This window comes from Oryza glaberrima, chromosome 3, assembly GCF_000147395.1.
Source record: "Oryza glaberrima chromosome 3, OglaRS2, whole genome shotgun sequence".
Taxonomy (NCBI): Eukaryota; Viridiplantae; Streptophyta; class Magnoliopsida; order Poales; family Poaceae; genus Oryza; species Oryza glaberrima.
Genome location: NC_068328.1, coordinates 20,350,350 through 20,422,287, shown reverse-complemented (window position 1 = coordinate 20,422,287; position 71,938 = coordinate 20,350,350). Strand labels below are relative to the sequence as shown.

The window sequence follows — 71,938 nt, the reverse complement described above, 5'->3', positions numbered from 1 at the left end:
GGGCTATTATAATAATAATGGAGTGTGATCTTTATCAATTCAATTTGCTTACTTGATTTATCATTGCCTTGCTTGATTTTTCGACTTAGTCCATGAGGACTGAAAGCTTTTTAATAGCTTTTGCGGGTTTTAGGCTCAATAAGGCTTGACATAAGCTTTTATGAAATCAGAAGCTAAGTTTGAAACACTGAGCACAGCATAAATTCATCAGTATTGTACAAATTGTGCCTCCATCATCATCATCAGAATCATTGTTATCACATTACATCAATCAGTATCAGTTTTTTCATCATCGGAGTTATCAGGACCAGTCGGTCGAAGATCGGTGTCCTGAATCTCTTGACTACATCAACCACTATCTTGTCAGCGGCTTTCTGCGCATCATTGATAAGGTCAAGAGTAGCTTCTTCGCTCGTCCCGTCTGCAAAGCCATCAATGGCATCAATGTCGATTTTTGGATAAAGGGACTTGGTCATTGCCAACGCCAGACTCGCTCCCATACTCCCGGCTTCTTTGATGTTCTTGAAATATGTATCCGGAGCAACTCTTAGCTTGTCGAAGATTTTGGAAGCATCGAATGTACTCGGACCGTTGTTATTGAATAACATTGCTTGGACGAGTGGGGTAGCAGCGTTAGCAGCTTCATCCCTGGCCCCTTCGAGCCTCTTGATTTTGCCGACTAAGATGTCGAATTGAGCCTGCGACTTGATCTTACGGTCTGCATCAACAGATTCACATTAATGAGTTAGCATATAGAAAATAATGGCTTTTGGGGTATCGATTGATGGTACCTTCAACATCCTTCAAAGCCGAGTCCCTCTGTCTTGCCAGTTCTGCCTTGTCATTTTCCAGAGTCTGAATCTGCTTCTCCAGTTGAGATATCTTGGTGGCTTGCACTACATTGACTCCGGTTAATCGAAATTACAAAGGTGACAGCACAAGTTAGTCGGATAGAGTTTGTGTATACCTTTTGATGAGCCACTCAATTCAAAATTAGACTCTTGGAGCTCAGTGATCCAATCCCTTAGATCATGCTCAGTTTTCTTGGCAAGTTCTTTTGCCTCGTGCAGTTGGTCTCTGGTAGCTTCAAGGGTTCCGAGATGAGGAACTAATTTCTCTAAGGTTGCGGTTTTTGCTTCATTCCTAAGGTGAATCCTCTGCAAAATAGTTTTATTAGCGCTCGAGGTAAATGGCGAACAAGATGGTTGAGGTCAGGTGTCAAGGAAGTTACATTTACAATGCGAGTTGCCTGGCTGAGTGCCTTTTTCAGTAGGCATACCTCTTCATCCTCTTTTTGCCTATTTATTACGATTCCTTGAGGTTGCATGTCGTCATCCCACCACTTGACCAGAATGGGAGGGCGCGAATCATCAGCCGCTCGTATTCGGAGAATTTCTTCTTCATCACCAATCATTGGTCCTAACATATCCATGGATAAAGGTCGAACAATCAAATAAAGTCAGTTGGATCAACATGGTTTCAGACAAAGTGTTTACCTGTGATGATTTCCGGACGAGGACGAGTGGGCTCTTGTGCCTTTGCAGGAGATCCAGATGTTGGGCCATTGCTGGCATCCTGTCCGCGAGGGCTGTTTGCCTGAGTTTCAACCTCAGGAATCTCTTGGCTTGGCCTTGTGTCCGACTGGTTTCCAATCGGGGGCTCCTGGTTAACTCCGACTTCAGCTTTGGCCGACTGGTTTCCAGTCGGAGGTTGGTTGCTGGATTCTACATTGTCGGTTGCCGGCTAATTGCCACTCGGATGACCCTTTGCAGTCGGCCCGGTTTCTTTGGAGGAACTCGTCTCCATGTTAGTCAGATCAGAGTCTTTCCCAGAAGGGTCTATATCAGATGGTTTCCTACAAGTTTGAGTTATATTATCAGCATTGTTTTCATGATAAGTGAGCGTCAATACAAGGAAGATCGCTATATGATTTGTACCTAGAAGACTTCCTGATTTTCGGCATAGGATGACTGGATGTTTTCTTCTTTGGATTGGCTTGCTTTGGCAATTTTCCGGTTGTTTCTTTATCTCCAGGCTTTCTAGCATCATCGCCTTCGTCGTCACTCAGCACTAACTTCCTCTTGCGGGAATCCGGCTGGCCGGCTGGATTAGAGGTGTTTGGTTGGGCTTCAGATCAGATCTTTGGTCCTCCGCTCCCCTAACCAGTTTGATGGCGAGGTGATCGGCGCTGAGCGATTGGGGGATCCGACTTCATCAAAACAAACTCCTGAGCATAATATCTTCCATTGTCAACTGATTTAACAAGAAGACAAGATCACATTTTGAGGGAGGTTGAAGTGTTTGAATACGTACCGGTGGAGGAGGATTGAATGCGTTGTACGGCACCACTGGCAGCAAGTGTGAATAGCTGACCACGATAGCGTTGGAGAAGATCTTGTACATTCTTTCTTTCATAACCTTAGAATAGAAGGAACCTGGATCTTCACGATTTGGATCATGCTTGCCATCAAATTCAAAAGCCGTGCGAGATCTCTCCTTAATTGGAGCTAACCGGCTCTTAATGAAATGCCGAGTGATCTGTTCTCCTTGAAGACTTTGTTCTTTCAGCTTTATCATGCGGTCCATCAGTTCCACTGCCTGAGCGGCTTCATTTCCCATAGGCAGCGAGTTCCAAGTGTCCTGATAGACTGGAGGGAGACAGGAGTACTCGGGGAGTGCGGGTTCAGGGTTTTGGACATAAAACCAGTTTGCGTGCCAGCCTTTGTTTGAGGTTTTGAAGGGCATGGAGAAATACTTTTGGCTCAGTATTCCTCTGAGTTGGAAACCAGCGCCCCCAACAACGCATGGTTTGCTCTTGTTCGGTTGGGGCTTGAGGAAGAAGATGCGGCGGAACAAAGCAAAATGAGGCCTAATGCCCAGAAAAGCTTCGCAGGCATGAATGAAATTGGCGATGTGAACTATGGAGTTTGGATTCAAATGATGCAGGCTAATCCCATAGAAGTTCAGAATTCCCCGGAAGAATCTTGAGGTTGGAAGAGAAAATCCGCCATAAAAGAAGTGAGAAAATACCACGACTTCGTGTGTATTAGGGGTCGGGAACGCTTCGCCGAACGCTGGTCGCCATCCGATGATTTCCTTTGCCGGAAGAACACCGTACGCCACCATTTCTTTCAGATTCTCCTCCGTCACATCGGAGGGCGCCCACTGACTCTCGAAGCTTTCTCTCTCTTCCGCCATGAATGTGAGCTGAATGGTCTAATTCGGTTCGAGATGTGGCTGGAGAGGGATGGGAAATCGGTGCGGAGGACGCGCAGAGAAATTTCATGGAGTTTCTGAGGATGGATTGGAGCGGATTGATGAACCCTAGCTTCATCGGCGCGGTTTTGTACTGTAGCGAGGAATGGGGAAATGGCGAGAGTCTCGGCAGGGAAGACGAAGCGTCGCTTGGACTTCGGTGTTTTGTTAGGGTATCGGGAGTACTAATGGGCCTGGGCCTGTACAGTACTTCAGCCCAATATTATTACCAGCGTGGCCCGTTGTGATCCCTAGGGACTTAGGCGCTTTTTGCTTTGGCAATTTGTGCTCACAATGATGTGACCCGATGCTGTTAAAATCCTTTTTAACGCGGTTAGATAATTCTTTGGAATTACTATGATGCAAATAAAAAGGTGCCCGATAGGAAGGTGTTATACTATTTTTGTAAGGTTTATTAGGCTACAAAAGCTGTTTGGGTTGATTCGAGATGACTAGTTTATTAAGAATCATTCTCTTGGCATGTTATATGCTTATTTTGATTGTGGTAAGGGTTATAGCCTAAGCTATTAGACTCGTTAATTACCATGATTTTTATCATATTTGGCGGATCATCTTAAGAGTTTCTTACTTAGATTCTTGTCAAATATGCCTATTTGTGGACTTTTTTTAGTGTTTATCACTCGGCCTTTCATATTTTCATTCTCGATATATTAAAGCTAAAAAGTAGTCGGCTGGGTGTTTTTTGAATACCACGTATGCTTTGCTATATGATGTTTGGTTGTAAAACCACTCGGTTCTTGACTACATGTTTAGTTTTTTAACTAACCACATAGTCGGGGGCTACACCTAATTAGGTGCATCTACTCGATGCACCCAGTTTCATTTCTTTTTTCGCCCTTCACAGTCTTTGATTTTAATACTCGACAGACCAGAGCAGAACGAATTGAAGCACTCGGATCATTGCTTTATGTTCTGAGAGAAGGCCATTTCGTCGACTGTAAAGGTCTCGGGGGCTACTGTGGAGATTATGGATACCCCATATCTACACGGCATGTATAGTCTGGTTGGATACGGGGTACCAGATATAGATAGAATATCTTTATGAGGACTCGGGTTAGTTTCTAAACTTGTATGTCAAGGAGATACCCGAGATTCTAGTCGGTTACGATTGTATTTTATCTGTAATCACATATTCCGTTAGGGATATGGACTATATTTTGTAATACGGACTCCTTCCCCCTATATAAGGAGGGGTCCGGGTCCCTCTAGGGACACGATTTTCTCCCAGATCATACGATCAATAATACACTCGGCGGAATCATCCCCGGGCAGGAGTAGGGTATTACTTCTTAACTAAGAAGGCCTGAACCTGTATAAAATCCCTTGTCTTCAAACCCATCCACTTTTCTAGCTTGATAGCCACCCCCTTTTAGTATTGCCGAAATCTTGTTTCGACAATTATTCAGTGTATTGAGTGAATTTTGTGTTTTAGGATTTGAGTGCGTTTTGATATGTTCAAATATAGTACTAATGAGTGATGTACATCTGCATATTGTGATGAATATAGATTTGATTCCTATAGGTTTTTTTTGGGAAAGAGGTGTCATTTCAAGTAATGTTCAATATGCAGTATTGCTGATTGCATTTGGCTGCTAATTGTGATGTTACCTATTGTTGCCTCATATAAAAGTAGTGGTGTAATATAAATGAAGTGATAGTTCTTAAAAAAATACACTGAAGGTGCCTCACTGCTGCCTCATATTTGTAGGTGTTGCATGTGTTGACGGTCCCTAAATCATAATATTTGACCGTCAATACTTGCATGTAATGACATAAAATATGGCATCTAACTTAGTGGTAGGGATAATTACTAATCATTTCCACTAGTGTTGGTGAAATATGTGTATGCAGGTAATTTGAGGAGAAAACATATCCGTCATACGACAAAATGCACCTCCACGTATTCAGGACACATTTACACAGATTGGAGGCCCCATAAGTCAATAAAAACAACTTAGAATTGGGCCAAAACATAGTGCAGGTTTATTGGGGGCCCATTGAGCAACCTACCGGCCAAAGGAGAGGCTGGGAGTGTTTTTGGGTTCGGCCAAACCCGTTGTGGCGCCGTTGATCACCATTTTACACATGTACGCTCTTGATTACTTCCTGATAGCGGTTGCGGGGCAGAATGGTCATTTCCCATAGCAGTAACCGTCATTTGGAGCCTATATAAGGAGGAGCTCACTCTCATTCCAATACACACAACTTTGATCTTGTCGAGGAGTCCTCTCTAGCGGGAGGTCGTGAGACCCCCCCTTTGTGAGTTCGGCCGGGGGATAAGGCGCAATGATCAAGAGCGTATCTCCACCTAGGATCTGGCTAACTAGATCGTTCGACCATAAGTGTGAGAAGCGAGGGATTATACAGGTTCGGGCCACCTGGATGTGTAACACCCTACTCTTGTGTGTGGAATTATGGTTGAGTTCTTACAAGAGATCTTGGGCTCCTGGGAAACCCTCGAGCTCAAGCTATCAAGAGTCGTCCTTTTGCTCGGTGGGTAAGGTCCTCCTTTTATAGTTCAAGGGGACACTACATGCACCGTCCCTACCTACTCCTCCATGAGAGGGGGGCCCACCTAGCCTGGGTCAAGCCATCGTCCATGCCTTCAACCGAAAGCAAGGCGGTTGTTCGCCCTCAGGTGGGGCCCAGCGCCGTCCTCCACCTGACACAGAGGACATCCCTGCCATTCCCTCTTAATTCCATGGAGACTTTGATGGATTCATCATGTGCAGGGGGCACACTCGGTTGCGTGCCGATGGGACGGGGCATACCTGCCCCCCACTCCGCCTGACACAGGGCGGGACGTGGGTGCACTGCCACCCGTCCCATCCGCCTGTGACCGGTCACAGGCCGGTCAAGGCCGATTGGTGTGCGTCAATCGGGCGGCGCCGCACGCCTACCCACGCTGCATTAAATGCGGTGAGGGACGGTTGGGGCGCCGCTCATTTAAGACGCTGGGCAGCACCTCCTGCTCTGCTCACTCGGCCGCTGCGTGGCAGCCGGGTGAGGGCCTCGGGGTGGTGTGCTCCAAGGGCCCGAGGAGTGTGACGAGGCACCCCGAGGCCCCCTAGCCACTTCATAACCGCCCGACTTTCCCCGGGGTGGGGTGGGAGGCAGCCCGCGCGGCCACGTGGCCAGGTGGAAAGATTATTTCCCTCTACTGTGCGGACCCCCGGGCCCATATCACCGACAGAGCTGATTTACAAGAGGCTCTATTGTATCTTTTATACATTAGAAATAGATAGAGGGTTAGGGGAAGCTCTGGACGAGTGCCCAGAAGTTTGGCACTCATCCGACTTCCACCTCGACGAGTGTAGCTTTCTAGGAGGACTTCCGGAGGAGTACCGGAGCTGTCGGTACACTCTGCTCTGGGTTCGGAGAACTTCTTCTATAAAGTAAGCATTCGGGATCCTTTCTTTTGTTATTACTTAGTCTAAGTAAGATAGATTTCTATCTTTGTGGGTTCATTTTTAGTATTCATACTAAGTTCTCTAGTACTAGGACTCCGGATAAAGAAGGAAGTTCCTACGCAATTATTAGAGTAGTAATTAATAACTTAGACGTGGTGTCCAGGTTAGAGATTACCTTTGTTTGTTGTGTATCCCACATATTTGTCAGAGGTAGACTGCAGGTGGTGACAGTCCTAAATCCTATCCTAGTAATCCTCCATGTTCGGGTACATTATAGAGTTATAGCCAGAACCACGCTGACAGACCAGCAAGGGTCGGTGCCTGAAGCAACAGATAGGAAATTACCTTTGCTTGGCGTAGATAAATAAAACACATAGAAAGTCCTCTCTAGCCTAGCTAACCTATCTATAGTTGTTGTCCTTGGATAGTCTTAGCCTTAGGTATAGTACACACGTTCCCTGAGTTCGATATCCTTTTGGGGTCACTCGAAGGTGAAGTGCTACAACGGTATTCCTTGCGCTTGCGGATTTATCTGTGGTCGTAAGAAATACCAGCAGCATGACTACAGAAGTAATGATTCCTAAAAAAATATCTATGCGACACTAACTATTTAGAGAATTAGATTTTATTTTTAAAATTTCTGATTCCTATATGTTTTGTGGGAAGTATTAACTTTTTTAAGGTGATGTTCAGTATCTAACTTGCTGATTGCTATAGTATTAGATTTTATTTTTAAACTTCTGATTGTTGATTGCTATTGGATTCAATTATGATGGTATTGGACTAATTTTGTATGAACTCATTTGAACAGTATCGGCATGGCTAGAGAACTCCACTGATCCTATCGAGGGAGTTATTAGGAAGGATGAGACATATTGGACAAGGTGGCCAAGGTGTATAATCAGACAATGCCTCCTAACATACAAAGGGATGCCAGTTGTCTCAAGTTACACTGGCACAAGACATCATGGAAGGTTGCCTTGTTCAATAGATGCTATGTTCAGCTCCGAGAGGCACCTGTGCGTGGTAGAAACGATGAGCAGTTCATGCAGGAAGCCTTGGCACTCTACACCAGGACAAATAGGAAACATTTCAAGTTTATGCACTAGTGGAAGGTTGTATCTGATTCTCCAAGTAGAATGTGTATGCCAAGATATATGGTAATGGTGTTAGGAAGTTCAGTCCAAATCAGAACATTAATTCTCCACCGGCAGCCCAACCGAGGTATATGGGGTTAAGAGGACGAAGAAAGCAAAGGGAACATCCCAGAAGTGGTGAGAGCAAGTGTGGATATCAGTCAACATCTCAAGACCTAGTTGAGTCTAATGCTTCACAAAAAGAGGCGGTAGAATCTTCACGAGGTAAAACCTAGTTGAGTCTAATGCTTCATAACAAGAGGAGGTAGAGGCTATAAAGGAATATCAGCAAAAAAAGCTTTCTGATCAACGTGTTGAAGCGGCTAACCTCACCCTCTTAGCTATACAAGAGAAGCACAAGTGCAAGCTGATTGACCAGAAGAGCTAAGTTTATGGAGATGTTTACCCAACTCTTGCAAGTGGACACATCTCAGATGGAGGAATGGACCAAGAATACTCATATGAAGGCTGACCAGATTTTGGGGAAGGGGATAGTGCACAAGATTCCTAAGCAGAATGGTCTGATAATTCTGTTTATGAACCGAAACCATTTTCTCCTTCTTGATCACATTTTGATGAATATATTTTTTTTGTCTTTCCATGTGCCGGCACATAAGCACTTATTTGTTTTTGGTGGACATTGTAAAGAATGATACCTATCTATTTATTGGTGCAACAATAGCTAATATATATAATATGGACGGCTTTTTTTGTTGGGAAAGTGGCTGCAATGGCATAATAGTTGCTTTTTTTTCTAATATGCATATTGGTTAGTGACTAGTTTAGATGGAAAACATGTTGTTTGTGGTTGATGGGGAAACTTCTGGTCATTACCCTACAGGGAAGGCATAGCTAGAATAGATAATGTTGATGCGTTGTTAATAGCCAGTTGCAATTTAGATATTACCCAATATGATATGCATTAGTTAGTAATAGAAAATCGGCGTGCCGTTGGCACACTTGCTAGTTAGCCTATATATACTTATTATTACCCTATAATATTACATGGTAAATTAGTATGCTCACTAATTTATAATTTAAAATATGTATATACTTCTTTTTCTTATTTGAAATTTTAGAGTTTTCATAAAATATTTTAGATAGAAAATTGTGAACCATTATTTTAGTTTTGACAAATAAATGTATGATATTAAGAAAAAACATTTATGGATATATGTATAAATTATTTATTTATTATGTAGAAGTGAAAAAATATTTGTCATAAAAAATATAGAACTTGAAAGTCATATCAAGCAGAAGTATAAAATGTAATGTGCCATATTATACATAAATTTTGATGAAATCCAAATAAGTAAAGTAACTTTTGAGATTAATCAAAATTAATTGGTTCAAATATATTTGTTTGTGGATTTAAATATTTGAAAGACTAATTATTTAGTATATTCAGAGTTTTTTTTAACATATCTTGTGTAACAAAAAACATATTCAATTTTTTTGGCTAGGGAGATATTAATGATCCTATTCTGTTATATAAGAAAGGTTACTTTCTTTCTTTGTTTGTTTTGGATTTTTTTTGCGTAATAATTTTGAGTTACTATATATTATAGAGGAGGCATAGTATATTTAAAGAAGGAAAATAAATGCAAATTCGTTGTTTTAGATTTGTTTTTTGCTTAATAATGTTGGGTTTTTTGCTTACTATATATATTCTAGAGTTATAGGAGTAGTACCGAGTAGGCGTAGTATATTTATAGAAGGCAAAAGAGTAGAAGTTCCTATGATTGGAAAGGGGAGATAGTTTTGGAAGCCTCTGGAATCCATATGTGATATTTTTCTCTAGATTTTTCCTCACATATGATTGTTAGGTGTTTTTTCTCTACTATAAATTTATGATTTTTCTTAGAGGTGCCACGTGGACCAATCAAAAGCTAGCAAAAGAGCTAGCTTTAGATTATTAGATTGCAAGCTTGTCTTATGTGGGACCAATATATGCAGATTCAGACCTTGTATTAATGTGGCAGTGTGAGACCATGTACTATTATTTAGCATATGTCTTATGTCATGTAAAATGTGCCATGTGATTGATGCTTTAGATAATGGACACATGTGACATGTTAAGCCTTGAAGGGTCTGTACTGAACTTTATTTTTTGGCTGCCAACTGCGACGGTACAAAATGCACCTGAACTGATTGATGTTGGTTGTGGTTGCAAAATTGACTCATAATTTGTGAGATTGGCTTGTTCTTTCTACTATGAGTCATGTGAAATTGGCTTATTCATTGTGGTGTTGTTGGATGTGAGATTGGGCTATTCATTGTGATCTGGTTGCATGCTGATATTAGGCTAATCATTGTTTTGTGATTGCAAAATTTTGGCTGCAATGTATGTGATGCCCTAGGTTGCTCTTTGCCCTGCAAGTAATTAACTAAGTGCTCACATGATTCACTTTTTATTTGATTTGTGATTTTTTTTTCAAAATTACCATGAACTTGGATTGCTATTGCCGTGAAGTTGAATTTTTAAGTAGCAGTCATGCCAAGAATAAGTTGAATTGTTTTTGTATGCTTGCAAAGCAACCACCTTTTCAATGGATTGAGAAGAAATATACTAGTACTCCATATGGACCTCCATGCATTGGCTGCACCTGTGATTTGGCCGTGTCAAATACTAATTAAGCAAATACTTCAAGTACCTGGTACTGGGTGACAACCTTAATTTTAGTAGGGCATGCATGAGTACTAAGGGTGTGTTCAGATGCCCATTTTCCCAACCCCTATCCCTCGTTTTCCGCGCACACGCTTTTCAAACTGTTAAATGGTGCGTTTTTTTGCAAAAAGTTTCTCTACGAAAGTTGCTTAAAAAATTCAAATTAATCTATTTTTGAAAAAAAATAGCTAATGGACCGCTCCGTTTCCCATGTGGGAGGGATTACTTCCTAGCCCTAGTAACCGAACACAGCCTAGGTCACTTAAACTTCAGTAATCTTGCGGTATTGCAACCAAACAGCAGTACTACTACAGCCAGCTGGTCTCAATTTTGGTCACAGCGTGGAATGGGCTTTAATCACACATAATGCTACTGCATAGAATTAATTGATCACAATATGAGCTTCACTTTTTATTTGATTTTGTGATTTTTTTTTTCAATAAAATTTCTTATGCTCTATACGTCCACGATCATGCAGATGATACACTTGTGCTGTAAGTAATTATGTCTTCTCAATCTGATGAGGACGACGAGGTGGAATATGTTGATCCGGCAGAGATCTTCACTATGGATGATTATTTGGCTCGGCAGACAAAATTCAATAATGTTGTATCTCAAGTTGCTTTCAATATGCATAATTTATTTCAACCATCATCCTCGAATGCCCATCGTGCCAGTAGGACATATATAAGGAGAGATCGTGAAGCCCATCATGCCATGACCTGGAATGACTACTTCTCAGATAATCCAATTTTTACCCAACAACAATTCCGAAGACATTATCGCATGAATAAGCCATTGTTTCTTCGAATTGTCAATGCTCTCGGTCAATCGGATGAATACTTCACCCAACGGGTTGATGCCCTGGGTCAGCCTGGACTCTCACCTATTCAGAAGTGCATTGATGTGATGTGGATGTTAGCATACGATTGCTGTGCCGACCAAACCAATGAGTATGTGTGAATTGGTGGCACAACTGCTTACGAATCACTCGCGAGGTTTTGCGAAGGTGTCATTGCAATATTTAGACCTCACTATTTGAGGAAGCCTACGGTTGATGATGTTCAACGCCTCGTACAGATGCATGAAGAACATGGATTCCCAGCAATGTTGGGAAGCATTGATTGTATGCACTGGAGGTGAAAGAATTGCCTGAACGGTTGGAAAGGAATGTACACATGGGGAGACTACGGTGCAACAACAATCATCCTTGAGGCAGTGGCATCCCATGACCGGTGGATCTGGCATTTTTTTTTTGTATGGCAGGTTCCAATAATAATATCAATGTTCTGAACCAATCCCCAATATTCACTGACATACTAATGGGGACATCAACAAGGCTGCGATACACAGTAAATGGAAATCAATATGACTTGTGTTACTATCTAGCCGATGGAATCTATCCAGAGTGGGCGACTATTGTTAAGTCGATCCGACATCCTCAATTGGAGAAGCACAAACTATTTGCTCAACAACAAGAATCAGCAAGGAAGGATGCCGAATGTGCATTTGGTTTACTCAGAGCTCATTTCAAGGTGGTCGCTACTGCTACTCACTTATGGGAGCAATCAGACATATCCAATATAATGACAGCATGTATTATAATGCACAATATGATTGTGGAAGATGAAGGTCATTTGGGCCCGCTAGATGCACATGAGTTTGAGGGTGACTATGAGATTGAGCCACCGGAACATTTGTACAGTACACCGATACCAATGGCTAATCTAGTTCAGCGCGACATAGCTGTCCACAACTGAGACATGCACAACCAACTTAAAAGAGATTTGGTGGAGCATATATGGACAAGGTTCTGTCCATAGTAGACTTCAAAATTCCTTCACTACCAACGAAGGATGTTATCTAAATAGTCACTACAACTTAGACCTAATTAGCAAATGAAAAGTAGTATAGTAGTAATGAATAAGGATCACTATCCATGTATCTTAGAATAGAAGTTGACTTAAAATAATTAGAAGTTCAAATAAGGTTTATTATCCATGTATCTTAGAGTAGATGTGGAGGTAAAATAATCCTAATAAGGATTATTATCCATGTATATTAGAGTAGATGCAGAGGTAAATTAATTAGAACTCCTTCTATTGGGAATGTCCCCAGTTATCTTATGCACGCAATTTGAAGTATTTGTATCTAGGATGAGACATGTTATCCTTGTAAATAGTCGATGCCTTATAAATAAATGAAAATATAGGCATTGCCTTGTAAATAAAATAATATTTTAATTCCCCAAACTTGTTTTCCCACATATTAGTTGCCTATATCTGAAGCTGTCGACAATGACTCATAGTGACCATTTCTGCACATATCCTGCAAATAATGAGCTGCATATAACAAAAGTTTTATCATGCATCTTCTCCTAAACCCAGCAAACATCCTTGATCATATCACACTTTGCATAAACATCAAGAGTTCTAGTCCCAACAGATCTGCTAGAATAATTTTACCAATATGACTTGGTTTGATTCACTGATAACAGCAGCTAATAATAGCCCACAGTTGGCAACTAATTATGTATGACAATTCATCACATACTGTTTGCATCACAACAAAAAATGAGCTTCCAGACTTGACAACTGCATCCTTTTACTAAACAAGCACAAGGTTCCGCTTACATAATTAGAGGTAGTATCATCACCTTGGTCACATGGACAACAAAAACAGACCATTTGAGGCGAGAAACCTACTTGCATGTCATCACATACTTGACCAAAAGAACCAAAAGATGCTATGTTAACATCCACCAGCCATATCAACTTCCCTAACTACATAACAGCTGCCATTCAACCCATTTCAGTAGTCATTACATTACACATCTCCAAGACTAGCTATAGCCTAACTGTACATATTATAGGTCCTTTGCAGCAGGTTCTTTGCACGATGAGGCAGATTGCTCCTCATCATCCTAAATATCCTGCCGAAAAAAATTCCAACAATCAAATGTGAGTTCAAATTGTACATAGTACACTATCAGAATTACAAGAACCAAAAGTTGCTATAACCTAACCATATCTATATATCAGGTTGCTTGAAATCACCAAAATTACAATATTGATCAGAACATTAGATGGTAATGAAAATTCCTAAATACTAAAGCATAGAAAGTTCAATATGCAATTTATTTTTTTCCATACTGTAGAATAATTTGAGGACCTGAGGCTCCAAAACTATGTCGATATGTTCCAAGAATACATCATAGCCCACTAATGAAAACATCAAGGTCTACAAGTTGTTTGTACCATTCTACATCAAGCAGAAATTTTAAGAGTTATAAAATTGATGTCTCAATGACTAAAATTCAGACTATCAATCTTGTTACAGCTAAAGACATGATGAGGGTTTAACTCACAGAACACCGCTGACTTGGATAGAGAAATTAATTGAGTCAAAATAAGTTTCGTTCCCCCAATTCAAGATTAGGCTAACCCAATGAAAAAGTGAAACAAAACAAACCCACAAGCCAAATTTTCTAAGTTAGATATCCTCTTTATATGTAATGTTATTATGTTAACATAGTCAACTTAGCACTATACCAAACAAAATATCAGGATAGCATGCCGGCTTGCAGTGATCAACATACGACCAATTTGAGCACACATATGTGCATATGAGTGTTCAAATTGCATGCATCAAACTTAATGGCATAACTCCTACATTGCTAGTACACCAATTTTTTTTCCCCAAATCCCCAAACCTGCTCAGTACATTTTACACTGATTTTAGGATAGAACTTGTCATACCACTCCACAGGCACATCAAAGAATCACAATATTGCAAGGCATCTCATGAATAAATACCGGAATTTTTAGATCAAGAAGGATTCGATCTACGAGCAAACCCTAGGTTCAGTGCTACACGAATTCGTTACCTTAGATCTTCACTGTGGGTGGTTCGGCTGGAGCAGCCGGCGGTGGGATTGGAGCACTTGGCGGTGGAGTTGGTGAAGCCAGCAGCGGTGCCCTAGGTGGAGAAGGAGTACCCTCCACCAAGACCATGTGTCCCCTTCATTTGGTCCACATCTCAATGGAGGAGTCCGAGCTCTCCTCTGCCAGATCGACGCCTCGAACTTGTGCCCGCCTCGCTTGCGTCACTGCTGATATGGTTGCCCATGGCAATGGGCTAGGGCAAGGGTACTAAAAGCCACTGCGGAACTTCATCCTCGCCGTCACACGGAGGAGAGCGGGCGGAGGATGGCAAGAAGAAGAGACACGAGAGGAGGGATGGAGGCGAGGCGGCACCCGATGGAGGAGTGTGGAGCAGATGAGTCGCGGGCTCGCATCCAGGTGAGGGGCGGGGGGTACAATTGAAATTTCACGCAGACCTGCATCCATTTGGCCATTTGTGCAACGTGGGCTGTGCCATGCCCACTTTGGCCGAGTAGCCTCCATCTGTGTCTTCAGACTTTGCAAGTGTGAATTTAAGTCACATGCATTGTGGATCAAGTGTCTTTTGGTATTCCTTTGCCCAGTGGGTAGCCCAGGCGCAGCAATTTCCAAGACGCACTGTGAGTGCCCTTGCTACCAGAGAGGGAGATTCGACAAAGGTATGTATCTGGGAATCGAAGAATAGGAAGGCTAGAGCCTGGAGGGGACAAGAGTGCGCGACGTTGTACAGCAGAGAGGAGACGAGCTGGATTTGTTTTGGAAATCGCAAAGGATACGATGGAAACGAGGTACGAAGGAATCGAGGCGGCGTTGAAATGTATCCAAATCAGAATCAGGTAAGCTCTTTAGTTAAGAATCTATTAAAACTAATCTGGAAGAATAGTTTCGTTTCTCCCAGGGTGAAAACTTTTGGCTGGCGCCTGCTCAGGAATGCTCTTCCACTGCTGAGAGAATTCACCATAGAATCAAAACTATCAGTCCAAATTGCTTAACTTGTGGTCAGAGGGAGGATGACATGCATCTTTTTTTTCGCTGTAATTTTAGTCGTTTATGTTGGTTTATCTCTGATTTTAATTTTAAATTTGATAATCTTACCCATTTGCAAACTGTTCAGGATTTTATTGCTTATCTTTTAGCTAATGGTGCTGGGATGCACAATCTTTTAATCATGCTTTGGCAGATTTGGAAGGCAAGGAACGATGTAAATTTCAAAAACAAGAAATGGGAGCCTCAACAAGTTCGTAAGAGCAATGCCAGGATACTGATCAAGAAATACAGATGCATAATTACAAAAACAACATTTCTAAAATTCCTGTACGTACAACAATCTATGTGGATGCTTTGTGGAAGGAGGGTCAAACAGGAATTGGAATCTTCATTCACAGCCCAGGGACACATAATGCTATAGTGATAAAAGCCCAACATATGAGAGCTAGCACTCCTTTGCTAGCTGAAATTGAAGGTCTTTGTTTAGCTATGCAGGCTTCTTGTCAACTTCAACTTTAGCAACCAATCTTTCTTTCAGACAACTCTTTGGTGGTGTAGGTGTTGAACAAGGAGGGCTACATGAAAGATCCAGGACACTGGTCTTTAAGACCTATATTGTCAAAGATAAAGAATATTTTGCAGGGAAGACAATTTCTAATCAAATGGATTCCTAGAGATCTCAATAAGGTGGCGGATGGTCTAGCGAAATCCGCAAGACAAGCTCAAATCACTAGTCAGATGGCCTTTGATTGTTCCAACATCTCCCATATGTCAAAGAAATGTTTGTGCTGTTAAAAGAGGCCTTCTAAATACTCCCAAGGGAGTTGTAACCATAACTCATGCCATTTGTTTCTAACTCTTTTTTTTATTAATAAATTCCTTATGGAATTGCTAGATTTATGTCGCCATAATTTTTGGCTAATTACGGTCAGATCAGTCGACGCTGAGATTTGGTGCTGTCACACGCCCATGAGAACGTTTCCAGTGTTGCCTGTTCGATTTCTGATCAAATCCTGTGGCTACTCTGTCTTTCTCCGTGTATTTTTTTTCTTTGGTCAATACTAAGAGTACGGACAAATCATAAAGTCATGGCTGTAACGTATTTACATCACGATTTAAACTGGCTGTGTTTAGTTTGTGTAACAAAACTTTTTTTTTAAGTATATGGACACATATTCGAAGAATTAAACGTAGATTAATAACAAAACAAATTACAGATTCCGCATGTAAACTGCGAGACAAATCTATTAAACCTAATTAATCCGTCATTAGCAAATGTTTACTGTAGCACCACATTGTCAAATCATGGCGTAATTAGGCTCAAAAGATTCATCTCGCGATTTACATGCAAGTGCAATTAGTTTTTTTTCATCCACATTTATTGCTTCATGCATGTGTCCACATTTGATGTGACGAAAAAGTTAGAAGTTTGAAGAAAATATTTTGAATCTAAACACGGCCTAGAGTTCCATGTTAGTTACATGTGACTTGCATAGATACACTGCAATTACATATGTAATTTAGAGACTTACAGAAAGGGATCCTCTGACTTAACTACTGTGCAGTTGAGTCACTGACATGTGGGACATAGCAAAGTGGGACCCACATGTCAGTGACTCAACTGCATATGCAGTTAAGTCAGAGAATCTGCTTCCGAGACTTACATATATAATTTTGGGATTTACATTGTAAATACACTAAAATTACATATGTAATTTTAGAAACTTACAATGTAAATACATACAGACTATTTTTTAAGTAAAAATATATGGCGCTATAAATATATCTACTCCTATAAATAAAGTGCATGAGTTCTAAAAAAAAAGAGGCGGCATTGATGCTTCGTCAGCCGCGGCCTGAAATTGCTAGTTGGCGATCAGTCGCGCGCCCTCCTCCCCGCGCGACTGGACACATGTCGCGCGCGGAGAGGGGGCGGCGGACGCGCCGTGAGCCCACGAGAGTCGCGCGGAGAGGGGGCGGCGGACGCGCCGCGAGCCCACGAGAGTTTTCCTTTTTTTTTTTCCCCTTTTTTTCGTTCTCCGATTTTTTTTCTCCGGTTTTTTCGAATCTGTCCGGTTTGTTTTTTTTGTTTATCTTTTGTTTGGTTCTTTTTTCGGTTTTTTTAAAGATGTATAAATACAAAATTTGTATTCGTATGTATAAAGGTTTGTATTCGTACGTACAGAAAGTTTATATACGTGTATACAAACTTTCTATACGCGTATACAAACTTTCTATACGCATATGCAAACTTTTTTATACATGTATACAAACTTCCTATACGCGTATACAAACTTTTTATATGTGTATATATTTTTATACATTATTATTATTATTATTATATATATATATATATATATATATATATATAATATATGGGGCACCATGGTGTATGGGCTCTAATTCTAATCACGTTAGATTTGATCCTGATCAAATCGGATCAAATCGGTTGATGTGGGTATGATATTAACGGGTCTGCCCATTAGTAGTTTCTGATATATGGAATCATATATACTTAGATGAAAAGGTACCGGATTCATAGGCGTAATTAATTATGGATGGTAATGATGTTTAATCACATACACACGATTGAGTATATGTCATTTATTTCCGTATATAGTGTGAAAAGGTTATAAATGAAACCTTTTTGTATAGTATTTTTTTTAATGAAAGGAAGGTAAATATACTCAGGCAATTCGTGTGAACGTATCTGAAATAATAATTTTCTTCGTGACTTTGGGTATGTCGTGTCACACGACATACGTACGGATGTATTCCAGAGTATAATCGTGTCAACATATCTAAAACAAATCGTTTGTGTTTGGTGAATAAATTAATTTTACGTGACATATATTCCAGGAATCATGTACCAATATTTTAGGTACACCCATGTGTTTTCCAAAAAAAAAATGTTTGTTAAAATTCTATACCGTACATCATTTCTTTTGCTATATATGCACATCGAGTATGTGGGACCATCTCCATAATATTATATTGGTACAGAGTATGTGTGACGCACCATGACTCTTATTATTGGGTATATAACCCATTTAAAGACTTGTGTATATATACTTCTCATCAGGGTATATACCCAAATATTTTCTATATATCCAATTTTACGTGTATGTATCCAAATATTGAACATATACCCAAATATTGGGTATGAGAACACAGAAATAAATACCGTAGCATGAAAAATAATTTTGGAAGTGCATTAGATCCTAGCGGACCTAACAAAATTCGAACCAAAATTTGAAACAGTACATATACCCAAATATTGGATTTGGGAAAAAAAATCCTTATCCATGAACAAAACCAACGACGTATTGGGCCGACGAACGAGCTTGCGGACGAAAGGCGCGGACAACCAGTGGCTGCAGCAAAGCTCGCAGACAACCAGCGGTGGCAACGAAGAAGCTCACGGATGTCTGGCAGCGTAACAGCTTGACGACGAAGATTGTGGAGGCCTGGTTGGGAAGAAGAAGCTCGCGGACGACGATCAGCAGCCTGCGACGAAGAAGCTATTGCATATCCGGTGGTGCAATAGCTTCGCGACGAATGTTGCCGAGGACTAGTTGCGACGACGAAGGTCACGGACGAACGTCGTCAGCAACGATGCTCGTGGACAACCAACGGTTGCATCGAAGAAGATTGTCGACGTCCGGCGGTGTAACAGTGTGGAGAGATGAAATTGGAGTGTGTAAAAGATGGAATGGCATCGCTGCCCGTATATATATATACACTAGAAATAGGAAAGTATTAATAGTATGAATGGAAATAAAGCAATTACATCGAAATTAGTGGGTTTGATTATGTACATATAATTTGGAAATAAATTGTGTTCATGCAATCACGATCATATTCATTTGGAAAGTTGATGCATGCAAGCTTATATGGAAACAGCTAGCTAGCTGGGCGCAAATCATGCACGTATACATTTGGAAATTATATGCATGCAAGCTTATATGGAGCTTATATGGAAACAGCTAGCTGTGCGCGAAACATGCACGTATAGTACAAATGGAAAGCTGGATCTTGCATCTCTAATCGGGTTAATCGGGTTTAACCCGTTAATATATCTAATATGCTGTTTTGAGTAGCACGGATCTTAAAGCAGATAAATGGTGGATACAATTGGAGCCCATACTCCATGGAGCACCACATAATTTACCTATATATATATATATATATATATATATATATATATATATATATATATATATATATATATATACACTAGTAATTGTGCACGTGCAATACACGTTCCCCACATTATGTAACATTAAACATATAAATACACTTAAACTTTGACGTGTTTTCTCCAATATGACACCAAAAATGTAGTTTAAGAATTATATCTATTATGTAATATAGCATAACTTAATAACTCCCTTTTAAACACATGGTAAAAAAAATGGAGAGCAGCAAGTGAGGATAAAATCATTCAGATAGTAAATTAATATTGACCAGCAGCCGTCAACTGGAAGTATTTAAGCCATTAAAAACCCTTTGGCAGCCATCAGAAAATGGGGAACAATTATCCCTAATCAATTTGTGCCATTATTATACCTCAGTTGAGTTCACCTAATTTAGTTATGCCCAAATATATGGCCATACACCTGCATAATCCAAGTAAAGAAGTCATAGCTGCACATATGGACACACCCTTTTTGTTATGCACAAAATCCAAGTAAAGAAGTCATAGCTGCACATATGGACACACCCTTTTTGTTATGCACAAGGAATAGTATATGAAATAAAAAAAAACTTAAAATGAAGGGAATATTCATCATGCCACACTCTATGACTGTGACCTTGGCTCCTCCGCCACTCAGTTGAACTATTAATAGAATCAACAGGTAACCACTAATCAACCAGTCGTAAATAAAAGAATAAAATTTCTTCGACCGCCTCGTAGGGCTTGTTCAAAGCCAAAGGCAATCTGATGAACGACCTATTCTTCTTCATTATGTTCACTCCATCTCTAGTATATTCGTTTACAGCTTCTAAGCTTGTAGCACAGTTAATTCTGGCCTTTTTTTTTTTTGCATGCCTACACACCAACCTGTAAAACAGAAGATAAAAAGGAACTTTTAGCAGCACACCGGCCTAGAACCTAGAACAATGAAAACGGATACCCCAATATGTACTCAGTAAATTTGGAAATAATATAGGCTATAGGCAAATTTGGTGTGTATGGACAACTACAATATATTATGACGATGCATAGTTTAAAATGATTCCAACAATCACTTGTAAGCTGCTAGTAAAATCATGCTCGAACCATCTAATTAATATGCTTAAAACTCAAAGTTACTCTGCAGAGCAATAAATTAACGATGCATCGCAACAATTTAATGCAATTTATATCACACTTGGTATACCACCTCTATTAATTATTTTTGTTAACTCATCACAAAACCTATAATGTTTGGGTTTCTTTCCTTCACATATTTACATAATTTGTACAGAAGAGAAGAAGCACACTCAGGTTGTTCATCAGGAATACTATATTAAACATGGAATGGCTAAGCAAGCCATCATTTCAAAAAGGTACAAATCAAATATAAAAGTATATCATTGTGGCCTGAAACCAGACGCCTTCTATATATTATAAGTATGACAAATTAGCATACAACAGCACCTCATCTCTTAACTTTGTCCATGCCTCCTAGCCCTAGCATGAATGAACTGATCCTTCATGGAGATATCACTAAAGCAAAATTTAGATTTTTTTTTTTTGGTCTGATAAGACAGATGATGCCATCTTGCACACCTAGGATTTTCTTCCTCATTTTGCACAAGGCATTGCAATTCATAAATGCACAAAATTTAGGTTAACTACCACTACTTAATTTACCAGGCCATTGCATCTGATATTTTCACTTAACACTTAAAACTCACAGAATGCTCTACAGTGATTTTGATTTTTACATGCATAGTGCGTAATACATGAAATTGTTTATTTTTTAAAAAAAATCGCATTGATAATCAGAGTATTGTAGAAGCTTTTCTAAAGAATAACATTTATGACCATGTTCGACCTACTGCTTGCCCCTGGTCTGGTTAAGTAGCTATGAGCTAACTGATTCCAATGCAAATATGATGTTTGCACGCATTAGAATGTTAGATATGCATACTGAGTTACTGACTATTGTGTATTGTCAGTTCGGACCAGTTTAATTACCAGTCCATGAGTCAAAATATGTACTCCTACCAAAAGAATAGCTGTAGTATATCCTGAATATCAGCATGAGTACCACGGTAGTTATGCACAAGGTTAGATAAACCGGCGTTAAGGGATCTTGAAAGACAATTAGCATAGTAAGGTATGCCAAGTAAATAAAACACAGAGAATGAACAAACACTACGTTGATCAGTGAGCAGTGCTGTTAAAAGGTAATTAACCTAAAATAGGAAAAAATATGGTTTAGTCGAACCCTTCAAAATTTTTGACAATAATATTTAGGTTCACAGCTTAGGTTATCTTGGAGTTTTGCCTGAAGGAAACAAAACTCATGCAGAAAATTATACCTTTTTTATAAGGATTAATATGCGGGATAAAAACACTAAATGTTTTATTCATATGCAAAATCTAAATCAAGGAGAAATTTTATTCATCTAATGAAATTTATTATTATGATGATACTAAATCAAGTTACAACATATATATATACACACAGAATTTATGGTTGAATCTTATGATACCCATTTTGCTGAGCAGTTCATGATCAGCAAAAGGTTTCTTCGAGCAAAGTCTTGTTCTGGATTAGTTCTAAAAAGGCAGCAAGCTTCAGTGCTACGAAATGTATAGCTAAATAGATCTAGAACCAACATACCGCTATGAAATTGATCAATCGCAACATACCCACACAAGATCACTGAATGATTTCCAGACCTGGAATAGAAGAAGCACAGTAGGTAGGAGAATAAGTGTGACTAAGAATTACAGAGGCTGGGGAGATACAGTGCGGAAACATGTCTCCTAATTGCAAATGTCTGCCAAATTCCATTGAACCACATAAATAACCAATTTAAAAGCAATCTGGAAAATACAGCAAAGCATAAAAATTGGAAATTAAATAAAGAGCTGAACTGGTGGGTGTCTATTATCACTATGATCATCATGAATTTTTGGAGTTCCAAAGAACAAATTAATTGTATCAATAGTTGTTATAGAACTTTAGTGATGCTATGATCATTATGATTCCTGATGTTTCTAGGAAAATGAAAACAATAAACTGATCCAGATATACTTACCAAATATTAGTATTCCCGTAGAAGAATAAATAGATGTTGTGGTATATCCTGCAATGATAGAACACATTGAACAATTTATCAAACCTAGGAAGCCCACATCAGAGAGAGAGAGAGCAGACTAATATGCTTTTTAGTGGATGTAAATTCACGCAACAGAAGTTTAACACCAATATATTTTCCAACCGCCAGCTAACCACCAGCCTCCCTTGCCAGGTCGTAGATGCATCTCAAGCCCCGACCTCCTGAGCCGCTCTCCTTATGAGCACATCGCATGAGGCCGGCCGTGAGCTCCCTGCCGATCTAGGGGTTTGGATCTGAGCAATTTTTCCTCTTATTAACCCTTTTGGAAATGGGATATGATTTCCGTGAAGAAAAGAGGAGGAAGAAGCCCTCCACAACCTTGCAGCGCTTGGACTGGAGGTCCCTTGCGTGACGGTGCCGGCGACGGGGAAACCCCTTGCTGCTTACCCTTTGTCGCGACAGAGGGAGGTCGCGGAGTGCGCAGCATGGGTGGCAGCGGGCCAATGGCGCATGGGAGCGCACGGTGACCGTGGTGGTTGCCGGGAAGCGGGGAGGCCCGGCGGTGTTGGGCGGGATGGCTAGAAGGCGCGGTACCACGCGAGGAGGCGGCGCCAGCCGACAGCGCCCTCGGCTCTACGGCGCGCACGCAAGGAGGAAGCTGTGGCGGGGTATGGCAAGGGCGCCGGCTGATGGCGACCTAGGTCTGATGGGTGCGCGCGAGGAAGCGAGGAGGCGGCGGGGATTAGCGGGGCGGATTCATCGCGGCGAAGTCATCGCTTGGGGGCGGAATCGGTGGAATCGCAAATGAATAGCGTACAACAAGGGGATAGCGGATGGATAAGATTAGATGAGATGGTGGATGGATGGATGAGATGAGAGTAGAGATGGCAATGGGGACTCGATCACCGATTCTCCGCGGTGATTTCACACATTAGGGGATGGGGATGGTTGATATCTACCACCCATGGTGAATCTAATGGTCCAGAACCTATCACCATCGGGGATGGCGAGGGCGGGGACGGTGCTCCATTCACCGTCCCCGTCCCCCGCGGTGACCCGCATTCACTGTAGCTAGGGAGCTATTTTAGACTTTATAGTCGTTTTGGCCCATAAAATTGAAGCCCAACAACAAGTATATATATATAGTTTTTAACCCTAGTCAGCCCTTCCATTCCCCAATCCCCACTCCACCACACAGCACACACCATTAGAGTCCTCCACTCCACAGCGTCGCCGCTGACGCTGCCGCTGCTCCAAACGCGCGCGCCGCGCGCCACCGCGTCCCCTTGCGCGGGCGGGGTCCCGACGCCTTCGGCCGACGTCGTGCCGCCGGTCGCCTCCAACCATCGATGAGTGCGCCATCTCCAGCCCTTGTCACATCGCTAGCCGCCTTCAGCCATCGTCACGCCGCTGGCCACCTCCAGTCGTCGACCCGTTGTCGCGTGGCTTGCTGCCTCCAACCGTCGTCATGCCGCCCGCCGCCTCTAGCCATTGATGAGCACGCTGCCTCTAGCCTTCTTCATGCTGCCGCCTGCCTCTAGCCACGAAGCTAGGTCAGCACAATGCTACCCAAATGAAGCAAAGATAAATGATCCTATGATTTGTTGATTTGTTGAGTGAAATATTTTGGATATATATTGATATGATGTAATGGTGATTTGTGATACTGTGGCCTACAGTTGTTGAGTGGATTATTTTGAAAAATATTGATGAGATGTACTCTTGATTTGGAGATGGATTTGTTGTTTAAGTGGGGATGGGATAACCGCGGGGATAAATTCACCGCACGGGGATTGGAGATGGGTAAAATGTAGCCCCGTTGTTGTTGACGGTGACGGGGATGGTGAAATTTTATCACCGTGGAGACGGGGACGCAGACGTAACCCCCGACGGTGAATTCCCCGTTGCCATCTCTAGATGAGAGGGGTTGATTTGGCCAGTAAAATTAGAGGGCACAACTCCTCCTTTTTATATTAGTATAGATATAGATATATACACACACATGTATATATAGTATATACATATGAGAGAGGGGGGGGCGAACTGACCGCGCACGCGGCTGATCACGTATCAGTGCCCTCCGCCTGGCCGGCCAGGAACATGGGAAATTTAACTATTTGCCACTTTTACGTTTGGCAATTAGTCAAATACCTTTTTAGGTTTGCACTTAACAATTTGCCATGGGAGAGAGAAAGCTTTTGTAATTTTTTGCCGCTTTGTGCACTGTGGAGCGCCACCTGTGCATGCCAGCATGGAACTGACGCAAAAAATAACTAATCTACCCCTGCTAGCAATTGGTACTGTCCTGAGTTGATAAGCTTGAACACATTGAATCTTAGTCATAATTTTAACTGGAGAGATAACAAGAGAAATCGGCAACATGTCCAATCTATCCTTTTTAAATTTGCAAGACAACAAGATCAATGGCACCATTCCGGTTACATCAGTTCATCAACTTGTTTAATCGAGCTAAGTTTGGGTGGCACCATCCCAACAATGCCAGCCAAATTAAATACCATTTTTAATCTTAGGCCCATTTTTTTTTCAACTACAAATTACAACTTCCTCGGTTTCCATTATCACGTTTTTCAAACGGTTAAATAGTGTGTTTTTATAAAAAAAGTTATGTAAAAGTTGTTTAAAAATTCAAATGAATCCAATTTTCAATTTTGTAACAATTAATACTTAATTAATCATGTGCTAATGAGCTTTCTCGTTATATGTGCGCTGGAAATTTCTCTCTCAACTGAGAGATCGAACAGGTCCTTTGATGTGTCCAAGACCCGGCCATTTTTTGTTGGAGAAATACAAGTGGCCGTGCAGGAGCAATTCAAAGAATATATATATATATAGGTTCGGTTCTTGAACCGAACAGGCTAATTAACCAACTATCATTAATAGGGTCATTAGCGGCTGGATTACCCAAGTAATTAGTACATTTTACTATTTTTATTAGTTGAGTCCGAACAGACTTCATGTGGGCCTGCGTGCTCCTTTTATTAAGGGCTGATCTGCCCTGTAACAGGGGAGGAATTTTTTGTCTCGTTCTGTTGAGAGTTCTCCAGGAAAGCTGATGGCGATCCCATCTGCGAATTGACATTATTGCTGCCGCCGTGAAGGTTGGAGAAGAAGCTAGGCCTGGAGATTATTTTCCTGGTCTTGCTACTTGGTACATGTTAGTGCCCTTTCTTCTGATCGTGTAGAAAGCACGGGTAGAGGATTATTTTATCTAGGGTTTGGTCTTCAACTGTTATACGCCGAGCTCTTGATTATTTGGTTTGTTTGCTGCTGAATTTTATCTATATATGCAAGTCTGGTTAATCCATCGGTGTTGAGATTAATTACTGGAGTTGTGATTTTTATTAGCTGCTGATTCAGATCGTTGGCGACCTCACGCTGCCTGACAAGTTCAGAAAGTTAATTTGTTAATTGCTATTGGTACCGTGAAAGAGAGAGATAAAATTAGGGTACTCGCTGTTGGACGATCATCATCCTTACCCATAACATCCAGTGTATATATTTCTTCAAATATTGGTTCGTTATTCGACTTGGCGGTACTCGATCTTTTATACAAAGACGAGCAGGTTGTCCTCGGATCATCAATGACCACCTCATAACAGTGAACAACATCCATCCATCCAGATTCAGCCTATAAAATACAGCCAATTGCTAGCAGGGGTAGATTGGTCATTTCACGTGCCTGGTCCACGCTGGCATGCATGTGTGTGCAGGAAGTGGAAAAAAAAATACAAAAGCTTCTCTCTCTAATGGCAAATTCTTAAGTGTAAACCTAAGAAAGATATTTGGCTAATCGTCAAACGCAAAAGTGGCAAATAGTTAAATTTCCCCTGGAACAGAACTACGCAACTATTTTTGGAGTTAAGGCTGTACGTTATCAGTTGGGCCTTGGGCTGAAATACGTAGACTTTCTGCATGATGGGTTGGGGGCCCAGGTCGGTCGCCCTGACTGACCTGGCTCAGGGCCGGCCCTGACCGTGCCGTCTCTCCCCGCCGAGATCTCCCCGCTAGACCCCGGCCAAACCCTAGCCACCGAGCCGAGCAAGAGGAGAGAAGGGCCGCCGCCTCCCCCGCCATCCGCGTGGCCGCCTTCCCCAACCGCAGCGCTCTCAAACACAAACTTCCCCAATCCCCAAGCCCCAATCCCCCAATCTACCCCAGCTTTCTCCCGATAATTCTCTCCTCCGATTTCGCCGCCTTCCCTCCCGCTCCGGCCATCGACGCAGCCTCCCCTAAAGAACAACACCTACCCTCTGCTGCGTCGGCGAAGAGATGGGGAAGCACGAGTTCCTGACGCCGAAGGCGATCGCGAACAGGATCAAGGCGAAGGGGCTGCAGAAGCTGCGGTGGTACTGCCAGATGTGCCAGAAGCAGTGCCGCGACGAGAATGGCTTCAAGTGCCACTGCATGTCGGAGTCGCACCAGCGCCAGATGCAGGTGTTCGGCCAGGCCCCCGACCGAGTCGTCGAGGGCTTCTCCGAGGAGTTCCTCGACGCCTTCCTCACCTTGCTCCGCCGCGCCCACCGCCACTCCCGCATCGCCGCCACCGTCGTCTACAACGAGTTCATCGCCGACCGCCACCACGTCCACATGAACTCCACGCGCTGGGCCACGCTCACCGAGTTCGTCAAGTTCCTCGGGCGCGAGGGCCACTGCAAGGTTGAGGACACTCCCAAAGGGTGGTTCATCACCTACATCGACCGCGACTCCGAGCAGGCCGTGAAGACCAGGCTCAAGCGCAAGAGGATCAAGTCCGACCTTGCGGAGGACGAGCGGCAGGAGCGCATGATTGCACGCCAGATAGAGCGAGCCCAGCAATCCATGGGTAAAACTAATGGTGAACTTGGTGATGATGCTAGTCCGGATGGTAGCGAAGGTGAGTCCGGCAGCGAAGATGAGTATTCGGACTCAGAAAATGACCATGAGGGACAAGAGGAGGATGCAAAAGAAGCCAACAAAGCAGCAGGGAAGATTGCAATTGCACTTCAGCGGGCTGTGCCAGGGCCAAAGGTTAACCCTCTCGATGATAAGCCAAAGGTTAAATTTGGTTTTGAGGAAGAGGATGAGGTGAGCGCGCGGGATAAGGAGAAGGAAGAGTTGGCCAAGAAGAAGGGAAAGGATGCTATAAACGCAGCAGAAGCTAGGAGGTCAGCATTGGATGAGCTGATGAAGGAGGAGGAGAAAGCGAAGGAGCGGAGCAATAGGAAGGATTACTGGCTATGCCCAGGTATTGTGGTCAAGGTGATGAGCAAGTCGCTGGCAGAGAAGGGGTACTACAAACAGAAGGGTGTGGTGAAGAGGGTGATTGATAAGTATGTTGGGGAGATTGAGATGCTGGAGAGCAAGCATGTTCTTAGGGTCGACCAAGATGAGCTTGAGACAGTTATCCCCCAGATTGGTGGGCTGGTGCGTATTGTTAATGGAGCTTACCGGGGATCTAATGCAAGGTTGCTTTCAGTGGACACAGAGAGATTTTGTGCCAAAGTGCAGGTTGAGAAGGGCCTCTATGATGGGAAGGTTCTTAAGGCCATTGAGTACGAGGACATTTGCAAGATTTTTCACTGAGATATCATGGAATTCCATCTTATTTCTGGAGCATTACTGCTGTCAAATGTCAAACATATGACTATGCAAGCCAATGTGTTGGACCTTTCTGTTAGTTGCCTGACAATGTATGTGCTTGTGCTAGAATTCGTTCTATCGAATATCTTTCACATGTTGATGTTTCTACTTTCTAGTTCTTCCTAGCTGCCGAAAGAACTCTGTGTAAGAAAATGGTCTGATGCTTTCTTGCTTGTTTGGTGATTAGAATGATATGACAATTTTTCAACATGTAATCTCTCCATAATTGTTTCTGATAAAACTTGTTAGTTACCAAATAAAATTTACTCAGCAGTCCTTTTTTTTTTTTGCATAGTTTGTCTTGTTTAACACATCCGTCTGATCATGCCCATCTTTTAATCATCAAGAAATCCAAAGTGCAGTTAAATGAAAAGACAACCAAACCAAGTATAAATTGGGAGTCAGGGAAATATAGTCTCTAGACTCTTTATTAGCGGATTTTTTGTGCTCTCTCTATCATTATGCCTCTCCAAAACATATTATGTACTGCTGTGAGTTTGCTTGGGACTGCTTGATAACAATTGAGTGTTCCCTGTCTTGACTTGTAGCTTCAAGAGAGTTCCAAAAACCGTGCGTTAATTTTCAGGTAACCATAATAATGTAATCTTTTTTTAACCTAGCTGAGTTATGTCTGGTTCAAATCCCTTAACAATGTGATCTTTCTTTAATGACAATTACTCGCTATCGTTCACGTGCTTAACTTCAAAAAATTCATACTAGATAAGTTTGGCAAACACAGAATAGATTTTAACAACAATCGACTCTTTGAAGGTGGGTTTATTTTCTTCTGCTTCATTGTAACTTACAGAACTTATGGAAAATCTTGGAGCAATCTCTGTTTTAATTGTCCATGCAGTTTATTTGGGTCCTGTACCTTTGATAGATCTCTTTATTGTTGGTTGGGAGCTGGTGGACTCGGTGATATCAAGAGGTCACCATCATATTTTTCTTTATAATGCATTTGGAGGAGTTATGTTCAGTTTATAACTGTAATTCACTTTATACTTGCTGTCTTCCTTTCTGCTCTTTCCATTTGGAAGTTGACATGAATACACGATTCTTGACTCCTGTTTATCAGGCCTTAAATATATGTTGTGCAGATTATGTTCTTCTGAATGGATATGTTGTGCAGATTTATGTTTACCTTTCTGTATATTTCCTTATTAACATTGGATTTGTTTGTTGAGAAACCCTGTACTTTTGTGGACAATGACATGTAGTTTTTTTTTTTCAGAATAAGACCCTGCAAGCTCGGATTCTTCAATCTAAAAGTGACAAGAGACTATCTTGGTAATTATAGTCTTTCTTATGTATATTATTTTGTTTTTCAATTTCTATTGCAGTGAAGATGAAAATACACATGGAGAGTTCATCCACAGATATTACCGTCTGAAGTTTGTTTATGTATTTGTTTTTCTTAAGAATCAAGGGGTGCCCTCCGTAATATTATGAATATTTTGGAAATTTTGACACTGGATAATGTAGGCCCATATTATTAACAGAAGTACAGAACTAATGATGTTAACTTAATTAAGTTGGTTATGGTATTGGTTAAGACATTCCTTTGCAATTTCCCTAGTTTATTGCTTACTTCAGAAAGTTTAAACTCGTTACTACTATATGTCACTATAATGCCCATATAAGAATTTATCTTGGGCCCTGCTTAGTTCCAGGACTTGACCTAAGCTTCCAGAATTGCAATTAGAAGTGAGCAATTCACCTGTTTGGATGTAATACCAGGGACTGCATAATGAAGATAAATTTTCTGTTGAAATAAAATAACTATGTGATACTCCCTCCATCCACAAAAGTTAGACATATTTCACATTTGAGTTTTTCCAAATAAGTTGTTCCTATTTGTAGTCTTTATGCATTCAAGACTTAAATGAAGAGATAAATTAAATGTTTGATTAGAACCCAAGGAGTCATCTAAATACTCATTGGTTGCATGTTTGCTTTTACTCCTTGATTTTGTAACATCCAAGATGATCTAATTTCTTCTTGGTCTTGGTGACAAAAGTAATAGGTGTAACTTTTGTGGATGGAGGGAGTATAACTATGGTGATATTTACAAGAGGAATTTTTAGATTTACATAGTTTAACATTATGGCAATTGGCCACAGTTTCAATAGCAGGGGGGCAGCAGATGATGTCCTTTTGTGGGTGATGCCAGAGCTGCTAAAGCAATTAAATCAACTGAGTAACTGGCATTGGTTATTAGTGATAAACACATGCCTGCCCCCTTTAGTTACTATATGCTTTATGCAAAGGACGTGAGAGCACCCATGGGAGCGGATAGGTTTTGGTGAAACATGGGATCTCTTGAAGCTTTCTAAGTTTCCATTATCAATTCTCAGTGAAGCACACCTGAACAGCCACTGGGATTGGCATAGAGTTGGATACGGGAAGAGGTGTTGTTTGTGATCCAAACATCTGAATTGTGTTAGATGTATATGTTGCCGTATGTGTCCACTTCGAGTAGGGTGTTTTCTGCATATTTTCATGTAGCCCTATTGTATTGGCCCATTAGGATTCAAGATCTAATTCCTCAACATGTTATCATGAGCACATGGTGGGAGTTAGGGTTTCCACCACTCCAGCCATCAGTGGTCTCTACCATTGGAGACCTCTCCGCCTGGCCAGTCTCTGCACATCAGATTGCAGTGAGGCTCAGAACCGTGGCCTGGATAACAACCGGAGTTGGTGAAGAGGTGGCAGCTGACGAGGGGAAACACTAACCCCTATCCATGGCTCATGATATTGTGTTGATGAATTGAACCTTGTATTCCAATGGGTCATGGGCCAAAGTATAATACAATAGGTTTACAAGCACATGTGCACAAGACACGCTGTACTAGAATATAAGTGCACAGCTATACATAAAGATATAGATATAGCAAAAGGGGAAAAAGATGGCAGCCATCTGTCATTTGGAAAAAGATGGCAGCCATCTGTCATTTGTCCAATCATTTACAGTGCGCATTGGTGCATGCTTAGTGAATATATGTCGTTCCACATCACAAAACATTCTTTGGAAGCCCTAGGATGAACTATTTAGGGGGCTTAATCTGCAGTGTGATTTTTGTGAACTGTGTTTCCAGTTGAGAAACAGTATGCTGTTGTTCAAATGTGTGTCGTGTGAACACAAGGTAGATCCTTTTGTAGTCACAACCTACAAGGACACTGTTTCAATTCAGTTTTTTCTCTCACTGTAGCTGTATGCCCAGTTTTGATATATTTAACTGCAACATGCAGTAGCTCCTTTAGTTATTTTCCTTTTGGTACTTATCTCCATCTATGAATCAGATATTGAAAAGGGAGTCAACAGAAGACCCTTGTATGAGAGTCATCCTTTATCATCATTTTCGTGGACAACAACTGACAATATGGATATGGTATTTTTAATGTTACATTTCTGTATTCTTTACAAAATCATTTTGGCCTGCATCAACGTGTTATTTTTTGGTCATTGTGTTGGCCATTCCAAACATTTCTTCTGTGTTCAACCTTGGCCGTAACTAACTTTGTTGATGAAGCTTGAGGTTGCATAACATAGTCAACCACAAAGCTAATCAAATATTGACTTGCTTGCTACTAACTCCCTCCGTCCCAAAATAAATCAACTTCTAGCTACGAACCTGGATATAGGTTATGTCCAGGTTTGTAGCCAGAAGTTGATTTATTGTGAGGCAGAGGGAGTAGCTAATTACTCCCTCCGCTTCATATTATTAGTCGTTTGACTATTTTCCTAATCAAACTTCTTTAAGTTTGACCAAATTTATGTAAAAATATATTAGTATTTTCAACACAAGACAAACATATTATAAAAATGTATTTAATGTTACATTTAATGAAACTAATTTGATATTTCAATGTTGCTAGATTTTTCTATAAACTTGGTCAAACTTAACAAAGTTTGACTAGAAAAAAAGTCAAATGACTTATAATATAAAACGGAGGGAGTAGTTCATTAGACGGTTACATTGTTTTTCCGTACATGCATGTATTCAGAGTGCTTAGACTTTTCATCTAATGAATTCAAGAAAGTGTTATATACTGCAACTGGTTTATACAACTTGCCATGTATTAGAGGTTGCACTTGAAATTTTAGAGTTCAGTTCTTTGGTTTGAAGGTCTAAAAATGAATATTTTGTTGCTAGTATAGTATGGAATAGCACCAATTTTGATATTCAACTGCTTGGAATTAGGAACTGCAGTACTGCACACATCCTTCTTGACTTCAAGTACTGACTTTTGTTGACACTTGGAATTAATGAATTAAAAAGGATACTGTATGCCCATTGGAATTTGGAATTGATTAGAATGCATGATACAAAGTTATGAAGGCGAACATTCATCAAAAAGTTTTAATGTATAAACCTAGCGGAATGCTTTTATTCAAATTCTTTAACAGGGGGATTGGTCAAAGAAGTGAAAGGAAGCCTTAAGCAATTTTGAGCTGTTGAAGGAAGGAAAGAGCAAAGATGATACTCCCTCTGTTCCCTTTTGATCATCGTATTGCAAAAAAATGAAAATTCCATTTTGATCGTCGCATTACGGTGGGGAGGCGATGAAAATCCCGGGAAGGACGTTAATGACACTTCCTAACGAACACTGCATGCATCTGATTGGTCAGGCTATGCGGCATGCAAAACTGATTAGGAGCTGCTGCATGCATGGATTTAATATGCTCACAACTGATTGGCCAGCCATACGGCATGCAAAATTGATGGCGCTACATTCACGGATACGAAACGCTAATGCATGTTTTCGATGCTGATTAAGTGCTCCGCAGGATTGTCTTGGTATTGATGCACAAACCATATATGAAGATCAATTAGGAATGGAGGGAGTATTGTTTATGACAAAGCTGTCCAGGTGTCACATTTTTTGTTGGTACACTAAATGAAATATCTCTATAGTTGCGTGTCTAACATCACAGTATCACATGCTCTTGTAGGTATTACATGGCAAAAAGGATGAGTTGCATGATATATTTGAGAGTGCACTCAAGTCCAGTGATTTGAAGGGTCTGCATGCTGAATGCCTTACGGATATGTGGATTGGCAGAGACAGGTCTGCTGTTGTTTCATTTCATGAATAGTTAAAATCTTAGACTTAGGCTAGTTCCTGTTCTTCTAACCAAACTTTATTTTCAGATTTGCTTTCATTGATCTGAGTGCAGGGCCATTTGCCTGGGGCCCTGCTGTTGGTGGGGACGGTGTTCGTACTGAACTTAGTCTACCCAATGTTGCAAAGACTATTGGGGCTGTTGCAGGTCACTTCATTTTTGTCATCAGGCCTTCTCTACCTATTCAAATTCAGTTACTGCCTAGTGTTATACAATTTGTATAGTGTGCTGTGTCAGTATTTCTTTTGTTTAAAAAGTCTCGTTAGTTTTCCTTTGTATAGTGTGCTGTGTCAGTATTTCCTTTGTTTAAAAAGTCTCGTTAGTTTTCCTTAGTGGCCTGAACGGAACTAATTCATCTCTAGAATCATAAGAAGTTTTTTAGTACCCCAGGTCAAAAGTGAAGTTTTTGTAAATCCTTTTTTGACTAAAATGGTTGTTTCTTGTGATGATTTCTGTGTTCTCCCTCATTATTCATGATTGGACGCTATCTTAGACAACTCAGTGTATGCATATTGGTTTTGGCATTAGTTTTTGTAGTAGCACCAGGCACTTGAATCTTTTACCTGTATAATTTTATTTATTGGCCTAATTTGCTTTTTTTTTTTACTTCTTCAAATTTAATACTCATTCCATATGCACTTGCAATGTCCTAGAACAAAAAAGAGAGAGGACAATTTAGCATTGATACAAAGCTAGCATTTTTAACGGGTCCTGTGTTGTGTTAATAGATTATTCATGGTAACCAAACATGGGTAGTCATGTTATTATATTAACTCGTTATACCCAAGCCCGTTTACATTAATCTAAATTATATACTAATCGCACACAAAAAGAAACTGTACACTCATTATGTCATTCAATTATATTATATTAAGGCATTCTTGCTCTACTTGTTTCAAACGTCATAAATTGTTGATTCAACAAACTTGCAGTTATTTTTCTTAATATGTTAGACTCAGTTGCTTCATATTTCTTAGTTGTTAACGTTGCCATGAATTAATGGGATATGGCAATCACATTAAATGAGCCCATGCCAATTTTCTTGTGTCTATTGTAAACGAAAACCACATAAGTTGTATTCATTTCGTCATGTTTCAAATTTTGATAGTTCTATAGAAGTAATGTCATCCTGATTATTAATATCAGTGAAGGGCAATACCTCAAGAAGACAACCTGTCAACTGTGTGGCAGAATCATAGTTGTTAAACCTGGGCTGGTGATCGAACTGTTGAGTCCATCAGTTCACCTGGTTAGACCACTGGTTCACCGGTTCGGCCACTGGTTCAAAAGGAAATAATAAATATATTTTCCTTAGTCTTGGTTTGCTCAAAAGGGTTAAGTTTAATCTATTTTACCTCTCATACCAACCGACTGCCTTGCTTGGCTGTTTTGGTCCTCGGGTATGCAATGGGAGGTCCCTAGGTTGATTCCCTCCGCGCGCCTGTGGGCAAATTGTTTAGAAAATTTGTTCTACCCGGTTCGAAGTGCAAAACCGCCTGGTTTAACCCCCTGTTTTCCAGGTCGCATTCTAGTCTTTCAATCAGACCAGACTGGACTAGGCTCTGGTTCCGGTTTTTTACTGTCGAACCCTGGTCCGTTCTGGTTTAATAACTAGGGGCATAATAGATATTCAGAATCCGTAATTATTCAGCTACGACCAGCCCATCTGGTCATGTTATTTGCACTGTTGTTGCTCTGATTATAATCACAAGGATTACATTATAAAGCTATTTTATTACAATTTAAAATATTTATACAAAGATGATAGTAAATGATAAAAATCACTATAACTTATCCATCGCAGATCTTGTTTTGTTCATAAAAATATCAGTAACCTACAGATGGAATCCTCGCAAATTGGATTTGTATAAGTCAAAAGTTTCAGCAGCAAAAAGGAAAAGAAATATTGAATACACCCTGTCAGATTCCTCAGCCATGGCTGTAAATACGACTGTTGATTTATGGTTTGAACAATGCACATTTACAGCATGGGATGGTGGGAGGGCAGAGGGTTTCTTGAGCATGGGTAATGAAGCCGAATTGCTGAAGCTAAACAATGCCCTAGAGTTTGGCATTCAGTGAATTACCATATTCTTGTTTGGTGCAACTACTTTAGAAGTTTTGTTATTTGGCAAGCTGCTTTTCTTTTGATTTAAATTGCAAAAGATAATAGTATTACTTTCCGAAAATGTGGAACAAATAAAGTGAAAATGACTGTTGAATACATTTTTTTCTAGCGTTATTTTGATTGCCAAAACAAACTATAATGATTCTATTTTTTTATTTTCCATTGTATCTGGAAGAATAATCACAACGGAGCACAGCACAACAACCACAAACTGAGCCTTTTGTATTTCTATGTGTATTAACATATCAATGAATACTTGATTCATGTTTTTACTACAATATTTTGGGACTTGCTATTTTCCTTGCTGATTCCCAGGCATCCAGCAAACCAGTAGGGCTAGAACTAAGTAACCTAATTATCTGGACAATGGGCTGGCAAATCATTGTTTTTTTCCTTTCAATAATTTTCTACATGCAGACCTGATAAATATATAACTCTGAAACAGTGCTGGTCAAATTTTAACATGTCAAAGTAAACGGTAGCAAGTATTCATGAATTGATAGAGTAGCATCTGATACTTGCGGGTCCAAACATAACGCTGTGTTGACCCCTTTTGGAGAAGCATGGACAAAAGCTCTGGGGATGCTTTATGTGCATGAGGATTAGACACAAGTGAATTTGGGTGGTATTAGACTGTGTCTGTGTGGGGTGGATGTAGGCCTATGTGGAGCATGTATTGTGGATTTTCACCATCACTTATCTTGGTATGCTTAGCTTTGACTTTTGGGGTGGAACAGGGTGAGTGCGACTCCATAGTCAAATTGCTGGGCGGTTAGTGGTGGCTTATATGACAGCAGGTTAGTTCCATAATCCATTTATAGTCTGGAATATGGAACAGTTCATAATGCTTGACAATCCAAATATTGCAACTGCATATTAGCCCTTTTGACGGAAGTGGCTGTCCAAGCGTGTTGCTAGCCTTTTATGGGCTATGGGTGTAGGCTCATTTCTTGAATATGGAACAGTTCATAATGGTTGTCAGTCCAAATATTGCAACTGCACGTTAGCCCTTTTGGCTAAAGTGGTTGTCCAAGCATGTTGATAGTAGCTTTTTATGGGATATGTGTGTAGGCTCATTTCTGGTGGGGCTAGGCATAGCAGGGCTAGCAAGTTTTGCAATTTGACAATTTATTTCTGTAACACTTAAACATGTATACAATGTGTTTGCTCTGTACTGAGATTCCCTTTGTGGCACTAATTTATGATTGTTATTCTTATGCAGAAGTTACAGAAGAAGAGGCTGAAGCTAAATTACAAGATACAATCAGAGAGATTCTCATCTTTTGGTGAGGTATGCTGGATTTCTCTTAGAATGCACTGGATATTAACAATCTATTCGTTTATAAATTATTTTTTACTACTCAATCTCATAGGCTAAATGATGGTACTTATTCTTGTAATCTCCATGTTAGGTACCGTAGATTTTCAAGGTGCACATGTTGCTTATACCAATTCCTTTTCTTTCTCTTGCCCCTAGCTCTTATTTTGGAGGGTGGTTGTAAAGTTCAATTGAGATCAGTAGAGTGAGAGCTTTGAGATCAGAACTGTAGAGAAGAGAGGATGCAGAAATATTTTGGCAGCTTGGAAATATTTTGCTCTGTATTCTACTAAATACCTTTTTTTGCTAGACCTATTGACGATTCAAAATACAAGTGGTCCCATTAATCATTACAACTAGCACATCAGTGGCAACGATATTCCACAAAATAGTGGCATCCCAAGTCCCAACTGATGTTAACACTATAGACAACAAGTTTCTTCTTGCAATCTTGTTTGTTGTGTAACTTTCCCTTTTGGTTCTGTATATTGTTATGACATCTTGAACTAGCTCTTGACTTAGTTTATCTGATGCCATTTTGGGGGTTCAGAATTACCATGCAGTAGATATCCTATTGGCAGAGATTGATGTATACGAACTTTTTGCCTTCAAGCATTGTGTTGGAAGAAGGGTACAGCTTGCCCTTTGCAAAGGTACTTTTCATGGCCATAAATTTGGGTGTTCCTTTTAATTATTCACATTACTACATAGTGGTAGACTTTACTTGTAGTTGATATTTTTGAGTTATATGCACTTGAGCTACTGTTTGTACCATACATGAAAGACATTCCTTATGTTTCTCTCCAATCATTACAACATTGTTTTTATTGTTTTGTCCTTTGGCCATGTTTTCTCACAAGTTGTTGATGCCAATAAGCTATTCAGTGTTCTTTTCTTTGCTGAGATCTTCAGTTTATGGTAGTTGCTGGGCAGCCTTGTACTGTTCATAAAATTTAATTGGGTTTATCAGAAAGACCTTCCCTTTTAACTAGAACCTTTATTTTTCTTCAAATGTAGAACTTGATGAGAGAAGGCATGATCTGAAAAGTGAACTGGAGGGTTACAATACTGGAGATTCGGATGATATTAATAAGAAGAAAGCTCTTGATGCATTGAATAGGATGGAAAAGTGGAACTTATTTAAAGATGTTCCAGAGGTTAGCTTTGTCCAACAGCTTCTACGACACAACATAAAAAGAACATTGTAAAATCAGTTTCTATAGCAAAACATTTCCCTAATAAGCAGGACAACTAAAAACACATATTCACTGTGCAATTGTGCATGCAATTACTGAAGTCTAATATTTAATTGTTAAGATAACAGAATTTTAATCGTACTTCTAATGACGAAGTTCAATCACATGTGCCAGGAACATCATAGTTACACTGTGGCTCGTGATTCATTCCTCGCACACCTTGGTTCCGTGTTATGGGGCTCTATGAGGCATGTAATTGCTCCTTCTGTTTCTCATAGGGCTCACCATTACTATGATAAGTTGTCGTTTCAGTTGTACTTTGTGACACAAGAGGTAAGTTCAAGGGGCAACTTTTATGTTGCTTATATTCTAATTCAATACAGTTATCTCTCACATCTTTTAACGTTATGCAGAAAGTCAGGAACATAAAGCAGTTGCCTGTTAATGTAAAATCAGTCACAGAGGGCCTTAGTTCTGTGCTACTACAATTCCAGAAGCCAATGTTCAGTCAACACATGTATGTAACCTTCATCTTGTAAATTTTTGGTTTGTAGTCCTGCAAAGCAATTAACTTACCAGGGGTTTAATAATATTCATAATGGAAGTTATATGTGAATGTCATCTGCACCTGGCTAGTTTTTTATTGTGGCAGTCTGACTTCCTAATTCCTATTGTATGTCTGCAAGTCCAATATAATGCTAGATCAAACTCATTTAGAGCACAATACTGATCATAAAAGTATTAGAAAGATTAGACCACGCCAATGATTTGTATCCATTTGGTGTTTGATTTGTTGATACTTGTGCTGTGCCCTGACCGTGTGGGTAAATGATCTCAAGTCTGTATGGTGGGTGGTCAATTTGATAAAAACTAAGGCTTGGGGCTATGGCTATGGTTCACGAAGGCAGAAGGAACAGATAATCACTGTGCAGGGGATGGGTGCATCTGAAATCAGGAGATATTAGAACTGAGGGAGTTCAGAGATCACTGAAAGCTGTACCCTTTATGAGGCCCTAATAAACAATATCTAATACTCCCTCCGTTTTTTAATAGATGACGCCGTTGACTTTTTCTCACATGTTTGACCATTCGTCTTATTCAAATTTTTTTTGCAAATATATAAGATATAAATCACATTTAAAATACTATGAGTAATAAAACAACTCATAACAAAATAAATTATAATTACGTAAATTTTTTGAATAAGACGAATGGTCAAACATGTGAGAAAAAGTTAACGGCGTCATCTATTAAAAAACGGAGGTAGTACATGGAAATCAACTGGCAAGTCTTATGTCTAAGTGGCTTAAGGCCAAAGCAAGGAGCTAACACGAAAGTCGAAACTCACTGTTGCTGAGCTGTTGCCTTTGATACCTTGGCCACATGAGCGACCGCGGACAACTCAGTTCTCTACCCAAACAAGCCAATGGGCGGTGGATTGGAATTGTAATTCTTTGGTTTCGTTTGGAAGATGAAAACAGTTACTTAGTATACTCTCTATTAGTGACTGGTCTAATCATGTAAAGTGCTCTCTTTTTCCATGATTATAATTCTTGTAGAATTTTAGGAGTGACCTAAGCAAAATTACTTGCATATTTGAATATGGAATGTACGTTCTGTTGGTACCAAACCATTTTGTCTCATTACACTTGTTGAACTTGGGTAGGTATAAGTGATCATAGAAGACCAATAAGCATGTGTACGTGAGAAGTTTGTATTCAATAAGCCCTATTCTATCTTGAATAATTTCATAAAGGCTTATAGATGTAAGCTAAGGACAATTCTATCTATTGGATGAATGATAATTTATTTCTGTTTGACATATACAAGTTACTCATGTATACACTACAAGTTATTTTGTATAACCATGTAAAGAACATATACATACATTCTCACTAGTGGTACAGCACCTATAAGTTGTCTGATGGATTTGTTCTTCTGTGTCTTTTACCAACATTACTAGTAATTCTTATGTACTTGCAAAGTTGCAAGTTGTTATGCATACCCTTACAGGTTGCAAACTAATTTATTAGTCATATGTACTTAGTTTAGTTAGTTACAAATCAATCATTTGCAGTGGCGGAGCCAGGATTTAGACTTGGGAGGAGCCTAGGAGTCTTGGAGGGGGCCTAATACACTACTACCTCCGTCCCATAATATAAGAGGGATTTTGGCTATACAATTGTGGGACGGATTGAGTATTACTTAAGTTAACTAGGTGATTCCCTGCGTTTTGCTGTGGAAATTCCTAAGTAACTTTTAATATTTTTTTAATAATTGAGGTAAAAGTAAAAATTATATTAGATATTAACAACAAATAAAACCAGTTTGTTAAACTATGTTTAGAGAGATACATTTAGTAGACTCTGACTCTGTATGAGATTGTAAATGAAATATGATATACCGCACTTTGATTATATGGATGAATGTATGCTAAGTACTATAAAAATGATGAATATATATATATATATATATATATGTTAATAATATTGTGAAAAATAATGTGAAGGAAGATGATTGGATGTTGATTTGTAGAATTCAATGAATTATAGATGACGTTGCATGCATGCTTAAGTTTTGTATGTAATTACTGGTAGTGGATGATGAGGTGGCATGTGTGCATGTTGAGCTTTAGAATTAGTGGGTTATAACTTTATAGTAAGATAGCATTACCTACTTAGTTAGGTGATTTTGTGTGAAAAGAAAATCGTTGTAGGGGGCCAGGCCGCTCCCCCCCCCGGATAGTCTGTGCTTAGAATTTAGCTGCATCATTTACAATTTAGTAGTACCTTGTAAGCTTATTATGGGGTGCTATACCTACAAGGGAGTTAAATGTACTGACAAGATATATTATATCCTCTATAAACTAAATATGTAATTATTTTTTCCAGTCTAATTTGTTATGGTTGTTGATATATAGGTTGTCGTTATCAGAGGATCCAGCCTTGATTATGGCATTTGCAATGGCGCGTCGTGCAGCTGCAGTCCCACTTCTGTTGGTTAATGGTTTCTCTAAGTCAACAGTCCATACATATCTTGATTCTGCCATTCTCCAACATCAGCTACAGAGGTTAAGCGAGCACAACTTGCTCAAAGGTATGCACATTTTAGTTGCCTGGGAAAGGCTCAATTAGCTAGTCATCTTAGTTGCCTGGGAGATTTGGAAACATAGAAATGATTGTGTTTTCCATGGAGCTACCCCTAGCGTGTTTGTGGTAATCCAAGCTATAGTTAACGAGGGTGCAGTTTGGTGCTGGGCAGGAGATTCAAAGCTCCCAGAGCTGTTTGCTAGCCTGTACCTTAAGAGGTCGAAGTTCGTGTTTAGTGTTGTGTGTGCGTGTGGTTTTTTTTTTCTTTCGTTTTGTAAGACCTTGGTGGGTGGGTGCTGGGGTTGACTAATTCCTGCACCTCTCGCCTCTTTCTTTTTTTTTCCTGCTTGATGAAACGATGCGCAGATATCATGCGTATTCGTAAAAAATGGTATGCACATTTTCTTTGCTTTTCATGATATAGGACAAGTTCTGCATAGCATAAGATGCTAAACCATACGATATTACAATTTACGGACCAATGAACATAAGATACTAAATACTTTGTATCGAACATAATTTTAATGTTAAAAATTCCAATAAAAATCATGATTTCACTCAACATTATCCAGACTGGCAAAAATCTGATGTCAGATTTATCCTATTTGTCAAGATCTATACAACACAAGTTGTGCATCTATCCCATGATGAATAGTTTTGATTGATTTCTTTTTTTTTAATTGAGAATGAAAATTTGATGGTTTGTAACTTTATATGTACTATGATCATGATTTGTTTTTGAATGTTCGAATCACTTAAACATGGTGAATTTGACTGAAGACACAGGTACCCTCGGACAGAAAAACTGCATTCTTTATGAGCAACTAGTGGCATGCCCGTGCCTTGCAACGGTATGTTAAGGAACAAGGACGAATGCCCATGCTTAGCAATGGGATGATGGTATTACGGGGTTCAGTTTTTCCTATCCAGTTCTTTTAGTTGGTCGTAAAAACACTGGATTTTGGTGGGGTGTTTTTTTTTTTTTTATGTGGAGGAAGATGTGTTTTTTGGGGTGTTTTCCTATCCAGTTCTTTCTGTTGCTTTCTCTTTTCAGATTTGCTAATGCTGTTAACTCAACCATTTCAAGTCTACACCCCGTGCAATGTACTCGTGAAGGAGAAGTCGACGTGCAGCTAGACTTGACATCGGCTCTTGTTTCATTCATTACTGCCGATCGATTCTAACATGACATCGGCTCAAAAATAAATGATATGTCATCGGCAACTAGCCAATCGGCTATCGTTTATAGATTTAACCGCGGTTTTTCTTGTTTTCTTTCTTGTTGATTGCAGGATCAAATCAACTGTCACACTCACGAACCTAAAAGCAAGATTTTGGACCTGTAGAGGAGTTAAGCAGATCTTCTAGGCCAGTGTGTGTTTTTCACATCAACAGGCGGCCATGGCGACGCGGTGGCACGGCGCGGGGCGGTGGCGACACGGCAGCGCGGAGTGGCACTAGCAGCGGCACTAGGCGGCGAGCTAGGCAGCGGCTAAGGGGCACCGAGAGAGAGAGAGAGAGAGAGAGAGGAAGGGGGAGGAGAGCCTCACCGACGACGATCGACGACGGCGGCGGCAGGATGGTGACGGCGATAGGCGGACGAGCTCCGACGGCGATAGGCGAACGAGCTCTGGGACGACCTAGGGATCACAATGGGGGAAGTTAGAGAGTGAGAGAGAGATCACCGAGGGCGGGGACGCCGGCCGAAGGCAGCGGCCATGGAGGTGCTCACCGGCGCGAGGTGGACGGTGGGCTCCGGCAGCGGAATTGGCTGAGCGAACGGCGGACGGGGTGGCTCACGGGACGGCGAGCGCGACGGCGTCGACGGCATGGCTCAGCATAGCGGCTAGCGGTGGCGGCGACGGCAGAGAGGAGGGCGACGGCGCTAGAGCGAAGGAGGGCACGAGAGTGGACGGCGAGGAAGCGAAAAAGAGAGAGGAGAGGCCGGGGGTGGTTTATATGGGCGAGGGATAGCCGCATGTGACCGGGAGAGGCAGGAAATGGCCGGCGAAGTGGAGGAGGTGGGGGAGGAGAGAGAGGCGCGGGCGCGAGCGGGGGAGTGGGGCGGCGATTACGGGGCGTGCGGGAGTGCGCGCGGGAGGCGGCAGTTGTAGCGCGGTGGCGCCGGCCGGAGGTATGGGACAGGCCCGATAGGTGGGGCCCACCTATCGGTGACCCGGAGAGAGAGGGCGCGGGCGGTCGGCTTGCTAGGCCTTGGCCTCGGGCCGGCCCAGCTAAGGCGCACGGGGGAAAGGGGGAGGGAGTGGGCCGGCGGCCCAAAAGGAAGGAAAAAGGGAGAAAAAGAAAAAGGATTTCCAGGGCTTTTTAATTGCTTGTGCTCAATTTTATTTAGTTAAAATTATTTCTGGGGCTCTGAAAATTCCACTAAAAATCCTGTTAGCATATTTTGATACGTAGGACCTAAGAAAAATTCCACATGCCAATTCCGATTATTATTTGCATTTATTACATTAGGGTTTCTCTCTTGCCATTAGACAATTAATTTTCTTGCAGCAATTTATTAAATGAATTAGGCTTGGGAGATGAACTTCGGGGTGTGACACTGGCCCACCATAATTTTTTTTTTTGTTTCTCACGGCGTAAACCAAAGGAGCGCTATCGATTTTATGTGGCTATGTACTATGTGTTTGTAGACCAACGTAAATATGATGTAACCAATAATTAGCGATCGCTTGATTTTAGCTACTATCTTCTATATCTGATCATTTATACCACTATTTACGTGTGTTGATGTAATGGCTTTCTTTAAACGCGATCTAAAGTGGCGGCGATATGTAGAGAGTAAACCATATAACTAGCACGTAATTTTACTTTTTCACTCACCTCTTATCTTTCCGGTGACATTCCATGACATTCATGTCACCTCATGGAGTCTACACGTAATTTATCGATATTTTAATTGTGATGTAAACAATGTGGAATCTTGTGTAAACCTAGCTAATGCACCGACGAGGATTTCTTTGTCTTCTGTGGCGAACACTAACACTGCGTACGTTCCTCCGGTGTGGATCATGATTAGAGTAAACCAAGTATAGGCTGGTGTCCTAATGATCTTAATACCCCTCGTGTGATTTAAGCGCATTGTTTACTCGGCTGCCAAATGGTGCTCCCTGATTGGTCGCGCGTACTCTTATGCTAGTTTATGTTTTCCACACTTAAGAAAGACTCATAATTTATTATAGGTTTCGATCTATTAAAAACCGGCGCCTATAATATATTATTGGTGCCAGTTTTTAAAAAATTGGTCTAGAAAAATCGAGGCGAGCTGGTGATGTGAGGGGACGATATTTCCCGACGGGGCCCACACGAGAGCTCTCTCTCGTCCTTGGCCGGGCACATTGTCCTCGTTGCAGGCAGGACGTCACCGTCCACACACTGGAAGGGGAAGGGAGGGGAGCCCTCGCCCCTAGATCCGCCATCTGGTCCAAGGTCGCGCCACCACCGTCTGGTGGTCAAGCAACGGTGAGGAGGGAAGGAGGGGCGCTGCCTCCTACAGCCGTTGTTGCCGGCCGCGCCGAATCCATTCACGGATACGCTAGATCCAGTCGTGGTGGCACCTAATCCGGAGGCCCACGCTGGGGGCTCGCCGTCGCAGCCTTTGCCTTGCAAGCTCAGTGTTGTTTTCCTCGCGCAAAGGTCAGTATCCCCCTCGTCCTCTCCCTACTCTCCCTTTTCCCTCGCCATCCTCTCTCTCGCTGATCTTGCCGCCGGCGATTGTCTACCCTCAACAGGGCCTCCCCGGTGGCTCAACGGGATGGCAGTGGCGACCTCTCCTTCCTCTCCTTTGATTGGTTTTTGACTAAACTTATTGATGAATGTTCGATGTGAATGTATCGATGAATGCTTGATGTGAATGTACAAATTAATATTTGATTTTTTGATCTATGAACTTGTTGATTATCTAATATGAGCAAGAACCTGTCTCATTTTCTTTTAGATTTTTCGATTTTGTTTTTTTTTGGCTTTGAGCCATCAGCTCGAATTGATGTGATGGGATTTTGTGATGGTGATTGATGTGTATTTTATGATTGTGAATTTGTGATTGTGTTCTTGATTGGGATGATTCGGATGTTCTTGATGTTCTTCAATGTGTTCTTGCTCTATGCGGGGTGAAGGGGAGCTCGATGCATTGGCTCGAAATCGATTTTAATTTCGAGCCGATGCATCGAGCCGATTTTTTTTGTCGTGTGCACCTTAAAGGCGCCGGTTCCAAAACCATATAGATACCGGTTCTAAGTGAAAAACCAGCATCTATTACAAAAATAGATGTCGGTTGTAAAATTGGCATCGATGATCGGAGTCATCAGTGCTGCCTCTATGGTGCCAGTTGGAAAAACTGGCATCTGTGGAAGTGCCTAGAAATGAACTTGCTGATGGCAAATTGTCACATTAACTAACATATATATAGTTCTAAACCAAAATTAATGCCAGCTTGCTCGTATATAAATCTAGCGTCAGTTGTTTGTGGCACGTTCCCTGAAGTTTCCAACTAAGGTCTTCCTTTGCAACGTCTCCACTTGGATCCCAATATTCAACCGAGACGCGGCCCAAGATCGAGCCGAATCTGTGCATGTTCAGATGTTCTCGTCATTCCAAATTTCCCGCCTTGTTGACAAAATCTAGCGGCACAGCAGGGATTTTCCTCCCGATCGAGCATTCTCCAACTTCCGCGTCACACTGTCGAATTTTCGTCGCCCTGCGATTTGCGACGCCGCAGCCACTAACGCATGCAACTTTTAATAATTCCATTTCGTCCCAACTCCCAAAAATAATGCCTATGTAGTATCACGTGTATAATGCTTATTAATCTTATTGACGGGTGAGCTGCACAGAAGAATAGAACATTCCCATCAACATTTTCTAAGATGATCAAATGCTCATTTTTCATTATCAAGTCGTAGTATAATTGTCAAGTCTTCCCTTGACGAGAAAAAAAAGCTATTACTGATGTCGCCGTAATTACTCTGCTGGCTGCTGCTACATATTTCCATGCAGACTACTGCTACGTACTAGTACTCGATCTCTCTGGTAGAAGAGGATGATGGATTCTAATCTCTCGAGTGAATGTCCACCCATTTATTGCATGTCATCTAAATGATTATGAAAAAATTTCAAAAAAAATTCACAAGATAGGTTAATATGTAATATATCACTTCACAAACATGCAAATTCAAATTCAACTTCTACAAGTTGTAACCAAACTCTAACTAGTATGCGTATATTCACAGTTAAATTTGTTATTTTTGTTACAACTTGTAGAAATCGAATTTGAACTTGAATGTTTGTGAAGTGATATATCACGTATTAACCTATCATGTCAATTTTTTTGAAAATTTTTCATAACTATTTAGATGACATGCAAGAAACGGGTGGACATCCACCCGAGTGTTTAAAACAGTTCCCTAGTAAAAGAGTACTCCCTCCGTCCCAAAATAAATTAACTTCTACAATTTAAACTTTGTCCTAAAATAAATCAACTTCTACCTTCTTATCTACTCTCAGTTCGCAAATCAAAAAAATTATTCCTTCAATACCCATTATACCTACCTACCCACAAATACTAATTTACTAATAATAACGGGTAGTTTGGTCATTTATCCTTTTCTTTAGTGTTGCATTGGGATGCTAGAATTTACCTCTTTGTGGGACAGAGGAAGTACTCCGTCTCTCGAAGGTAGGCCCTCTTTAGATCACCCTAAAAATTTTCACCATATCACATCGAACGGTTGAACACATGCATGAAGTATTAAATATTGGCTAAAAAATAACTAATTACACAGATTACGACTAATTTGCAAGACAAATCTTTTAAACTTAATTGCTCCATGATTTGACAATGTGGTGCTACCATAAACATTTACTAAATAACGGATTAATTAGGCTTAATAAATTCGTCTCGCGGTTTACTGACGTAATTAGTTTTTATTAGTGCCCGAACACCCTATGCGACATCCTATATAATAACCGATGTGACACGCTAAAACTTTACCATATCCTGTAACAGGGAGACTTGAATTGCGTTGGTGACTAAGCACTGGTTGGTGGATAGCTGTCTCATTTCCCTGCGTCTGTCAGACATTTATTTATAATGCTCTCTCCTACTCATCCTTTCCGGACTGCTCGGATATAAATAGCCTATGATTTGGCTAAGGTGGTCCGAACTCCGAACACAAACACATTTGCCCTATCTATCCATTACTCCATGTCAGAAGCAATGGCAGTCACCATGCCACCAATGAGAGCGCCAGCTCTAGTTGCAATGCTGGTTGTTGTACTCGTCGCGTTGGTGCGGCGGCGGCGTCACCGGAGCAAGGGCGCCGGCGGCCGGCTGGAGTCGTTGCCACCGGGGCCCGTGGGTTTGCCGGTGATCGGCAACATGCACCAGATGCTCGTGAACAAGCCGGTGTTCCGGTGGGTGCACCGGCTGCTCGCGGACGCCGGCGGGGAGATCGTGTGCGTGCGCCTGGGGCCCGTGCACGTGGTCGCCGTCACGTCCCCGGAGATGGCACGGGAGGTGCTCCGCAAGAACGACGCCGTGTTCGCCGACCGGCCGACGACGTTCGCCGCCGAGTCGTTCAGCGTCGGCTACCGCAGCGCCAGCATCTCGCCGCACGGCGACCAGTGGAGGAAGATGCGGCGGGTGCTCACGGCCGAGATCCTCTCGCCGGCCACCGAACACCGCCTCCGCGGCGCGCGGGGGGAGGAGGCCGACCACCTCGTCCGGTACGTCCTCGCGCGGTGCGGCCGCGACGGCGCCGCCGTCGACGTGCGCCACATCGCCAGGCACTTCTGCGGCAACGTCATCCGCCGGCTCACCCTAGGGCGCCGCCATTTCCGCGAGCCGCGGGCGGACGACGAGGACGCCGCGGCGCCCGGGCGCGACGAGGCGGAGCACGTGGACGCGCTCTTCGCGACGCTCAACTACCTCGACGCGTTCTGCGTCTCCGACTACTTCCCGGCGCTGGTCGGCCTCGACCTGGACGGCCACGAGAAGGTCATCAAGAAGGTGATGAGGACGCTGAACAGGCTGCACGACCCCGTGGTGGAGGAGAGGGTGGAGGAGTGGCGGCTGCTGCGGAAGGCCGGCGAGCGGCGCGACGTCGCCGACTTCCTCGACGTGCTCGCCTCGCTCGACGACGCGGCGGGGCGGCCGCTGCTCACCGTGGAGGAGATCAAGGCGCAGACCATCGTAAGTGCTCATCTATTGCCTCTAGTTAATGAATCGCATGCTACATCCAATCTCTGCTAGACTGCTAGCAGCATGTCGACCGTACGTTGCCATTACTAGCTTGTCTTCCGCTGGCCGGCCGCCATGACGTGCTTTTTCCAGTTGCAGATAGAGAACTGTGTCGTGTGCATGCATTTGATCTTCACCACCTTTACCATTTATTTGGGCACATGGCCATCTGTTATATCCACGGTTTATAAGTTAATCCCTCTATCCTAAAATATAACAACTTTAACAGATTTATTCTAAAATATAACAACTTCAGGTGTGTTTAGATTCCAAAAAATTTTGGCCAAAAAGTCACATCAAATGTTTGGACACATGCATGGAGCATTAAATATGGACGAAAAAAATGCGCAGTTTGCATGTAAATTGCGAGATAAATCTTTTGAGCTTAATTACGCCATGATTTGACAATGTGATGCTACAGTAAACATTTGCTAATGCCGGATTAATTAGGTTTAATAGATTCGTCTCGCAGTTTACAGGCGGAATCTGTATTTTGTTTTATGTTATTAGTCTACGTTTAATACTTCAAATCTGTGTCCGTATACTTCAAAAAAAAATTGGACGGTGAACTAAGCACGGCCTTCTTCACCAACATTCCCTTACCAACCAATCATAATCCCCACCATTCACTTTTCTCTCCTACCTCCATTTCTCAACCAATCACAACATCTCTCTATTTAATTTTATGTACTTTCTTAATAATTATGTACAACTCTAAAACTTCTTATATTCTGGGACGAAGGTATAATATATAGATGTTAACTTTATCGAATCTTTGCGATGTAATTTTGAACACTAAATTTCTAGTACTACAACTACCTTTGTTTGATATTATAAGTTACTTCGTTTTTTAGTTCAACTTCCTTAGGTTTGACTCAATTTCTTTAAAAAAATCGCAACATCTACAATATCAAATTAGTTTCATTAAATATTACATTGAATATTTTTAATTTATTTTGTGTTGAAAATGTTAATATATTTTTCTAGAAACTTGGTCAAACCTAAAAAATGACTTATAATATGAGACGGATGGAGTCGAACATAACGGTAATAACATACAAATTATAATATTGTAAAACTACTTATAAAGAAAATCTACCTACATAAATTTTCACGTTTTTAAACTAATTTTGAAACCTATTAAGAAATTATAGTTTTAATAATTTAACCGAATAAAATCAATAGCTTTGTATGTATAAATACCAAGAGAGGGTATCACTTTTGCTTATCAGTTGCATTTTTTGTTCTAATGTACTGGCGATCACCCAACTAGCACAATGTGCAATTTAAAGTTGTACAATATAGAAAACTATAACTTTAATTTACTCTACTACCTACTAAATGTAATTTTTAGTTTATCCTTTCATTTCCTAGGTAAACTTAGATGTGCTTTTATGTTTTGGTACAACTTGTTTTACAGTAACAAATATTATACACATTATACTTAACTTGTTGAAGTTTCAAATTGGAAGATTGTTTTTATTCCGGCCATGAAAAAAACAAACATGTAAAGTTTTAGGATGCTAAGGTAGTGCCTGAAAAAATGCCACTTCAAAGAAAAGAAAGATAGTCAGCACCGATCATACGAGAATCGTAAAACTGTCAACTGGACAATGTTGAAGAAGTACATATATGCATACTATACTGTACTACTACTGTCACTGTGTGTGGCACCTTTTTGGGAAACATATCCAGTAATTTCCTGTGGGAGTGTAGGGTCAAATTCTTTTTCTAAATTCGTAGTATTAGAATGTATCTCATCCATTCATAACTCTTTATATTCTGGTACAGAGAAAGTAGTTACATGATTTCATCTCTGTGGAGTCAACAATCAAGTTCTTTACCGGTTGCAATGTTTTACTGGTCTTTTAGCATTATTCCTCACCTGTCAAGCATGCATATTTTGAATACATTAAGACCGATCGACTGTCGGTTTAAAGATTTTACCTAACTTATGCTAAAATATGTGTGCAGTATTCTTATTGTACCTTTTATACCTTTTAGTCTATGTGTTTATATAGGGACGAATTTAATTTGGTTAGATGACACCATGGGACAAGCATGATGACTGTATTGCAACATCCGTGCATGTTTGGTTATGGTAATTCGACGTTGTGTCCATCATTGTAATAAATTAACCACATATACAAAATCATGACACCCTAAAGTATTCTCGTCAATATATTTTTGTGACAAAATATTATTGTTCGCAATTTCTGGTTTGCACGTTTTAATAAAGAAACCCAATCACAGTACTATGCTGGTTTTGACATTTTTAATCATCGTAAATGTAACTTTAACCACAATTTTGCATTATGATATATTTTCAGAATCCACCAAAATTATTAATTAATACCATGAAAGTTAGTACTCTTCACGACAAGTTAATTTACAGGTTCAAACTCGCATATCTAAAGCACATTAATTATTTGTAAAAGTCTGGAAGGTTTTACTTGTCTCTCGTGACATAAGGATGATCTAGAAGGTCACTGGAAATCTATAAGATTTTCCATTATGTTATAAAAATAATAAGTTGAAGTAAACATACATACTGCTCCTTCCATTTTATATTTCAAGTCGTTTTGACTTTTTTAAGCAAACTTTTTAAGTTCGGTTAAGTATATACAAAATTTAGTAAAATATATAATATCAAATTAATTTTTTAAAACTAACATTTAATATATGTTGATAACATATTTGTTTTGTATAAAAAATATTACTATATTTTTTCTATAAATTTAGTGAAACTAAAAAAGGTATAACTAGGAAAAAATCAAAGAAAATTTATAATATAAAACAAAATGAGTATATACAGTCGAGGAGTATATAACAAGAAATAATATTGTCATGTATGTATAGGACATCATGATCGCCACCGTGGACAACCCATCGAACGCAGTGGAGTGGGCGCTGGCGGAGATGATGAACAAGCCGGAGGTGATGCGGAAGGCCATGGACGAGCTGGACACGGTGGTCGGCCGCGACCGGCTGGTGCAGGAGAGCGACGTCCGCGACCTCAACTACCTCAAGGCGTGCATCCGCGAGGCCTTCCGCCTGCACCCCTACCACCCCTTCAACCCGCCGCGCGTCGCCATGGCCGACACCACCATCGCCGGCTACACCATCCCCAAGGGCAGCCAGGTCATCCTCAGCCGCGTCGGGCTCGGCCGGAACCCCAGGGTGTGGGACGACCCGCTCGAGTTCCGGCCGGAGCGTCACCTGTCGCCGTACCCTGCAGGCGGCCGTGGCGACGCCGGCGTGGTGGCGCTCACGGAGGCGGAGCTGCGGTTCGTGTCGTTCAGCACCGGGAGGCGGGGGTGCCCCGGGGTGTCGCTGGGTACCCTGATCACCGTGACGCTGTTCGCGAGGCTCCTGCAGGGGTTCGAGTGGAGCAAGCCGGCCGGCGTGGAGAGGGTTGAGCTGCGGGAGGAGGCGGCGAGCCTGGTGTTGGCTCAGCCGCTGGTTTTGCAGGCGACGCCGCGGTTGGCTGCTCACCTCTACGGCGCCGGCAAGTAGTTTTGCGCGCGATTAGGTGTGAAATAAGTGATGGTGGCAGCTAGCGAGCGGAGCAGTACGTTAGCAGCTGTGTAGTGTATGTACCGGCCAGCATGCAGCAATAAACTGTTCATCGATCGTACAGTTATAGTAATAATACAGATGGTACGAGTTGTTAACGCGCGTACGCGTTTATTCAAGTCATGGATGCAATATTCAATGCATCGTGTGCACTGTAAATCTACCAGATGATGCACCTGTTGCCTAGACAGTAATCCTGATTCCTGCTCCTGCGAGGGGAGCGGATAGCGGATGTTGTGGCTAGTGAAATTATAGTTTCAGGCATTGTTTATCAGACTCATTCCCATGATTTTGGTAGCCATCAGCTATCACTTATGCAAATCCAGCTACATAATGAAATGAATCAATTCATCTCACAGCCTCACGCATTGCTGCATCATTGAGCTTTTCTCCCCAATAGGCGACACCTGCACGATTTCGGCTTGAGATCACTAGTAAAAAACAATTTTTCTGTGCGGGCCAAAACCTATATATTTTTGTGTGCGGAAGCCCTGCCCGTCTACGCCAAAAGGTCTACGATAATCCGATTTTTCTGTGCGGGTGGCGTACCCGCACGGAAAAATAAAAATCTAAAAAAAATTTAAAAATTCAAAAAAAATCAAAACCCTAGGAATCTGGCGGCGGCGGCGGCGCGGATCTGGCCGGCGTGCATGCGCGAGGGGCCGGCGGTGCCGCTCCCGGCTGCCTCCTCCTCATCGTCATCAACGGGGGCGGCGCGGATCCGGCCGGTGCCGCTCCTGGCCGCCTCCTCCTCGTGGTCGTTCTCGGCGGGGATGGCGCAGATCCAGCTATCATGGGGCCGAGGACGCCGCTCCTGGCCACTTCCTCGTCGTTGTTGTCATTGGCGGCGGCGGCACGGATCCGCGTGCGTGGAGGCCGGATCTGCCACCGCGCTGGCCGCCGCCAGATCCGCACGGGGGAGGGCGAGGGCGAGGGATATGCTTGCAAACTAACCCTACGCGCAACCTAAGGGTTAGCTCTAGTACCATTTGTAATGGCTTTCCCTCTAGAACCGTGCAGTGTAGCCCAACCGACAGGTAGGCCCACTTACACTTTTGTCATCGCTTCATGTAAAAGGGTTAACCCGAGACTGATATACTTGGAGGGACGAACCCTTATAAGTTAGTTTCACCCTTGCTAACTAGTAGTGTGGAACCAAACAGGCGCATATAGTTCTTATGGGCCACATAGGTCTCGTCCTAATTGGTCCAGGATGTCACATTTACCTGTCAAATATTGTGAAATGATTTTATTACTATTAGTTGCGAACTACTATTTATTTATGCAAATGCTCTCTTTTATGCACATGAAACATGAGGTTGTCCTTTGATATAGCCTTGCATGTTTGTGTACATGTACCCAATCTCGCTTAATATGTAGTTTTAGAGCACAAGGAGGACAAATTGAAGAAATTTGTGTCGCTGCTGTTCGTGGTGGGTTATCGAAGTCTTTCAAGGACTTGTCCTTATCAATTGCCTGTGGGTAAGTATGAGACACCACTAAGTCACTTCTTTTTGTTTATGTGATGTTGTATCGTGACATATATTATGTTTTACATGTAAATAATGTACATTTGTATATATTATATTTGTATGGATGTGGTATTAATTTTGTAAATGAGTGTGCTAGCGACTGATCATGGGAATACCACGGTACACGCATAAAACTAGGGCCTCAAAACTCGGTTCGCTATAGAGGGGATGGGGGCAGCAAGCGGCAGTTCGAGGAGTTAGGGCGTGGAGATGACTCAGCATACGGCGGCTGACAGCGCATGTAGGGGCCACCGGCGATGCGACACAGGCGTAGGGTGGAGGCTGTGCGATGCATTCGTGGCGATAGCGGTGACATGGCGAGGTGGTGCGCGAGGTACCACGCGACCAAAGGGCTGATGTCTGTGGCGTTGTAGCGAATTAACGACCTTGTTGTATACTTCAGCATTGCCGAGCTTGATGGAGCAATCGCTTTCCATGACGGGATGGACATCGGCAAGCTTGGGCATTCCTGTGGGTGAGGCGATCGTTGTCCACAGCAGCATGGGTGTCGGTGAGCTTGATGTTCCCTGGATGGCGTCCGCGACGGTCGTGTTGTCATCAATGGAGTCCATGATGGTCCGGTTGTCCCCGAGCTTGGTGTTCCTTGGATGGCGTCCACGAAGGCCTGGTGGTCGGCGAGCTTGGTGTTCCTGTGGATGGCGTTCGCGACAGCCTAGTGGTCGGTGAGCTTGGTGTTCACGTGGATGGCGTCCGCGATCGTCTGGATATCGACGAGCTAGGTGTTCTTGTGAATCGTGTCTGAGGCATTGTCTTGCTTGAAGAAACTGTGGCTACCTCCACGAAAGGGTGTGACGCCCATGGTGTACGATGAGTAGCTTGGTGCTGTGCAGAGATAGGCTACTGCAGGGTGTGGACGGTGGTTTAGGAGAGAGAGAGAGAAGAGAGGAGATGCGCCGACATGGCGATGACGGCGGCATGGAGGAGGATGGGAGTAGAGGGCAGCAACGACGCTTGCGATGGCCACGTGGATGGATGTGGTGGTGGCATGGAGTGGGACATGGTGGAGGGCATCAGGAGTGGGGGAAAAGTAGTGGTGGCGTGGCAATGGTGGAAGCATGGAGATGGATGAGAGTATTGAGCGGTGGTGGCCCGCAGCGTTAGCCGTGTGGATGGATGTGGTGGTGGCATGGAGTGGACAGGATGGAGGGCATCAGGAGTGGACAAGGAGTGGTGGCGGTCTAACGATGGTGTCGGCATGTAAAGGGGATGGGAGTGCAGGATGTCGACGCGTATGAAAATTGAGGCGATCGGGGTATGTGCGAACGACTGTGTAGGAGGGTAGTGCAGTAGAACTTAGCCTTTGATTTAGATGATCTGATGAAGAAAAAGAGAATTAATTTGGGGAGGCGGAAAAAAATGATGGATGATTCACCGTGACCACTAAGCTTATAGATACAGGGTCTGTTTGGTACAGCTTCAGCTGTAGCTCCACTTCTCTTAAAGTTGAAGCCCAACCAAATAGTTTCAGCTCCACCTAAAATAGAAGTGGAGCCGCGTGGAGCGCTTTCACAGAATGAACTGGAGAGGTGAAACTGGGTTTAGGCTGCTCCACAAACCCAATTCCTGAAGTTAAATGTAGGAGTTGGAGCTCTAGCATAGGCTCATAGATCTTATCCTCCTTATCTCATTTTCTAAGTTATAAACACTATTCCCATTTAAACTTTGACCGTTCTTCTTTTTCTCAAAAATTTTCTAAATACTTAAGTAGATGTCATATTATCAAAGTGTATTAAATACTAGACATAAGCATTAATTTTTTATTATAATCTAATCATTTAAAATTATTAATGGTCAAAGTTTATTAGTTGAAAATTAAAATATTATGAGATAATCCATGAAATGCCATGACAAGCGTCTATGTCCCAGAAATGCCATCGACAAGTGTGAGTTCCAAAAAATGCCATCGTATAAACGATTTTGTCCCAAAAATGCCATCGCCGTTAGGGTTCCGTCCATTCCGCGTCGTTAAGTTCTATAGGATGAACAGTGTTTTTAACGGCACGGAATGGATGGAACCCTAACGGCGATGGCATTTTTAGGACAAAATCGTTTGTACGATGGCATTTCTGAGACTTAGACGCTTGTCAATGGCATTTCATGGATTATCTCAAATATTATATACATTATCATACGTGCAGTGCCATGGTAATTTTTTTTCTCGATTCACCGCTGCCCACGGGTTGACATCTCAAGCAAGTGCACGCGCACAGTGTGGCTTTTTTGTCTTGCCCCCAACACAAGGTAGATGGCAATGCGAGAGCAATGGACAGTGGCTAATAATCATAAGAGTGGCGGCAAGCGCGAGTGTACTAGGGAACATCAGCGGGTGAAGTTGAAGAAGGACGGTCTTTTACATGGTGTAGAGTGAAAATAAATTGCTAAGCCCTGTTCATTGTGAAATCCATGTAATATAAAACTAGGCTCCAGTGGCTGACCTAGGATTTTTATCCTGGGTGCGCCTCCACATATTCAAGAGCCAAACCAAAGTTCACGTGCAAAATTTAGAACTAATATTCGTAATTTATCAAAAGAACAATGCCCAAAGTCTTCGTTGCCTTCAATTGATTTTACACATGGAGTTGGTCGCCGTTACCAGCGACCCAATGCCCACGGGCCATCACATACTCCGTTGGCCATTGGCGTAGCCATAGAATAGAGCTGCTTGGGAATTAGGGGCAGGTTGCTAAGGACTTAGACGTGTTGCTAATGATTCTGTTGGAGTCCATCACACCAGCGCAGCGCAGCACAACACCACAGCATGACCTTCGCGGCTTTGCCTATCATGCTCACTGCCTAACGACCTCATCTACAACTGGTGCTACCGCTAACAGAGTAATGCAATGACACTAGATGAGAAAACCTACACAAGTGCACAGACGCACGTGCGCCGTGCGCTAGCAATTGGACCTATTGGGATATGATTTGCTGCAGGGGAGAGCCCCCAGACTCAATGTTGCATACTACACGTAAAAAAAAAAATCTTAAAAGTTTGGATATGCCGGTGCATACTGGGAACCCCACCTGGGTCCGCCCCTGAACTTGGCCCAATATACAATTTACTCTTTTTTTAATCAAACTCCACATTAAATTAATAAATTAGGTGATCCTAAGTGTTAGAACTCGGAATATGGAGATCCTGGAACTCATATTTCCTTTAAGTTTGATTTAACAACAATTAGTTGCCACAATAACACTAAAAAGGCATGTATTCTAAGATAAAGGGATGATGTATATATGCGTTGTAGTCAGTACATATTGCTGCAAGGAAGGAACCCCAATCTCAAAAAACCGAAGCCAGGGTGAACAACCTTTTCTTTTGAAACCCCAATCTCAAATAAGTAAAGAAGTAATCCGATCCGTCTACCCCATATTGGACGGCTGGGACAACCTTAGGGGCATCTCTCCACGATTTTATCTCATCCGTTTGGCCCTGCTGCTGCTGTGCTGCCCCTTCTCTAGGGTTTTGACTCCTAAACCGCCGCCCCCGTCCTCCCGCGCCGCCATGATGCAGCCGCCGCCGCCGCCGCAGTGGGCAATGGGGCCGCCGCCTCCTCCGCAGTACTTCCAGGCTGGCCCTCCGCCGCCGCCGCCACAGTACTTCCAGGGGGCGCATCCACCCGCTGCCATGTGGGGCCAGCCCCCGCCGCCGCAGGCTGCCCCTCCGCCGGCGCCGGCTGGTGGCGCAGCAGGGGACGAGGTGAGGACCCTGTGGATCGGCGACCTCCAGTTCTGGATGGAAGAGAACTACCTGTACAACTGCTTCTCCCAGGCCGGCGAGGTGACGCGCCTTTCCTTATCCACCTTTTTTTTGCTGTTGTTGTTGATGGTGATGCTGTGTTTCTGGTTACAAAATTATACTTTGTGTTTGGCAAGAGTAATATCACTAGCTTCCTTTTGGGTGCTCGGTAAAAAAGGGGGACTTTTCATCAGCTATGTTTGGATGCTCAGTAAAAAGAGGATCTTTTGATATGATAAATCAATGTTACCCGATTTGGACACTGAAGTTCCGTCCTTTATTTAGTCAGTTTCTAATTTTAGGTCTGGTGGGAATGGGTGTGCTGATAGATTCGGTTGGATGTTTACCTAGATTTATACAGGAAGCAGAGGTCTTCTAAGTTAAGAGTGCCATGAATACCACATGCTCTGATGCTGTGTTAGTGTGTGGGCAATGGTTTTTCTTACATAGAGAAAAAAAATGCCAGTCTTTTTTAGCATGCTTGTTTTGGATACACCTGAACAAATTTGCTGCCTGAATTTGTAATTGCTTGAACTGTTCACTTCAGATTTGGGATTTACTTTTAACGCTTTGTTGACATTGGTCATTGATCAGCTTATCTCAGCAAAGATAATTCGGAACAAGCAAACTGGGCAACCTGAGGGTTATGGTTTCATTGAATTTGGCAGCCATGCTATAGCCGAACAAGTTCTGCAAGGCTATAATGGTCAAATGATGCCTAATGGTAATCAGGTTTTCAAATTAAATTGGGCGACAAGTGGTGCTGGCGAGAAGCGTGGAGATGATGGCTCAGATTATACTATATTTGTTGGGGATCTCGCCTCGGATGTTACAGATTTAATTCTTCAAGATACATTCAAGGCCCATTACCAATCAGTTAAGGGTGCAAAAGTTGTCTTTGACAGAAGTACTGGTCGTTCAAAAGGCTATGGATTTGTTAAGTTTGGAGATTTGGATGAACAGACACGTGCAATGACTGAAATGAATGGACAATATTGTTCTAGCAGGCCTATGCGTATTGGACCAGCATCCAACAAGAAAAATATAGGTGGCCAACAACAACCAAGTGGTAAAGCTTTCTTTCACAGCTAGTTCCTACTTTTGAATATTTCATTAGAAATGTAAACATTTTATTCAGTGAGATGATATGATAATTCGCAATAGATCAAGCATTTTTGTGCTACTTGCTGTTTATCATAACATTGTTTGCTTGGAAAGAAGGGACCGTGTTCCTTGTTTCGATGGTTATGGTCGAAGTCTAGAGTGTCACTTCGATAGTTAGGTAGTTTAGTTGATATGCAATGTTTTAGTGTGGCTGTACTAAAAACTGCAACATCTGCAATTTGGAATGTTTGGTCAACCAGTTGGATCAGATGGGCCAGCATATGGTATATGGAGACTTGGAAGCGTTAACTAGCAGACTGCCTCTGTGACTGTATGCGTGCTACCACCAAGTAGTAAATGAGTATGTTGGGGTCAAAACAAAGGAGAGGAAATAGGAGGGAGGCAGAGGGATTTGAATATGTGATAGGAAAAATTTATATTCACTTCTCTTTGTCTTTTTACCATATATCATCTGAGAAGGAAACTACTATGTATGTAACCTTGAGAGTTGAGATACCTGGAAGTTCACATATAGTATCTCAAGTCTCAACACACTGGATATAGAATGATTACAGATAAAATCAAATTTTCTGATCAATACAAATGTCAATCTAATAACTGCTTAGATTGAACAAATCCTAATAAAGAGATGAAGTTTAACCAAAGATGCTCGTTGAAACCTGTCTATGTCTATTTGGCTACTAAACCCATCCAATTATGCATAGACTATGCCAAACACATTAATTCATTGAGGATGTACCAAAATGAATATAGCAAATGCCAAACTGTAGTCCACCATGATAATGATCTTGTTTATGCAGTAAAAGTGCATAAATAATATGCCAAATCTGGAGATCATATGCAATGTATACGTATTATCAATTGATATTATGGCTGCCGAACCTTGGTATTGTGTATATTTGTATTTGAATTGGCACCTATCTGGCATGCCTTAATATCTGTATATAATCAGATACAATCCTGTTTCATATATGTTTTACAAGATGGATGCTTTCCCACATTCATTCCCATACAAATTCAGATGCCATATAAACTATTTGAATCCGAACAACACCCCCTACCGATATTGATATGTATTGGATATATTTATGAGACATTCCTGGGTAATTTCCTTAATGATGAAAATCCTGGTGCAGCTTTGATTTTCTAGATACTTGTAAGTGATTTTTTGATATCCCATTTATCTTCTTTTCATATTTGCCATTTCATAATTGCTATGTAAGGGTTCTTTTGTGACATAAGATATCTCAGGTGTGATTCAATACTTCTATTTTTAAATTATGTATGAATGGACATGATTTTCTATCACTGTTCTAAATGGCGGTATTAGGCAGCGCTTAGGCGGCGATTTGGTGCTAGGCGGAGGGCAGCCGCCACGATTTGCCCCTAGGTGGCAAGTTAGGTGGGTGACCCGCCTCGGCGAGCGTCGAGACCGTGAGGCGGGCGCCTTGTGCGACCAGTCTGCTCGTGGGGAGAAAAGGTCACAGGAGAGAGATGGTAAGGCACAGATGTGGCAGAGGAGGTGCGTGGCTGCGTACGGCACGCGTTGCGGTGTCGAGTAGATGGAAGGATCAGAAGAAAATTAGGGTTCCGAAGGGAAAGAGTACAGCCCATAAGTACAGTACCTAAAGGTTCTTTCCTGCTAGCCTCCTTATTCTCTTTCTTCACAGCCGGCGGATCAGCCACAATCACGGTGCAACTTATTCTTCGACAGCAGCGGCCAAGTTGAGGGCACACGGCGACGGGTTGGCCTTCTCTTCTTCCCTCTTAATCTCTCACCATCTTTTCCTTTCATCCAAGCCTCTCACCCTCTTTCCCTCCTTTTTCTCATCTTCTCCTCCATATCCCATTGTTTTAGAAAGGGAACCTAGGCGCCGTTGAGGCGGGCTAGGCGCTAGTCGGCACCTTGCCACCCAACCAGTGTTCTTAAGGCGACAAGGCGAGGCAAGGCGACCCACCGCTGCTCAATTGCCTAGGCGACGCCTTAAGCATTTAAGGCGAGGGTAAGGCGACTAGAGATATATGAGGCAAAAGAGAGGAAGAACATGAATGGGCGAGGAAGAGCAGGGAGACAGATCCATTGGAGACGAAGGGAGCAGCAGGAGGGAGACAACCATCTTCTCTTTCCATCTTTCCCAGTCGCTATGTTTCCAATCTATGCCCGCCCTCTATTCTCTTTCCATCTTTCACCCTTCCCTCTCCCTAAATTGGCACACCTATTCTCTATTCTCTTTCCACCTTTCACCTTTCCCTCTCCCTAAATTGTCGCACATGCGATTTCCATCCTATCTTCACGTGATTTCCTTCCCAGCATGCATAAATTCCCAACAGCACATGCACCCTTGACCCCCACCTTGCCTGTGTCTACCTGATTTCATGAGATATTAGGATCCAAGATGTGTAGAAGGGTAAGTGGTGGGGACGCTCTGCTCCCTGATGGCGCTCACACGCCTAGGCGTCGCCTAGGCAACGCTTTTTAAACCATGCGCCCAACTAGCGCTTAGCGCCTTCTCCAACACTGTTTTCTATGAATAGCTTATTTTACAAGCAGCCAAAACTATTGCGAGTTAACATTTATGCCATGTCATCATATCATTTCATGTTATCTCCAGCATGATTTACTCCATTGGATACATTGGGTGCTCGAACTGGACATACTGGTGTATCATCATATTGGTGTTAAATAACAGCACTGTAGCGGCATATATGTGTATCACCTATCTGGGCAACCTAGGGAAACAGACTAAGACAAAGATCTGACATAGGTTGATGTTCCTTTTAGAGTAAATTGCATTTTGGGCCACATATTCTTCCCAAAGTTTCACTTTGGACTAGGTATTGTTGCCAAGTCTTATCACTTTGGACCAGGTGGCCCACATGTCAATGAGACTAACCACCTCTATTGTCCATGTGTCACTTACATGTGAGCCACCTAGTCCAAAGTGCAACATTTGGCAACAATACCTAGTCCAAAGTGAAAAACACATTGTAAGGGTGGTCCAAAGTGAAACTTTGGTAAGAATATGTGGCTCAAAGTGATTCAATATTTAAATGGATAATCAAAGGTGTGCCACAATTACTGACTTTAAAAAGAAATATCTACCACAAATGGATAATCGAAGGTGTGCTGTAATTACTAACTTTGAAAAAGAAATATCTACCACACCATTGATTATCCATAACATTGAATCATCAACATAGAAAGAACATCAACCCCTAGTCCGATCGTCTTTTGTCGTACTCTATTACTTTATCTGCTCCTATGTTCTTGTCGTACAAGTTTGTCTTTTATTCCTCTTTTCGTGCCATGTTATAATTTTTAGCTGTACAAAATTATATACTGCTAGGACTATTGCAGGGCCATAATAGCGTATTTTTGCACATTGATAGCCTCATAGCCAAGTGGTGTACTTGCATTTTTACCATCCATATCTGTTGAGATAACAAATTTTGACAGAACACAAGATAACAAGTTCCATATTATGGTGTTAATGCTGATATTCAACTATATCTGGCATGCATAGTCTTACTCTTGTTTCTGTTTTCTGCAGCTACATACCAGAATACACAAGGAACAGATTCTGATAGTGATCCAAACAATACTACTGTGAGTACATAGTTATTTATTTTTAAGATAACCACAAAGGCTTGTTTAATTGGACAATTGCTATGTTGCTTGCAGGTATTTGTTGGTGGTCTTGATCCAAGTGTGACTGATGAGGTTCTGAAACAAGCCTTCAGTCCATATGGAGAACTTGTCTACGTCAAGATACCTGTAGGAAAGCGTTGTGGATTTGTTCAATATTCCAATAGGTATCTGAGTTCAGTATGATTTAATGCAGATAAACTTGCTGGCACCATCACTTAAGTAACCATATCGTGCTTAGATTTCTTTGCAGTAGAGCATCCAATTGCATATGTCTTGCACTAAGTAGGACCATAGGGTTCCAGTGTGAAATTTGAACCCACATGAAGGAACTGTGCAAAATTAAACGATTATTATGTATTTTGATCTTGAATCAACTCGCCGCTCCCTTGATTTCTTTTCTGAGTCATGTATTTCATATCTTCAGGGCTTCAGCTGAGGAGGCCATAAGGATGCTAAATGGAAGCCAATTAGGAGGTCAGAGCATAAGGCTTTCATGGGGTCGTAGCCCTGGAAACAAGCAGGTAGCTTTTGTATGCAATTAGTGTACCCACCACTGCAGAAATAAAGTAAAATAAACAAAACTAAGTTTCTTTAATGAATTTTCAAGCAGCCTCAGCAAGACCAGAACCAATGGAATGCTGGCTATTATGGATATCCCCCCCAAGGATATGATCCATATGGTTATGCTCGGCCGCCTCAAGATCCTGCCATGTACGCTTATGCAGCATATCCTGGATACGGGAATTATCAACAACCAGCGCCACAGCAGCCCCCTCAACAGGTTAAGGCACTCTAGGATTCCACACTGGATATGGAATTTTACATTGCTTACTCTTGCACAGATAAAAGTGACAGTTTTCTGTTTTTTTTTCCTTCCGCTTTTGCAGTAAGAACAAGTGTTGGTCAAGTGCCCTATCACAACATATGATGAAATAGTTTTGGCAACTTTGGTGTAATTGGCATGAAAATTTTTTGAACTGTTGCTTGTGCTATCTTTGTTGAACGTCGTGTGCACGCCCAGCCTATGTTGTAACATGACATTTTACTGAGGCCTAGGTGACACTAGAATGACAGCTTTTAGGGAGGGAGTATTGGAGTGAACATTTTTCGCTTGCTCAAAAAGTTTTGTCGCCATGGGTACCATTAGAAGAGGAGTTGAGCAAGAAATAATAAGTTTGTAACATTAGACATCGGCGTACATTTTAATCGGGCACTTTGGTATTATTGCACTGGAGCCGTTTTCTGTTTGCGTCCCTAGTTAATCCTGCTTTGAGCCGGTGACTGGATGATGTTGGCAGCATTCCATTGAACTGAAGTGTTGATTTGATTTTTATCACGCTCTGACTGGTTTGTGGACAACAAAGGTGACTAAATTTTGCATTGTCGCAATGCTGTAGGATTTGTGCAAAACATCATTCGGGATCGTTTTCAGATAAACAAAACAATCGGTTCTGCCTGGTTATTGCCCTCCCAGAGCATTCAAGATCAAACCGGATGTTATGTCGGTCTTTAAGCCTTGGTGTTGATCCATCCAAAAAAAAGTGGTGTTGAAAAAAAAAAATGGGCGTAGATAACAATGATTTAGAAAATTAAGTTTCCCATGACCACTGAAAGACTAAGGCAATGATCAGAAATCAGAATCACTAGAAAGAAAACTGGAACCACAGCTTAGTATTTGAGGAAATCAAGTTCCAACACACGAATGATGCGAATTGCGATAGTTGTGTAGATGTCTTCGGTAATGCAACATTCATTGTTCTGCCAATGGGCGAACCAATAGTGCACAGAGCACAGATGCTATTCTCGCCAATAGTGCTGCCCAGGTTTTTTGGTTGTATATATTCACAAGTGGATATAGAAGTTGGATTTTTATCCATTATCTAAAAATTTGCTGCTTAGGCTTTTCAGTGCAGTAACAATTACCAAATATACTTTCAGAAAACAGGAGGATCACAACGATACTCATAGGTGGTTAATGAGTCAAAAGTGAGCACATGATACTGGGAGTCTGGGATCAATTTGAAACTCCCCTATAGAAATATTAATTTGCTTTGCAAATACAAAAAATTCTTTGCAACTGCAGTGCTAAGAAGTGAAGAATTCTGTGATGATTTTGTCCAGCCTAGCCATTGATTTGAGATTTTGAGGACTTCAGAACATGTTCCAAGCAGGAGAACATAAATACAACACCCTTCGTACATAAAAACGTATTCAACTTACAACACTGTTTAGTTTAAAAGGTTAATATAACATGTACCCAACAGCACAGAATTTTGAATATTCTGGTTACTTCATTTGAAAAACAAATCAACAGTCAAATCTTATCTCTAGCATGTTTGTGGGTGGCGATAATTTATTTCTTTGCAACACTTTGAATTCTTCTGGTGTGCAGATTAATGAATAATGACACAACTGAAGACTAGTCTACAAAACTGGAGCAAATAGGCCCATAGCACATTGCGAACAAAACAAATAGTGGAACTGATCTGCAAAATGATAGATACTACAGCAAATTCACCTTTCTTTCTTCCATTGGTCTATGGAATAAAAATTATTGATGTACTTAAGCATGTATAATTACACAAATAGTTACAAAGTGTTGCAAAATTAAGAGCAGATATTTCAGCTTAATTCCAGAATTAAGTATGACCATAAAAATGTAATAAAAGGATAATGTGCTGCTCGCCTTGCCGAATAGTATAGCACATATAATTAAACCTTTTTTTATAAAGACGGGGCATGAATCATGTGATTGAAACAACTCAACAAGTCATGTTCAGTCACAATGGAATATACGATTAATGATCAAACAAGAGTCAACTCCTTGTGTTTTAGAGTTCTCATCCAGAGAGAAAGTAACAAAGTACTCGTTCTCAGTGGCTACATCAGAGAATTGCACTGACTACAGGAAAAAAAAAACAAACTTATAGTTTAACAGCAAGAGTCCACTGAATTGAGCTCCCAGGTTTTCAGGTATTACCTTGTAGAAACGGTCAACTGAAATCAGATTTCAGATTATTGAGCACAAATTCTACATGAACTAGTACATTTCAGAAAAAAAAAATGAACAGAAATTAGCTCTAGTTAACATCAATTACAGCTGTTCAACTAGTGCACTTCTGAGACAGACAGAAGCCACAAGTACTGTGTATATAATTCATGCAAATCCCTTTGTCCACAAAACAAGTACGGACAATACAGTGAGGCAAGAATAAGGAGAAGTATTGGAGAACTCACGATTGTCACTGGCACGGAAGCCTCATAGCCTGATATGTTGAGCACACTGCAAACTGCTGCTGCAGCAGCTACTACTTCCATCAAACCAGCAGTCCAGAACCAGGAGGAGGAAAGGAAATGGGTGAGGAATTGCTTTTCACCTCATCCCAGAAGAAAGGAGAGCTGATACCTAGAGATGGAGGATGGCATGGCCAAAACAACCAGCATGAAGTTTGGGCACAAAAGCAACAAACTCACCTGGCCTTAAATTCTGAATCTCCAAAAAGCCCAATATTTCAATGGGAAGTTTGTAATTATTATCTACTGCACTAGTCAGATTCTCTTCGCATTTCTGCTTTCCATTTTCTTGAGTACAATTGCTCTATATGTAAGACGGTTTCTCCTACTATTGTAATGAAATGTTGGAAAGTTAGATAATACTCTGATACAATATTCATAAAACAGCTAAGTAGATCCTTCTGATACATCAATTAGCAATAATGACAAAGCTCTGAAAGCTCCAATGAATTTGAATTCTCAGTGTCTTCAACAACATTAATAAGAAAGATGCTGCTAGCAAAGAAATGTCTTGAGACAATGTTGGATTGTCAACTTACGTATGCCACTGTAATAAACTGCATGAAAGCTGTAAGGTATGCTATACGATGTGGTAAAAAAAAGGAACTCTCTTATAGGCTTTCACCTACGAACCATCATGAGCTGTCGTAGCTTCAAGTAGGCAAGTTTGTGCTGGCAATGCCAAAACCATTAGGCACTGGCATTTGGCAGTAAGCCAGTAATAACTATCAGCTCATACAATTCCAAAATGCCTCATCAAGTGCTTCCTTAGAGCTCCCCTAGAGCACAACTCGCTCAGCAACTCTTGAGCCTCCTTTGCTAATCCCTCGCTAGCTAAACCCTTAATAAGCATAGTGTAGGTAGATTCATTGGGCATGCATCCATTTGACACCATATAAGCAAAGAAATCGATAGCACGATCAGTTTCCCATCTTTTACAAAGCGAAGAAATAACAGCATTGTAGAGCACTGCATCAGACCTTATTGTGGTATCTTTAATGTTGTCAAACATCTGAATAACCTTGTTAACTCTGCCTTCTCTAGATAGAGCACAAGCTATTGATGAATAAATTATTGTATTTGGGCTGATCCCTTTATTGACCATCACATTTAGTAGCTCGAGTGCTTCCTCCGTCTTGCCAGCTTTGCCAAGTCCATCAATCACCGTACTATAACTAATCAAGTCAGGACTGCATCCATTCACTAGCATCTGCTTAAGAAGTTCAATGGCCTGCTCAACCAACCCTTTTTTGCACAAGAAATTGATTAGTGTATTAAATGTAACAGGATTTGGAGGACAACCTTGTTGAATCATTTGAGACATCAGTTCCTCAGCATCTACCCATCTCCCGGCGCTGCACAAACCTTTTAGTACAATAGTATAACTGACAGTATTTGGCTTGCATCCACATGATGACATGCTTTTAAGCAACATGACAGCTTCATCGATAAGCCCTTCTTTGCAAAATCCATTGATTACAGTTGTGTATGTGATGACATCCGGCATGCATCCATGGCTCAACATTTGCTCAAGAAGTTCAATCACCCTGTCGACCAACCCATTTTGGCAAAAGAAATCAACAAGAATATTGAATGTCACATCATCAAGGGGGCAGTCCTTCTGAAACATCTCAGACAGTAATTCCTCAGCTTCCTTCCACCGCTCAGCACTGCACAGGCCTTTCAACACGGTGTTGTAGCAAACAACATTAGGCTTGAGACCATACGAAGGCATCCTATTCAAAATCTCATTCGCAACCTCCAGATGCCCTTCCTTGCAGATCCCATCGATGATAGTCGCGTACATTCTGATGTCAGGTGTGCATCCGTGTTCCGACATCTGTGCAAGGACCTCATGCACCCGCTCAAACAACCCATTCCGGCACAAATAACCAATCAGGGTGTTGAACGTCACGATATTGGGCGCGCAGTCCACCCTAACCATCTCATCCATGAGCTCCTCCACATCTCCCCACCGCTCGGCCATACACAATCCCTTCAACACCGCGTTGTAGCTAACGATGTCGGCCTCGCACCCGAAGAATGCCAACTTCCTGAGCAGCCCCACAGCCTCGTCCACACACCCTTGCTCGCAGATTGCATTGAGGACGAGATTGCAGTTGCCGGTGTCCAGAGTGCATCCCTTCGCGTGCATCGCCTCGAGGACCCTCACCGAGTTCCGGAAACCGCCGCTCCTGCACGCGGCCTCGAGGATGACGTGGTACATTGGCGGGATGGGCGCGCACCCCTTGAACGACATTTCGTCGAGCACCTCGAGCGCGTCGGCTATCCTGCCCCGCGTGCAGAGCCCCCGCACGACGGGGAAGAAGGTGTAGGCGTTGGGCGGGACCGGGACGGCGGCCGCGAGGCGGCGCGCGGCGGCGAGCTGGCCTGCGCGGCAGTACCCCGCGACCATGGCGTTGTAGGCGACGACGCCCGCAGCGTCCCCCGCGTCGGCCAGGGCGCGCGCGGCCTCGGCGGTGCGGCCTGCGGAGCAGAGGGAGCGGATGAGCGCGGAGAGGCGGCCGATCCCGCTCCCGCTCCGGCCACCAGCGACCGCGGCGTCGGCGGTGGCAGCGGTGGAGACGGAGGTGGCCGCCGCGGGCCTGGGCTTGGAGCCCGGGACGGTGGGCGGCGGGAGCGAGGAGGTGAGCATTTGCGGCGTGGCCGGAGCGAGTCAGCTCAGCTTTGGTTGTTGTGGTGAGAGCGAGCGAGTCGCGAAGCCAAGCCGAAGTAGATAGTGGATGCCGGGCTGCCATTACATTGTCGAAACCAAATATTCCTTCCACCACGCCCTCTGCTTAGATATTTTTTTTTCTCCGTTTGGGTATGATGGCCTCTAAGCTTGCTAATGGGCTGGATGGGAAAGGGCTAAATGGACTGGTTTCTAATTGAAAAAAGTACACCAAAGGGTCCCTCAACTTGTAATCGAGTTACAAAATCGTCCCCCGAGCACAAAACCAGATGTAACTTACAAAATTGTTTACTTTAGGTCATTCGGTGGGTTTGACCCTGGTTTTATCCGACGTGGCGGGTGAGTCAGCGTGGAACCCACGTGGACCCCACATGTCAGGATGCCACGTCATCTGGGTCTCTCTTTCCCCTCCTCTCCCTTCCTCCTCTATCTCACTTTTCTCCTCTTAGAGCGAGGGAACCGCCGCTCGGCAGTGATGACGCGGGAGAAGGGGCAACGACAGAGCCAGGCCCGCGCGCTCCTGATTCCTGAAGGCGACGCCAGGCTGATACCGACGGCTACGGCAACGGCGGCCGTGCAGCAGCAGGCGCCGCTCGTGGGTGCAATGTAGCTGGTGGACGGCATCAAGATGCCAAGATGCCGCTCGACGACTACTGGCCTGCGGCGGCGGCGGTGGCGGTCGCCGGGAACGGGATGGCGACAGCGCCCTCATTGACGACGACGACGACGACGACGCTCTCGGCCTACCACCACGCCTGAGCATGAGCAGGCCACGGCCGGATGCGGCGAACCACTGGCGGTCGTCGTCCCCTCGGCGTCTAGTTCCAGCACGCTCACATCCATCATCCATGGCCAGCCTCAGCCCCGCCACGACCGACGCCGAGCAGAGCGCCAATGTCGCTGCGACTAACCTGCCGTGGCTGGACCTAGGACACGCCAACCCCTTCGCGATGATGGACCACTATGCCGGCGTGCTGGACGAGCTCAGGTGGTCTGACTACTTCGACGGCGCATACCAAGTATTATTTTTGTGGATGTCCTTGACGAGCATAACTACCATGATAACTCCATGATCTCCTCCATGCTCGGGAACCACGGCGGCGTCGCGTTCCTGACCTCCGCGAGCTCATCGACGCTCATCCCCGCCCACAACGCCAACCTCTCATCCGCTTCCACGTTGGAGCTGCTGGAGTGGTTGTGGTCATTGCTAGCGATGCAGGATGGCACGCGCGTGCGCATGGTTGTCGACGATGATCGTAGCAGCTAGAGACGACGATGCGGCGCCGCCATGCGGCCGGTGGCGAGGACAGCGACACGGCCAGTGCCGCACGACGGCTAGCCGAAGGGAGTGGCGCGCGAGGACCACGGCGCCGCCGCGCAGACGCGCGCGGTCGGCGCAAGAGACAAGCCTGCAGCAGCGGCTGCCGCCATCGACGACGCCATGGTTGATCGACGACGTGGGTATACGGCTTGAGGAGATTAGTCCGGCCGGGCTATACATAGATTGGATTCAAGGGTAGTGCCTCTACGACAGCGGCGGCGGCAAGAACGTCAACCACGCAGTCCAATTCGTGGACGTCCATAGCCTAAGCAACTGGCGCATGGGAGCTCCCCGCCGCCGCCTTCCCCAACCAACGGGAGCTCGTCCTCAGGTGGGTGGCTCGCCCCCAACCAACTCGCTGGCTCCGTCGGACCTCCTCTCTCGTCTCACCCTGGCGACCTCCTCAGTCCTCCTGTGGAGATTATGGATACCCCATATCTGCATGACAGTTATACTTTAGTCGGATATATGGTACCAAATATAGATAGAATATCTTTATGAGGACTCGGGTTAGATTATAAACTTGTATGTCAAGAAAATACCCGGGATCCTAGTCGGTTACGATTGTATTTTATCTGTAATCCCATATTCCGTTAGGATATGGACTGTAGCTTATATTACGGATCCCTTCCCCTATATAAGGAGGGTCCGTGTGCCTCTTGGGGCACGATTCTTTTTTCTTCAATCATACAATCAATAACACACTCGGCGGAATCATCCCCGGACAGGAGTAGGGTATTACTTCTTTAATAAGAAGGCCTGAACCTGTATAAAATTCCTTGTCTCCAAACCCATCCACTTTCCTAGCTTGACAGCCACCCCCTTTATTATTGCCGAAATCTTGTTTCGACAGTTGGTGCGCCAGGTAGGGGAGGCGTCAAGTTCTCGCCGACTAAGTACGATGGGTTTCGTTTCTGGCATCGACGACTTCGCCTTCCCTCCCGGGCAGGCGTTCCGATTCGGCAGTCTCGACTTCATCACCAACGACTTCGGCAAGATCTCTCTCCTTGACTCGGATTCAAACCAGTCGGGGAGAAACCAGATCCCCGTGCCGTTCGGTATTCCGAACTCGGCCGAGGCCTACTCCAAGATCATCTCTCCTGAGTCGGTTTCAAGCCACTCGGACGAGATCCAATCTATTCCCCCACGATCAGATCAAGACGACGGGTCCTATCCCTCAATCTTGATGAAACTTCCTGATGACTTGGCCGCCGTCTTCACAGCCAAAACATCTCCCACTCGGAGATCTAGGCGAGCTCCGGCACCGGCCCCGATCCAGTCTAGATCCAGGGAGGTTGGCGTTATACTCCAACCTCTTGGGACAGTCTCGACGGAAGAGTTGGATGGCTACCTCAGCTCCCCCGGCGTCAGTTCCCGACCAACCGAGATCCTCGACTACGACGACTTCGGCTACCACTACGACCATGGCGACTTCGACAACTTCGACGACAGCTACGAGGATAACTACACGCCCCTCTTCTTCGGCGTATTCATGGCTGACAACGAAATGGAAGAACAGCGCCGAGCCCGAGAAGCAGAACAAAATCGCGCACGGCAAGAAGCTGAACGTCGCCGACTGGAGGAGGAGGAGCGACAGCGACAGGAGCGAGAACGACTATAGCGTGAACAACAAGATCGCGAACGGATTGCAAAGGAAGCTGAAGATCGACGGCACCGCGCCTTGGAATCTGGGCGCCGAGCGAGAGAGCTCATTGGGCAACAAGACGTCGACGGGACAGCGATCTTTCGCACCCCCCAGCAGAACGTGGTTGCAGCAATCACTCTCCTCGACACCCTCCTCAAGGAAGACGCCCTCAACCAAGCCGATCATGTTGTCAACATCTTGAACCAGACGAAGACCATGATCGCTGCCTCGGTTCCAGCCAACTCCGCAAGCACCCGCACCCCGACTGGTAGCCAAGTCCCTCATCATCAGCCAAGCCTCAGCATCACCGGCACAGGATCTAGTCGCAGGAGCAGGGGTCATGACGAACGATCTGTTCACTCGCTTCCCGAACGTCACAGGGAGCGCCGAGCTGAACGGCCTCGTTCTCCACCTCGCCAGTGTCCAGTCGACCTTCGTGACACGATCAACCAGCGCCATGCAGCACGAGGTCACCGTCATTCACCAAATCGCTACGACGACGACGTGGATGGAGTAGCTGCCTTCACTAATGACTTGCGTCGAGTGGATTGGCCAGTCGGCTTCAAACCGACCGGAATCGAGAAGTATGACGGCACCACCAATCCGGAGTCTTGGCTCACCGTCTACGGACTCGCAATCCGCGCAGCAGGTGGAGACAGCAAGGCCATGGCAAACTATCTACCTGTGGCCCTAGCGGACTCCGCCCGATCCTGGCTCCACGGACTACCCCGTGGCACGATCGGATCATGGGCGGAACTTCGTGATCACTTCATCGCCAACTTCCAGGGCACCTTTGAATGCCCCGGCACACAGTTTGATCTCTACAACGTCGTTCAGAAGTCTGGAGAATCCCTTCGAGATTACATCCGACGCTTCTCCGAGCAACGCAACAAGATCTCCGACATCACCGACGATGTCATCATC

At 42.8% G+C, this 71,938-nt stretch overlaps 4 protein-coding genes, 1 long non-coding RNA gene and 2 pseudogenes across 8 annotated transcripts; 5 read left to right on the top strand and 2 right to left on the bottom strand.

Annotated features, from left to right (window-relative positions):
* The first annotated feature begins 15,207 nt into the window (after nt 1-15,207).
* Nucleotides 15,208-16,235, top strand: LOC127766094 (uncharacterized; annotated as a pseudogene).
* Nucleotides 16,236-20,070: 3,835 nt separating this feature from the next.
* Nucleotides 20,071-23,467, bottom strand: LOC127765651 (uncharacterized). 2 transcript variants are annotated; one of them, XR_008016140.1, is made up of 5 exons: nt 23,039-23,467; nt 22,794-22,953; nt 22,640-22,687; nt 22,219-22,277; nt 20,071-20,444 (listed from the first exon to the last, which is right to left on the bottom strand). It is a non-coding gene; the product is annotated as an uncharacterized LOC127765651 (long non-coding RNA). The 2 variants fall into 2 exon arrangements; XR_008016139.1 differs by having other exon boundaries at nt 22,640-22,953.
* A 3,241-nt stretch (nt 23,468-26,708) lies between these two features.
* On the top strand, nt 26,709-33,336 carry LOC127766075 (KIN17-like protein). Of its 2 annotated transcripts, XM_052291107.1 has the most exons (3): nt 26,709-28,350; nt 29,535-29,590; nt 31,607-33,336. In XM_052291107.1, exon 1 carries the CDS (start codon nt 26,951-26,953, stop codon nt 28,241-28,243), a length of 1,293 nt encoding a protein of 430 aa, XP_052147067.1. In that variant the 5' UTR covers nt 26,709-26,950; the 3' UTR covers nt 28,244-28,350; nt 29,535-29,590; nt 31,607-33,336. The 2 variants fall into 2 exon arrangements, with proteins under 2 accessions (XP_052147067.1, XP_052147066.1); XM_052291106.1 differs by having other exon boundaries at nt 29,535-33,336.
* LOC127766311 (uncharacterized) lies at nt 32,940-42,515 on the top strand (annotated as a pseudogene).
* Nucleotides 42,516-47,302: 4,787 nt separating this feature from the next.
* LOC127765883 (tyrosine N-monooxygenase-like) lies at nt 47,303-52,322 on the top strand. The gene is made up of 2 exons (XM_052290849.1): nt 47,303-48,372; nt 51,280-52,322. Exons 1-2 carry the CDS (start codon nt 47,386-47,388, stop codon nt 51,934-51,936), a joined length of 1,644 nt encoding a protein of 547 aa, XP_052146809.1. The 5' UTR covers nt 47,303-47,385; the 3' UTR covers nt 51,937-52,322.
* A 4,648-nt stretch (nt 52,323-56,970) lies between these two features.
* On the top strand, nt 56,971-63,290 carry LOC127766710 (RNA-binding protein L-like). Of its 2 annotated transcripts, none has more exons than XM_052291833.1 (7): nt 56,971-57,327; nt 57,880-58,354; nt 61,962-62,017; nt 62,093-62,223; nt 62,484-62,580; nt 62,667-62,840; nt 62,947-63,290. In XM_052291833.1, exons 1-7 carry the CDS (start codon nt 57,052-57,054, stop codon nt 62,947-62,949), a joined length of 1,212 nt encoding a protein of 403 aa, XP_052147793.1. In that variant the 5' UTR covers nt 56,971-57,051; the 3' UTR covers nt 62,950-63,290. The 2 variants fall into 2 exon arrangements, with proteins under 2 accessions (XP_052147793.1, XP_052147794.1); XM_052291834.1 differs by having other exon boundaries at nt 56,977-57,327; nt 62,670-62,840.
* A 1,418-nt stretch (nt 63,291-64,708) lies between these two features.
* Nucleotides 64,709-68,099, bottom strand: LOC127766709 (pentatricopeptide repeat-containing protein At1g09900-like). Its single transcript, XM_052291831.1, has one exon. It carries the CDS (start codon nt 68,007-68,009, stop codon nt 66,087-66,089), a length of 1,923 nt encoding a protein of 640 aa, XP_052147791.1. The 5' UTR covers nt 68,010-68,099; the 3' UTR covers nt 64,709-66,086.
* Nucleotides 68,100-71,938: the final 3,839 nt, after the last annotated feature.

Excerpts from the sequence above, each read along its gene's own strand:
- LOC127766709 (XM_052291831.1), bottom strand. The coding sequence starts at position 68,009 with ATGCTCACCTCCTCGCTCCCGCCGCCCACCGTCCCGGGCTCCAAGCCC.
- LOC127766075 (XM_052291107.1), top strand. The coding sequence starts at position 26,951 with ATGGGGAAGCACGAGTTCCTGACGCCGAAGGCGATCGCGAACAGGATC.
- LOC127766710 (XM_052291833.1), top strand. The coding sequence starts at position 57,052 with ATGATGCAGCCGCCGCCGCCGCCGCAGTGGGCAATGGGGCCGCCGCCT. Across the intron at positions 62,018-62,092 it reads GTGATCCAAACAATACTACT|GTATTTGTTGGTGGTCTTGA; the intron begins GTGAGTACATAG and ends TGTTGCTTGCAG. Across the intron at positions 62,581-62,666 it reads GTAGCCCTGGAAACAAGCAG|CAGCCTCAGCAAGACCAGAA; the intron begins GTAGCTTTTGTA and ends TGAATTTTCAAG.
- LOC127765883 (XM_052290849.1), top strand. The coding sequence starts at position 47,386 with ATGTCAGAAGCAATGGCAGTCACCATGCCACCAATGAGAGCGCCAGCT. Across the intron at positions 48,373-51,279 it reads AGATCAAGGCGCAGACCATC|GACATCATGATCGCCACCGT; the intron begins GTAAGTGCTCAT and ends ATGTATGTATAG.